The sequence below is a fragment of the Schistocerca gregaria genome, chromosome X (genome assembly GCF_023897955.1).
Source record: "Schistocerca gregaria isolate iqSchGreg1 chromosome X, iqSchGreg1.2, whole genome shotgun sequence".
NCBI classification, from domain to species: domain Eukaryota; kingdom Metazoa; phylum Arthropoda; class Insecta; order Orthoptera; family Acrididae; genus Schistocerca; species Schistocerca gregaria.
Genome location: NC_064931.1, coordinates 509364878 through 509436966, shown reverse-complemented (window position 1 = coordinate 509436966; position 72089 = coordinate 509364878). Strand labels below are relative to the sequence as shown.

At 47.0% G+C, this 72089-nt stretch overlaps 2 protein-coding genes across 2 annotated transcripts; both read right to left on the bottom strand.

Annotated features, from left to right (window-relative positions):
• Positions 1 to 23794: 23794 nt before the first annotated feature.
• Positions 23795 to 58614, bottom strand: LOC126298162 (uncharacterized). The gene is made up of 3 exons (XM_049989472.1): positions 58604 to 58614; positions 57845 to 58500; positions 23795 to 23832 (listed from the first exon to the last, which is right to left on the bottom strand). Exons 1-3 carry the CDS (start codon positions 58612 to 58614, stop codon positions 23795 to 23797), a joined length of 705 nt encoding a protein of 234 aa, XP_049845429.1.
• Positions 58615 to 59338: 724 nt separating this feature from the next.
• LOC126298161 (collagen alpha-2(I) chain-like) lies at positions 59339 to 66336 on the bottom strand. The gene is made up of 4 exons (XM_049989471.1): positions 66278 to 66336; positions 60485 to 63384; positions 59457 to 59824; positions 59339 to 59368 (listed from the first exon to the last, which is right to left on the bottom strand). The coding sequence occupies exons 1-4, from the start codon at positions 66334 to 66336 to the stop codon at positions 59339 to 59341; spliced, it is 3357 nt and encodes a 1118-aa protein (XP_049845428.1).
• Between the last annotated feature and the right edge of the window lie 5753 nt (positions 66337 to 72089).

The window sequence follows — 72089 nt, the reverse complement described above, 5'->3', positions numbered from 1 at the left end:
TGATGAAAAGAAAAGGCAAGATTACGAACACAGAGAAGAATACTGAACTAAGAAATTAAAAAAAGTTGTATGTAACAAAGAAAGGGACAGCTGTTACTCAGAAACCAACATCACCACGTGATGAAAGTTGAAAATACTTGAATTTAAGGACGTTTTGGGTAGCATAAAGAAATAAAACAAAATATTGTTTAATTTTTTAGTTCACAGAATAAATTATCTTCTCATGGTAGGAAACATTCCAACCAACAAATAAAGAACTGAAAAAAGGTATATCCTGTTAGCCATAGACAGTTTTCTTGAAGCGAAATTTTATTTTTCGTTGTGTCTGTGATGTCAATACGGTCTTCTTTGTTACTGCTCAGAAATAAGTGAGACGATGTTTTCCACCTCCAGTGAGTTCTTACAAACGAAGCATGGCACCTAGACATTTAAATGAATTATCATTTTTTTTAAAAAATTCCGACTTATTATAGTTTTACAACACATTTTCTGACAGACGTTACAAATGACGTGAAACTACTAAAATTGGTATTTCTTCAAATAAAATGATATGTAATGCGAAGCTGACATGGTTTTTCGTGTTTTCCTTCATTCTGGCATTTCGCGCTTTCACCGTGACCCATTTCTAGCCTACAATTAATCAGCATTATTCTTAATACTAAATAAATGTACATAAACAAGAGAAATACGTGTGATATTAAACATTCGGTATTTCTGAAAGATATAAACAACAGCGTAACACCAAAAGACACGTGACATTGACTATATGTTGGTGGTAATATGCGCAATGCGCTAAGCACACACCGTAAGGTATTCCTCCTCTCTGTGTGCAGCAGATATGTTGATATGAAAATTGCGGCCGCTTTTTATCCTAGGACTCACGCTTAATGTGTTACAACTTTTCTTAGACACCCTGTATAATTTGTATTAATGTGAGCAATCCAATCTCAGTGTTTGTGCATGTATTCCATACTAACCTCATACACGTAGTGTGACACTCAACTGCCTCTTCTCACTGTCACTATCTCCCTCTTCCTCATTGTTATTATCATATAATCTGTCTCTCATTATCACTGGCTCTCACCCACTTCCATTTTCTCTTTTTCTCTCCACTTCTCGCCCCCCCCCCCCTCTTCTACCCCTCATTAGCACTGACTCATCACTCTTTTCCTATTACCGTTCTGTCAATGTCAACTATGTTTCTCTGCAATTGCGATCCTTTCTTTGTCTTACACTGCCATTGTCTCCTTTGCTCATTCTATAACACAACCACTGTCTACTGTCTTCCAATATTTATTACTTTTCTGTTTCTTTGCCATTGCCACTGTTTTGTTCTCTCTCAGCATAAAAAGACGAGGATATGTTCGCATGCCAAAATTTTTGGGAATATTTTTGAAGGTGTTGAGGAAGGTAGAATGAAGCACCTGGTACGCCGCTTTTCAGCCAGTCTTTTAAATAAACATTAACAAATTCGCAGTTTTTGTGCTCTATGGGAGCATTTTTCCGCTGGTTCCCTTCTTTTCTCTGCTGCAATAGGGTGTGTAACCCATTTAAAAAGAAATGTATTGGTCAGTAAAATTTAGGTAGTTTACTTATGTGAGGCTAAAATAACGCAAAACTAGCTTTACACGTCTTACAGAATTTTACATGTAAAAAAGATTTGCGTGTGCTTCAGTACTGCAACATGGTGATCCCAAATGATAATAAAGATACTTTACAGTATATGTCTCCGCAGTATGTCACTTCATAAACTACGTTTCACGTCACACGTGATTTTACGTGCGTATATTTCGTCTACAGGTAGAGTAACTTCGAACCTCTGTATCTCCGAAATGGATAAAGATATGAAGAAAATTTTCAACGCTTTCCGAGATCAGGATCTTAGGAATACAGCGCAAAAATGACAGCCTTTTTCTGTGAGTAGCCCTCTTGGAATCGGCTTTTGGGTTGTGGTATACAAGAAACAAGTACTGTAATGTTTATTGTTAATGGGTAAAGGGTTTTGAATACGGGAAGATGGCTCTTCTACATAAATTCGTAGATAATATACCGTTAAATTTGAACAATTTCCTGCCTTTATTTATTATTTAGATTTCGCCACGAATCGGATTTTACGCGTGGCAGTAGGGTAATTTTGAACCTCTGTCTCTGGGAAACGGATAAAGATATCAAGAAAATGTTCAAAGTTGTTCGAGATCGGGATCTTAGAAATATATCGTAAGAATTTCAGACATTACATATACATAGCCGTCTTGGAATCATCAGCTGGTTTTTGGGTAGCTGGTGAGAGCGAAAATACAGTAAAAACCCTTTTTTGATTTTCAGAGGAACCGCTCTTAACCAATGGTGCCTCTAGAAATCCCACAAAGCCTATCGTAGTCCACATCAAATGCAAAAACAACCAACCGATTTTCTCCATTTGCCTAAGCAGGAGGAAGTGTGTGGTATTCATACTTCTATCCTGTAATGTGGGATATAAATCCTAAGGTGATGCTTCTGTTGGGTATACAAATGGTCCCTAGCCCAAGGAGTGGACGAGCGGTTCTAGGCGCTACAGTCTGGAGCCGCGCGACCGCTATGGTCGCAGGTTCGAATCCTTCCTCGGGCATGGATGTGTGTGCTATCCTTAGGTTAGCTAGGTTTAAGTAGTTCTAAGTTATAGGGGACTGATGATCTCAGAAGTTAAGTCCCATAGTGCTCAGAGCCATTTGAACCTAGCCCAAGGGATATCTCAAACACTAGAACCTACGTTTTGTCACAATTAGAACTCGAGGTATGAGCACCGGAAAATCCACGTTTTGGAACATATTACACTCCTGGAAATTGAAACAAGAACACCGTGAATTCATTGTTCCAGGAAGGGGAAACTTTATTGACACATTCCTGGGGTCAGATACATCACATGATCACACTGACAGAACCACAGGCACATAGACACAGGCAACAGAGCATGCAAAATGTCGGCACTCGTACAGTGTATATCCACCTTTCGCAGCAATGCAGGCTGCTATTCTCCCATGGAGACGATCGTAGAGATGCTGGATGTAGTCCTGTGGAACGGCTTGCCATGAAATTTCCACCTGGCGCCTCAGTTGGGCCAGCGTTCGTGCTGGACGTGCAGACCGAGTGAGACGACGCTTCATCCAGTCCCAAACATGCTCAATGGGGGACAGATCCGGAGATCTTGCTGGCCAGGGTAGTTGACTTACACCTTCTAGAGCACGTTGGGTGGCACGGGATACATGCGGACGTGCATTGTCCTGTTGGAACAGCAAGTTCCCTTGCCGGTCTAGGAATGGTAGAACGATGGGTTCGATGACGGTTTGGATGTACCGTGCGCTATTCAGTGTCCCCTCGACGATCACCAGAGGTGTACGGCCAGTGTAGGAGATCGCTCCCCACACCATGATGCCGGGTGTTGGCCCTGTGTGCCTCGGTCGTATGCAGTCCTGATTGTGGCGCTCACCTGCACGGCGCCAAACACGCATACGACCATCATTGGCACCAAGGCAGAAGCGACTCTCATCGCTGAAGACGACACGTCTCCATTCGTCCCTCCATTCACGCCTGTCGCGACACCACTGGAGGCGGGCTGCACGATGTTTGGGCGTGAGCGGAAGACGGCCTAACGGTGTGCGGGACCGTAGCCCAGCTTCATGGAGACGGTTGCGAATGGTCCTCGCCGATACCCCAGGAGCAACAGTGTCCCTAATTTGGTGGGAAGTGGCGGTGCGGTCCCCTACGGCACTGCGTAGGATCCTACGGTCTTGGCGTGCATCCGTGCGTCGCTGCGGTCCGGTCCCAGGTCGACGGGCACGTGCACCTTCCGCCGACCACTGGCGACAACATCGATGTATTGTGGAGACCTCACGCCCCACGTGTTGAGCAGTTCGGCGGTACGTCCACCCGGCCTCCCGCATGCCCACTATACGCCCTCGCTCAAAGTCCGTCAACTGCACATGCGGTTCACGTCCACGCTGTCGCGGCATGCTACCAGTGTTAAAGACTGCGATGGAGTTCCGTATGCCACGGAAAACTGGCTGACACTGACGGCGGCGGTGCGCAAATGCTGCGCAGCTAGCGTCATTCGACGGCCAACACCGCGGTTCCTGGTGTGTCCGCTGTGCCGTGCATGTGATCATTGCTTGTACAGCCCTCTCGCAGTGTCCGGAGCAAGTATGGTGGGTCTGACACACCGGTGTCAATGTGTTCTTTTTTCGATTTCCAGGAGTGTATTTTCACATTCGGAGGAGAAAGATGATGATTGGAATTTCGTGAGAATATTTTGTCGCAACGACTTAACATCTGTGGTCATCAGTCCCCTAGACTTAGAACTACTTAAATCTAAGTAACCTAAGGACATCACACAAATCCATGCCCGAGGAAGGATTTGAACCTACGACCGCAGCAGCAGTGCGTGAAGAGATCGCGTTGCAACGAGAAACGCCTTTCTTTTAATGATGTCCAGCCCAAATCCCGTATCATTTCAGTGACACTCTCTCTCATATTTCGCGATAATACAAAACGTGCTACCCCGCTTTGTATTTTTTCAATGTACCCCGTCAGTCCTATCTGGTAAGGACATGATTCGAAGTCCGATCTTCCCTTTCGCAGGATTTGATCCCTTAATGATGATACTGTTCCATCGGTTCTTTGTCTTCTCTAGATTCCAAACTTCTCAATGTCTCTATGTAAGGCTCGTGTCTGGATTCGAAGCCTGGTCACGCACAAAAATTTTCATAAAGCCTTTTCATGCTCTAGCGTGAGCACACCTAACTGCTGGTGGATAATAATTTTGATTTCTTACGCCTCTTCATTAGGTGTCAACAACGGTTTCGACTGTCAACAATACACAGGACGTTTCGTCACATATTTTGAAAGTCATACATACCACCCCCAGGTACCGTTGAAAAAGAATTCGATAGTTGAGGTCTCATCGTGTGCAGTAACAATAGTTCGGGGGTAGTCCAGTATAAAGATTTTAGTCATACAATTTGGAGTTCTCATTACTAACTGAACTAGGTAAAAATGAAATATATCATACCTCTTTATGCCCAGTCAGAAGTGAAGTCAGGCCTGTGTGCGAGTCTCGACAAGCACGAAAGCTTTACCTGGTTTGCATCGCCTATAGCCATATCCAGAACAAAAGAGTCCATCATGTCTCTTATAGCTCAAACATACGCACAACTATTTGCTCATGACTTTTCATGACACTTTGTGTTAGACAAAAAGGGCGATAGATCACTTTCGAACTGCACGTAGATCTACGTGCTATCACGAACACAGTGAAGCTACTACTGATTAGCTCACCGGACAAAAAATTAATCACCCCTCGAGAAATCATTGTAGGCGTAATTTCTCCCCGTCCGAACAAGCCTCGGAAGTTTCAGCGATATCGGCCGACGGCCGTATCATCCTCAGCCAACGGGCGTCACTGGATGCATACATGTAGGGACATTTGGTCTGCATACCGCTCTCCCGGTTGTTGTCAGTTTTCGTGACCGGATACGCTACTTCTCAATCAAATAGCTCCTCGCCTGGCCCTTGTGACCGGAGACGCTATTTCTCAATCAAATAGCTCCTCAATCGGCCTCACAAGACATAAGTACACTTTGCTTGCCAACAGCACTCATCAGACTCAGACGGTCACCCATCCAAGCCCGATAGTGCTTAACTTCGGTTATCTGGCGAGAACCGGTGTTACCACAGCGGCAAGTTCGTTAGCTACAGGCAAAATTTAATACCGCATAAGTATGCCCCCGGACTTGATAACCGCCTGGATCTGATTATGAAGTAGTTCCACAAGATTGTGCAGGTACGTCTCATCCAGGTTATGCCATTCGCTGAGGATCTGATAGCGCAGTTCCACTAAATTGGGGGGATCTTGATGCCGGCGTTTTATCCGCTGTTATGGGATGTCCCACAGAGTTTCTATTGCATTCTAGTCAGGTGATTAAACAGGCCACTGGATGTAATAGGGTCGAGAGGCGTCCAGGAAACGAGTCACATTCTTCCCGCCCGATGAATTTTGCTATTGCCGTCTTGAAATATGGTGGTTAGCAATGGTCTCTTGCACGGCGACCGGCTCCAAATGTTCACTGCAAGCAATTCCCATCGCAGTGATCTCTCGCCAACAGATTGCGATGGACTTTCATTCAGTATCTGCAGCAATTCATGTCGAGTTTGGAAGCGATTTTGATTCACAAGCCGTGAAACGCGTCTCCGGTCCCTCTCAGTCAGGATCTTTCTCCGATCACTATTCTCACATCGAGTTTCGTGGCCACCGCTTGTAGACAAGGTGAGAAGTCCGCCGCGAAACACCAAAAAATCCAGCAACTTTACACACCGTATGGCCATGTGCATGGCTAAACACTATAGCCCCTTTTCGGCACTCTGTCACGTCCTTACATTTATCCAGTTTACGTACGATGTCCCCTTGAAACACAAAGTCGCGCTGCTCGCCACGCCGAGTGAAACTGCATTGCAGCAGAGCGGCGAGGCACGACGCGATCAAATAGTATTTACAAGGAAAAGCAAACAAACTGGTACACCTGCTTAATATCGAATAGGGCCCCACAAGCACGCAGAAGTGCCGCGAAACGACGCGGCATGGACTCGACTAATGTCTGAAGTAATGCTGGAGGGAATTAACACCACGAATGCTGCAAGGCTGTCCATAAATCCATAATAATACGAGGGGTGGAGATCTCTTCTCAACATCACGCTTCGAGGCATCCCAGATATGCTTTATAACGTTCAGGTGCGGAGTTTGGTGGCCAGCGGAAGTGTTTAAACTCAGAAGAGATTTCCTGGAGCCACTCTGTAGCAATTCTTGGCGTATGAGGTGTCGCATTATCCTGCTGGAATTACCCAAGTCCGTCGGAATCCACAATGGCCATAAGTGAATACAGGTGCTCAGACAGGATGTTTACGTACGTGTCACCTGTCAGAATGGTGTCTAGACGTATCAGGGGTCCCATATCATTATAACTACACACGCCCTACACCATTACGGAGCCTCCACCAGCTTGAAAAATCCCCTGCTGACATGCACGGTCCATGGATTCATGAGGTCGTCTCCATACCCGTACACTTTTAAATAAATATAATGACTTAGTTGTCTGTCTAAGATGGAGGTATTGATTCACTTTGACATATGCACTGAAGAGCCAAAGAAAGTGGTACACCTGCCTAATGTGTAGGGCCACCGCGAGCACGCAGAAGTGCCGAAAAACGACGTGACAGGGGCTCGACTAATGTGTGAAGTAGTGCTGGAGGGAACTGACACCACGAATCCTGAAGGGCTGTTCAAAAATCCGTAAGAGTACGAGGGGGTGGAGATTCCTCCTGAACAGCGCGTTGTAGGCATCCCAGATATGCTTAATGACGTTCATGTAGGGAGTTTCGTGGCCAGCGGAACTGTTTAAACTCAGAAGAGATTTCCAGGAGCCACTCTGTAGCAATTCTGAACATGTGGGGTGTCGCATTGTGCTGCTGGAACTGCTCAAGTCCGTCAGAATGCACAATGGACATAAATGAATACAGGTGATCAGACAGGATGTTTACGTACGTGTCACCTGTCAGAATGGTATCTAGACGTATCAGGGGTCCCATTTCACTGCAACTGCACAAGCCCCACACCATTACAGAGCCTCCGACAGCCTGAAAACTCTCCTGCTGACATGCAGGTTCCATGGATTCATGAGGTCGTCTCCATACCCGTACACGTCCATCTGCTCGATACAATTTGAAACGAGAGACGTCCGACCAGGTAACATGTTTCCAGTCACCAAAAGTCCAATGTCGGTGTTGACGGGCCCAGGCCAGGCGTAAAGCTTTGTCTCGTGCAGTCTTCAAGAGTACACGACTGGGCCTTCGACTCCGAAAGCCCATATCGACGATGTTTCGTTGAATAGATTGTACGCTAACACTTGGTGATGGCCCAGCATTGAAAGCTGCAGCAATTGTGGAAGTGTTGCACTTCTGTCACGCTGATCGATTTTCTTCAGTCCACGTCGGTCCCGCTTTTGCCGGATTTTATTCCGGCCACAGCGATGTCGGAGATTCGATGTTTTACTGGATTCCTGATATTTGCGGTACTCTCGTGAAATGGTCGTACTGGGAAAATTCCCACTTCATCGCTACCTCGGAGATAATGTGTCCCACCGCTCGTGCGTCGACTATGACACCACGTTCAAACTCACTTAAATCTTGATAACCTACCATTGAACCAGCAGTAACCGATCTAACAATTGCGTCAGACACTTGTTGTCTTATATAGGCGTTGCCGACTGCAGCGCCATATTCTGCCTGTTTACATACCTCTGTATTTGAAGACGCATGCGTATACCAATTTTGTTTTGGCACTTCGCGGCGCAGCCCTGCCAGGAAATGTTGACCAATTGACCAACTATGACGCCCCGTGTCCCGTCGCAGACTTCCGTTGTCACTCGTGCGGTATAGCAAGTGTCCAAGTATCGCGACAATACGTGTCATTCAAATCGTACCTCTTTTGACGTGCGAAACGAAAGTTCGTTTCATTTTATCCATTTTGGTGAGAGAACACCGCAGCTGTTTTCGTTAATTGCACTGTATGAAATACTGCAACCAGCCACAAGTTTTTTGAAACAATTTTATTGCACCATTACTGGTTTCGGGCCTGAACCCATCGTCAGATGGTAGTGTTGATTTCTTTGCAAGTTTCACATTTGCATCTTTTTGAAAAGCCCTCCTTTACGTATTATAAGACAGAGGTTTGACTTTCTATTACAATCCATGCTAATCAATGAAGTTTTTGTTTACCAGAATGGCGTCAGATGGGGAATAGTTAATGGAAATGGTTCAAATGGCTCTGAGCACTATGGGACTTAACATCTGAGGTCATCAGTCCCCTAGAACTTAGAGCTGCTTATACCTAACTAACCGAAGGACATCACACACATCCATGCCCGAGGCAGGATTCGAACCTGCGACGTAGCGGTCGCGCGGTTCCAGACTGAAGCGCCTAGAACCGCTCGGCCACAGCGGCCGGCAATAGTTAATCGCCTGTACATGTGAGTATCCAGAGTTATATGACATTCAAAATGGACATTATATGTCTAGTGTCAGAAAAAGCAACATTTGGAAATAATCTTCCAAGGAACTGGGAAAAAACATAACATACGAATACCCAGAAATTACATTTTAATTTTAATTTGGGAAACTGTCTATTAGGTCTTAGTTTTATGACTGCGTGTTTATTATAACGTTTTTAACTAATTTTTTCGTCTTCGACGCCATCCCCGTTTACCATGCCGTGTTGCCAGACCAAAATTCCTCGCGGGGAATTGAAACAGTCTATGAATCAATTCCATATCTGGAGAGCATTATTTACGAAAGTGCCTCCTAGACGAGGAAAGTCTTTTAATTGTATCTCTTCAGTCTCTTCATTGTCAAACAACATTGTATCTTATCCCAGAAAATTATGCAAGACACAAGTGGCAAGAATCACGTTCTCTGTATGTTCTGGACTGACAGATAATGCGATAATAAATCCTTAATTTTTGGCACACTATTCCAGAAGCGTTTTCTGTAACTCTTCGGGGGCTGTTATGTCTGTAATCATATCTTTTTCCGATTGGTCACCTACCTGTGTACCGGGATAAAGTCTCATGGAACAGGTTTTCATTGGAAAAGCTTCGTTTCCCACAGTAACGTGAGGCGGTCGAACTCTCGTGCCTAGTAATTCTTTTGAGTCTGGTCTATTCAAGATACTTGTTTTCAGTTTTGTTGCTAAATCTAACCGTGGAAAGATCCCCGTATCGATATTCTTTCCAAGGTCACCTAGCTCGTTAACCAGTTAATACAAACAACTGTTAATCATTTATTTTAAAACCATGTAGAGAGCAAGCATACTTGTAATACACAGGGTGTTTCACAGTTCATATTACATAATTCTAGAGGTTGTAGAGGGGATTTACTGGATAAAGTTTTTCATAGGAACCCGTATCCGGTAACGTCATTCAGCGACGCTACAGGCCGCCAAAGTTATAGACGCCGGCGCCTGTAAATGTACGTAAATTCAGGATGGGTCTGTGATGATGTTACAAACTTTCAAGGATGATGGAAAAGGATAAATGTATCAGTTTGAGGGTCCCTGTACCGGAAACGAACGACTCAAAAGTTGTAAGCGGAAACCGTTCTGATACCTCTGACAGTCGAATACATGTACCGGTACAGTTGTTAAGCTTGTAGGGTAGGCAATCATCAGATGTAGTAGTATGGACCACAACAGGAAAAATGTACTGTAAACATGGGCTCTAAAACGCATGCCTTAAGAGCTATGGGCACTTATTCTATGGAGGATATGTGTTTCACACTAGCGAAGATGAACAAGTGCTCACAGCTCTTAAGTATGCATTTTAGAGCCAGCCTTTACTAGATAGTTTTTCTTGTCTTGGTCGATACTGCCACCTCTGAAAGTCGCATACCATATATTCTTAACAACAACAGTACCGGTAACGAGATGGGTAGTGCAGTGTTTAGCACCCTGGACTCGCATTCGAGAGGACGACGGTTCAAACCCTCGTCCACCCATCCTGATCTTTGTTTTCTGTGATTTTCCCGAAGTGCTTAGGGCAATAGCTGGGATGGTTCCGTTGACAAGGGCACGGCCGATTTCCTCCCCCATCCTTCCTCAACTCAAGTCTGTGCACCGTCTTTAATGAGCTCGTTGTCGAAGGGTCATTAAATACTAACCTTTTCCCTCTCCAACAGTCCCAGTAGATATATTCCACTGTGAGAGATATCAGAATGATTTTCGCGTGTAACTTTCGACTCATTCGTTTCCGAACCACGAATCCTTACCTCAAATTGATACATTTATCCGTCTCCAACATGCCTGAAAGTTTGTTACATCGTCACGGAATCAGTCTGTACATACATACATACATTTACAGGCACTGGCACCTATGCCTCTGGCGCTCTGTAGCGTCGCTGGATGACGTTTCCCGACATGGGTTCCTGTGTAAAACTTGATCTAGTAAGTCCCCTCTACAACCTCTAGACGTATGTAATATGAATTATGAAGTACCCTGTATACATTTTTGAAAAGTATTTTATTTACAATAAAATGTAGCTTGAGGAAGGATTACGGAATGATTTATGTGGTTGAGTTTTGGGCGTTAGTTGTCTTTCATTCTAATGAGATGGTAACATCTGAAAAATGTGACGTAGTGTAATAAATCTGGGGGTAAAGTCGTTAATGAGGGTCTCATCTCTAATTAGGTGTTCCTTGATATTTATAGTATCGTGGCATTAATTTACGTCTGGATTTATAGCGATACAGAGCGGTGTTCTCAAGTAGACAGTTGTGGTAACCACCTTGTAATAGTCAGACGACTGTACCGTATAGAGATTAGAGATCCTGAAAGAGAGTTAAGTTAAGCGGGCTGCACACAAATCCGGCGGAACGCAATTCAGGTCGTTCGGATACTTCTGAGCACGATAGTGCATCACATGGAACGTGCTCATCGTTATTTGCGACCGAAGCGCGCCCCAGCGTCATTCGCCGGCTATACCTTTCAACTTTAATAATATTTGAAAATTCGCTTTGGCGTGCCTTTGGAGTCATTAACTGTGGCCTAATGTATTTTACTTTTTCATATACACGGGAAGGTGTCTAAGCTTGCGAAGTTTGGTTTCGAAATTGTTACTTCTAACACTACACAAACTCTGCTCCTCTTTCACTGTGTCCATTAAGACGCACGTTTGTCCCATGCCCACATGCTATCCATTTTGATATGCCAGTAGTATTTTGATATAACTGTTCTGAACTGCGAGGGAATCAATCAGTGTCGTAGGTAGCAATCTTTCAATTGTTTGACCCACGTTCCCTGACACGTTCACAAAATGATACAAACTTACTCCTCAACGGATAGCACTCTTATTTGTTCGGAATACAGAAAATTCCGGAAGATTGTTCTGTGAAGTTAATAAGGTAGCCATAGAATCCTTACGAAATCGCTGTGGCAGTATAAAGGATAAACCACACCTATATAATTACTGGAGATTTCATTATAACGAACCGTAATAAAAATGAGGCCCTCTAATTGTGCCAGTTCTTTGAAACTGCATAGTGCTTAAAGTCGCAAATATCAAAATCATTTAAGCACTAACATGTTGTTTCCCATCATTGTATTATAACAAATCGTGCGAAAAACGAGGCGTTTTCGAGAAATCTTCAGTGTGCCAATGCTTCGAAACAGTATCTCACCATAGCACGTAAGATACTTTTTTGTCATCTATCCTCGGAATACCGAATCGTTTGATACTTTCCGACAATCTCTTCATCTCAGAGGAATGCTTGTCCCTTCGTCATTAATTAGATGTATATATAGTTAAGGCTCACCGGCCATTTGACCATCTTATTCTGTGCGGATGCACAAACTCTTACGAGAATCGGCAGTAAGGCTGCGAGTAATGAGTATAATGGACAGGGACACCATGAATATAGTGCGGGACAATAAGTTGCAAATGTGGGTCTCACGGCAGGCGTGCCAGAGATAAGTCCCTGCAGTCGCACTATTCCTCTGTGTGCTCGGTGGCTCACATGGAGCCGGCACGGTAGCTCAGCGTATTCGGTCAGAGGGCTGCGTACTCTCTGTAATAAAAAATAAAAATAAAAAAAAGAGTCAAGGAATCAACGATCAACTTGAACGGATGTCTTGTGACGTCCCCCCAGACCAAAACCAACGAACTATATAGAACAAAATGGAAGAAAAAAAATGGATAGAGCGTCTGCCATGTAAGCAGGAGATCCAGGGTTCGAGTCCCGGTCGGAGCACACATTTTTCAACTGTCCCCGTTGTTTTATACCAACGCCTGTATACAGCTATGGGTATTCATTTCATTGTAATTAGATGTATTCCAAGCTCTGTCTTTCCTTACAGTTTTATCTCTAGAGTTCCCTCGTGTACCATGCTAATTATTTTCTGAAGTCAATACATGTGTATCATTTTGTCCCTTCTTTTGTCAATGATTTCTACAAGTTCCTCTCCTCGCCAGTCCTGCAGAGAACGTGGACACTACTTCTATCACAGGTCCATCTAATGTTCAATATCCTTATATAGCAACTCATGTCAAACGCTTCGATTCTCTTCTTTTACGGTTTTCCACGTTGCAAGATCCACTTCAATACGAGGGTTGCCGAGAAAGTACTGCATCGAACTTTTTTCTGAGCCGAATACAATGCTACCAATGCGAAACGTTACTTATGTATTATTTGAAGTCTGCTGACTGAGCGCACCAAGTCTCCGTCACTTCCGACAGGTAGCGTAGGCGCAGGACAGTTAAAATGTCGTCGGTAGGTGATGTACGTTACAAGCAACGTGCCGTCATTTAGTTTCTCATTGCAGAGAAAGAAAATGTGGGGAATATTCACAAACATTTCTGCAAAGTCTATGGAACATCTGCTGTCGACAGAAGTAAAGTTAGTCGCTGCGCACGGAGGGTAAGGCCATCAGAAGGCGGTTCGGCGGAGCTCCACTATTTACGGCATTCCGGGAGACCATGCACGGCTATCACACCTTACACACCTGACCTAGCCCCCTCGGACTTCCATTTGTTTGGGCCATCAAGGGATGTCATTCGTGGAAGACTTTTGAGGACGATGAGGAGGTGATTCACACAGTGAAGCACTGGATCCTCCACCAGGACAACGGTTTGTACTGACAGGGCATAAACGCCCTTGTTTCGCGCTGAAGGAAGGCCATAGACTGGGGTGGAGATTACTTGGAAGAATGGGGTGTGTAGATAAAATACCATTTTTGTGTGTGTAATTCTCATTATGTTCAATAATGAATTGACAAAGAAAAAATGTGGTGCATTACGTTCTGGGCAACCTCCGTACAGTGCTGTGGTCCAAACATACATTCATAGAAGTATACTGATCATCAATTACGGGCTTCAACTCCGAACTAGGTAACCCAGTACACTAAATTATACACTCCTGGAAATTGAAATAAGAACACCGTGAATTCATTGGCCCAGGAAGGGGAAACTTTGTTGACACATTCCTGGGGTCACATACATCACATGATCACACTGACAGAACCACAGGCACAAAGACACAGGCAACAGAGCATGCACAATGTCGGCACTAGTACAGTGTATATCCACCTTTCGCAGCAATGCAGGCTACTATTCTCCCATGGAGACGATCGTAGAGATGCTGGATGTAGTCCTGTGGAACGGGTTGCCATGCCATCTCCACCTGGCGCCTCAGTTGGACCAGCGTTCGTGCTGGACGTGCAGACCGCGTGAGACGACGCTTCATCCAGTCCCAAACATGCTCAATGGGGGACAGATCCGGAGATCTTGCTGGCCAGGGTAGTTGACTTACACCTTCTAGAGCACGTTGGGTGGCACGGGATACATGCGGACGTGCATTGTCCTGTTGGAACAGCAAGTTCCCTTGCCGGTCTAGGAATGGTAGAACGATGGGTTCGATGACGGTTTGGATGTACCGTGCACTATTCAGTGTCCCCTCGACGATCACCAGAGGTGTACGGCCAGTGTAGGAGATAGCTCCCCACACCATGATGCCGGGTGTTGGCCCTGTGTGCCTCGGTCGTATGCAGTCCTGATTGTGGCGCTCACCTGCACGGCGCCAAACACGCATACGACCATCATTGGCACCAAGGCAGAAGCGACTCTCATCGCTGAAGACGACACGTCTCCATTCGTCCCTCCATTCACGCCTGTCGCGACACCACTGGAGGCGGGCTGCACGATGTTGGGGCGTGAGCGGAAGACGGCCTAACGGTGTGCGGGACCGTAGCCCAGCTTCATGGAGACGGTTGCGAATGGTCCTCGCCGATACCCCAGGAGCAACAGTGTCCCTAATTTGCTGGGAAGTGGCGGTGCGGTCCCCTACGGCACTGCGTGCATCCGTGCGTCGCTGCGGTCCGGTCCCAGGTCGACGGGCACGTGCACCTTCCGCCGACAACTGGCGACAACATCGATGTACTGTGGAGACCTCACGCCCCACGTGTTGAGCAATTCGGCGATACGTCCACCCGGCCTCCCGCATGCCCACTATACGCCCTCGCTCAAAGTCCGTCAACTGCACATACGGTTCACGTCCACGCTGTCGCGGCATGCTACCAGTGTTAAAGACTGCGATGGAGCTCCGTATGCCACGGCAAACTGGCTGACACTGACGGCGGCGGTGCACAAATGCTGCGCAGCTAGCGCCATTCGACGGCCAACACTGCGGTTCCTGGTGTGTCCGCTGTGCCGTGCGTGTGATCATTGCTTGTACAGCCCTCTCGCAGTGTCCGGAGCAAGTATGGTGGGTCTGACACACCGGTGTCAATGTGTTCTTTTTTCCATTTCCAGGAGTGTAATCTATCATACATCCCTCGAACAAAAATCCGTGCCCAGAAGTTGGAGGAGCACACAGGTTACATCCGTCTACAAGAAGGGTACAAGAAGTGATTCACAGCACTACGTCCAATATACATTGATTTGCAAATCTTACCGCCGAAAGTAACTTTCGCATGATGCGATACTGCCAAGTAACATAGCTCGATGACGTTTGGGTCATAGACAGAAAGATCTGCTATAGTATGCTGTAGAAGGTAGCTTAAAGAAGTATGAAACGAGACGAACAGAAATACGTGACAATAATTACATTGAAATCTCCGCGATTTACGATGGACCTCTGGACATTACAAAAGACGGGACATAGTTTTTAACTGGGGACGTGACCACCACAGACATTAAGGCATGCTCTGCGACGTGCTCCCGCGCTGTACCAAGTTAGTAATGAATTCTTGTCGTAAGGCATTGTATTCCTGCACCAGAGCAGTCGACAACTGCTGGACGGCCGTTCGGGTATGTGGACATGCTGCAGAACGTCTCCGCAACGCATCCCACACGTGCAAGGCAGTCCATTCGCCGAATATCCTCCCGCTTCGAGAGCTCCTCCACCTGTGCTGTTCGACGCGGTCACTTACTGTCATCCATAAAAATGGAATCATGGCCGAATGCACCTTGAGGAGACGCACATAGGGAAGGAGAACAATGACAAAGCAGCGTTTGACTGGTGAGCGTGCCATGTTCAAAACGATTTGGAGGTCTGTTGGGTTTTGCCTCCCCATAAGATATCTCCCGACCAGAAACAAAGAAGAAGGAAAAAAAACCTATAATGTTATACAATATTTCTGGGTGCACTACATGTGTAAGTAGACCGTTTAGGTTTTTATGTTGGTAACGCCACGTAGTGCTCCGTAGGAAAATCGCTGACTGTGCTGTGTGCAGTCTGTGGCTGGTTGGACTCATTGTTGAAATATTCGCTAGTGTAGAGTTGGGCAGTTGGATGTACACAGCCCGTAGCGTTGGAGAGTTCGAGATGAGCCGCCAGCAGTGATGGATGTGGGGAGAGAGATGGTGGAGTTTTGAGAGGTTACTATTAGCAGATGATCTGGACGTGTGTCCGTCAGAAAAAGGAAATTTGTAAAATTGGATGTCATGAACTGATATATATATATATATATATATATATATATATATATATATATATATATATATATATATATATATATATATATATTATGACTTTTGAACACTATTAAGGTAAATACATTGCTTGTTCTCTATCAAAATCTTTCATTTTCTAACTATATGCCTATCATTAGTTAGTGCCTTCACTAGTTAGATACTTTTATTTAGCTGGCAGTATTGGGGCTACAGTAGTTCAAGTAACGAAGATTTTTGTGAGGTAAGTGACTAATGAAAGGTATAGGTTATTGTTAGTCAGGGTTATTCTTTGGTAGGGATTATTGAAAGTCAGATTGCGTTGCACTAAAATATTGTGTGTCAGTTTAGTGATGATCAGAATAAGTAAAGAGAGAACTGTCTGAGTACGTTGAGTTTTGCTCTTTGAAAAACAAATAATGTAAGAATTTTTCCAGCACTGTCATTATATACGTACAAAGGGGAAGTTTCATACGGCGACGCTGCCAGGATACCTCACTGGAATCTTCTGATTTTTTCTTGTAGTTTGTGTAATTAGTGTAGTTGTTGTTAATTGCTAGCATGCCTAATTGTAGAGAGAATCTCCGTTGTAGTTGTAGTTTTTCATTGTTGTACAGTAAAACAGTTGTGACATGCATGTAGATTTCCACCAAGTATTTTGTAGATGCACTTGCAATTAATTGGATATTATTTTCAGTGCTATTTTAATGTGTTTTCTTATTCTGCTCTTCAAATTGTGCTTTTCTGTGTTATCATGTGAAACATTTTGACAATTATGGCATGTGGAAAATGTAATACTAGGCTCCAAAGTAAACTGAGGAATGACAGTGAAGACAAGAGTAGTGTGTTTGCGCCACCATGTAATGAATTAACTAATGTTCAGCATAGTAATTTGGTAATTGTGCATTTACGTACAAAGGGGAAGTTCCACATGTTTCCACCTCTCACCAAATGAGGATGCATCCTGAATCACTGCTCATACTGAATCTGCTCTCATCTGAAAAGAGCACGAGACGCCATTCCTCTTTGATCCAGTCCCTACACTTTTTGGCACCATCGCAAAAGGTGCTCCCAGTGTGGAAGTGTCAACGGAACACAATGTACTGGTGCACGGAGACCGCCCCCATGTAGTCGCTGTGCCACTGGTGAGTGTGAGACTGCGTGGCTTGCAGTCCCGTTATATGTGGTTGCAAATGCATGTGCTGTTTGATGAGGGTCCTTTTCGGTCATCTGCTGCCGTAGCTGAGCGTGATCGACCGCCTCCTCTCCTTTGGGCAGCAGTACTTGTTTGGAACACTGCTAATGCACGTGAAACAGCGGTGCGGGCAATACCTAATTCCTGGGCTACACTCGTTACATTTCATCCTTCTTCCAATTTCCCTATGATTCTTCCCAATTTGAAGTCATCCAGGTGTTGTCTCTGGGCCATCTTCTAATGAAGAACACCACCAAAAGGGTGTACCATAATTTCTCACTGATTCATACTTCGCACACACACAGACACACACACACACACACACACACACACACACACGCACAACGCCTTTTCCTGTTGCTCCAACTGCCTCTTCTTGCGGGGCCAGTCCCCTCTGGCGCTGTACTGACGCTGAACTTGTTACGCGACTGTTTTTTCCCAAACTGTCTTGTAACTGATTTAAAACCCGAAGTGAAAAGACAAATCAAATCGGAATAAATGAATCTCCGCCGATAAATGGAATAGGAATCGGTACCAGTGATTGGATTACAATTTCCTATATCGAGCTGCACATACACTTAGATAAGAATCCTCTATGGAAGCATCTTGCACTTCGCTGAAAGTGAGGGGACGCACTGTAGGGCAATAGTTGCTAGCAGGAAAACAGCCCCCAACAGAATTCACAGAATTTAGAATTATGTTAATACCTTCAGCTGCTGAAGGGCGTTGGTATATATCAACGGGGACAGGTGAAAATGTGCCCCGAGCGGGACTCGAACCAGGGACTTCCTGCTTACATGGCAGACGCTCTATCCATCTGAGCCACTGAGGGCCCAGAGGATAGTGCGACTGCAGGGACTATCTTGCGCACGCCTCCCGCGAGACCCACATTCTGACCTTGTATGTCCACACACTACATTCGTAGTGTCCCACCGCAACACACTCATTACTCGTGGAAGACATTCTTACCAAGTCCCGTAAGAGTTCGGGGAATATGTGTGCATCCGCACTGAAGGTCATGGCCGGTATTGCCAGAACTATATACATGTCCGAAAGAACAGACACCATATCCATATAAGTATATAGAATTCACAGACGGCCAGCAAGCACTTGTGAGAGGTGTACCCTGGGCAGTCAAATTGGAGAGTGCTTTGAGGGTAAGCGACTTGGCGCTGAATGCTCTAAAAGCTACAGTGCAGATTGTATCTCTAGACTGTGTACAGACAACAGGGACTGTTTTTAGGAAGCTACGTGGTCTGAGGATGGCTGCTGTATTGGCAGAGTCCCGGGAGAACTATAGGGCTGTTCAAAAAGAAGGTACAGGTTTCAAACATTTATTGACTCCAAGCCACAAAACATAGAAACACAATTCCAACTTTGTTGGAAAGAGAAAACTCAATTTTTTTCATACATTCGATGTGAGCACAATGTGTTGGACGACAAATATCAAAACGGTGGGTCATTTCCTGCCACGAAGCAGCTGGTCTTAAGTTATCAAATTCACACCTTCAACAATGCGATGTCTTAGACTTTCAAGAGTGTCAGGCATATGGAAGATAGAAAGGTTGTCTTTTAGGTAATCCCACACATAAAAGTTACAAGGTGCGAGGTCTGGAGACCTGGGAGGCCACAGGCAATGAAGCTCATCTTCTGCCCCTCCTCTTCTAACACAACGTCCTGAAATGGTGTCGTTCAGGTAACGTCAGACGTGCTTAGAGACATTTTCGGTTCGTGTGTGGCAGGAAACAAGCCGCCGTTTAAGTATCTTCCGTGTAACACATGGTGCTCACATTGAATGTATACAAATATTTGGACTTTTCTCTTTCCAGGAACGTTGGAATTGTGTTTCAATCTTTTGTAGTTTGGAAGCAACAAATGTTTGAAATCTGTTCCTTCTTTCTGAATAGCCCTGTACTATGGACAGAACTACAGGCAGTCAGAATTCGTCAGAATACATCTGTCTATAACTTAACATCGGTAGTGTAACAGGACGGGTTCTGTGCCATTTTCTGTGTGATTTACAACTTAATCCTGACCGCTGATGAGATAACAACTTAATTAATTGGCCCCTTACTTAATTGTGATCTGTCTCTCTCTGGACGCTCTCTGTCACCCCCTCCCTCTTCCCTGCCCCCTGGCCTAGTGTTTAGGGGTCCAATAGCGTTTGAGTATCGCGACCTAACGACAAGTGGGCTCCTGAGCAGGTGGTACTCCACCTGGTGTAGCATTTTATACTATCAGTTGCCTGAGGATTGGCAGCTCCCATTTCCCACCAGCATTAACATCTACATATACAGCTACATGTACATATATACTCCGCTAGCCAGCAAGCGGTGTGGGGCGGAGGGCAGAATTCGCGCCAAAGTCAAATTCCCCCCCCCCCCTCCCCCCATCTGTTCCACTCGCGGATCGCGCTAGGGAGTAGCCTCATACGGAAAAGTTGCAAAAAGTAGGAATAACAGCAAGCAGCCAGTAAATTCAATACATTTTGATATTGTTGCTACCGTAATTGTTTCTCGTTGCTATTAAAATTATTTATGTCAGCAGTGTTACTCCAGCAGCAGGAGCCACATAAATTAGCGACATTAAAAAAAAGTCGTTTTGTGGAACAGCAAGGAACTAGTGAGTATTAGTCAAATATATTAGTGATATTGTTGCCGTTATAACTGTTTCTCATTGATAATACAACTTTATTTTAGCACTACTGCTTCCAGCAGCGCAGCCATGATCATTATAACAGAGACAGTAAAGAGTTGCATTGCCTGCAGTTTACTATCTCGCCTGCATGCAGTGGCGTGAAAATACGAATTCCGTATCTGTCGTAATGCTGCAGTGATGTGGGCAGCTAGTTGAAAGAAATTAACGTTTTTTCGTGTCAAAGGCTATCTTCGTCAGCACTAATACCAGTACACAGTGGTGAAGGTCGAAAAAAAAAACTTTAAGTGTGTGTCTGATAAGTGCAAGTATTGCATTATTAGGCGTTCGCTACCGCAATTGTCTGTCTGTGGCGGCAGCAGCAGCCACGAATTGCTGGCAGTTATAACTGTTTTGAAAAAAGGGGTGGTCTGGAGCTAGGTAGCATAGCTAGAGGACGAGACTGTGCTTATAACAAATTATGTCGCTTGAGAGCCACACTGAAGCGCCAAAGAAACTGGTATAGGCATGCATATTCAAATACAGAGATACGTAATCTGGTAGAGTAAGGCGCTGCGGTCGGCAACGCCTATACAGGAATGGGAACTGGTAGTATGGACCAAAACAAGAAAAAAAAGCCGGTAAACATGTGCATTCCTTATGAGCTATGAGCACTTGTTCATCTTTGCTACTTTGAAACACAACTCTTCTAATATTCAAGTGCTCGTAATTTTTAAGGTGTGTGTTTTAGAGCACATGTGTGCTGGAATTTTTTTCTTATTTTGGTCCATACTACCACTTCCAAAAAAATGGAAAGGAAAGAACTTGCAGTAGAAGAGATTTGTTTCACAGTATCGAAGGTGTACTTTCAACTGTATGCGTTTACGCCATTTATTATGATACACCCTGTATAAGTAACAAGTGTCTGGAGCAGTTGTTAGGTCGGTTACTGCTGCTACAATGGCAGGTTATCAAGATGTAAGTGAGTTTGAAAGTGGTGTTATAATCGAGCGATGGGACACAGCGTCTCCGAGGTAGCGATGAAGTAAGGATATTCCCGTACGACCATTTCACGAGTGTATCGTGAATATCAGGAATCCCGTAAAACATCAAATCCCCAACATCGCTGCAATAACGGGACCAACGACGACTGAAGAGAATCGTTCAACGTGACAGAAGTGCAACCTTTCCGCAAATTGCTGCAGATTTCAGTGCTGGTCCATCAACAAGTGTTAGCGTGCAATCCATTCAACGAAACATCGTCGATATGGGCTTTCGGAGCCGAGGGCCCACTCGTGTAACCTTGGTGACTGCACGACACAAAGCTTTACACCTCGCCTCGGCCCGTTTACACCGATATTGGACTGTTGATGACTGGAAAAATGTTACCTGGTCGGACGAGTCTCGTTTCAAATTGTATCGAGCGGATGGACGTGTACAGGTATGGAGACAATCTCATGAATCCATGGGCCCTGCATGTCAGCAAGGGACTGTTCAAGCAGGTGAAGGCTCTGTAATGGTGTGGGACGTGTGCAGTTGGAGTCATATGGGACCGGTGATACGTCTAGATAGACTCTGACAGGTGACACGTACGTAAGCATCCTGTCTGGTCACCTGCATCCATTCATATCCGTTGTACATTCCGACGCATTTGGGCAATTCCAGCAGGACAATGCGACACCCCCCATGTCCAGAGTTGCTACACAGTGAGTCCAGAAACACTCTTCTGAGTTTAAACTCTTCCGCTGGCCACCAGACTCCCCAGACATGAACATTGTTGAGCGTATCTGGGATGCCTTTCAACGTGCTGCTGAGAAGAGATCTCCACCCCCTCATACTCTTATGGATTTATGGACAGCCCTGCAAGATTGATGGTGTCAGTTCCCTCCAGCACTACTTAAGACATTAGTCGAGTCGATGCCACGTCGTGCTGCGGCACTTCTGCGTGCTGACGGGGGCCCTTCGTGACATTAGACAGGTGTAATAGTTTCTTTGCGTTTTCGGTGTATTACACCATTCGAGGCACCAGGTGGATATGTAAATACCACCACCAGAATTATTACATATTTATTCATAGCAAAATTCTATAATAATTGTTTTTTGCAACCAATCGCAACATAGCTTAGGCAATAACGACAGTTCATGACTACTGCCACAGTATTGTGTGCCTCGAATGATGTAACAGAACACACAAGAGATGTGTGGTAGTCATTGTTCATCTAGCTTGTCGATGGATAACATACGTAAAAATTTTTGCGAGTACTTACATATTTGCCCGTGCCTCGAATGATGTAATTTGTTATTAGGAAATCGATTCTAACTTATCCTCTCCTATCCCCTGGGCTGGACACACAGTGGGCTTTTCTTTTTAGATTGAGTGTGGCTACTGCCGCCACAGTATTCTCGAACTGACTGTCGGCATTGGAGAGCATTAGCATTACCGTATTAATCCCCCACAGTTGCAATAATTTTTTTCGACCTTTTGGTTTTGCTGCTGACGGCAGGTACGAAAATATTTTTTTTTTTCAACATCAGTGTACGCTGGCGGAGCTCTGCTGGACATAAACTGAGTAGGCTATATCGACGCTGTCGACGTGTTTACAACGTTGTGCTGCTGGAAGAAACAGTGTCCTTTTTAGCTAGAGTGTGTGTAGCAGTTATTCTCTTTAGTAATCCACTGCTACAGCCGCCACAGTATTGTCGGACAGACGGCCTGTGGTGGACAGCACTTGCATTGCTTATTAATGCAGCAACTTAAATAATTTTTTTGATCCACGTGCAGCTGAGTATTGGAGTTATTGCTAACGACTCAACTGCTTGGCTACACCACTTTTTCCACATCACGATCGACACATCGTACTATTTTCAACTACCTGCTCACACGCTTGAGTGAAGGCTCGAAAGTTTTTAACTTTCCGGAGAACACATCGTTAATGGCTTAGTGATATTGCGATTGGGTGCTAAGAACAATTATTATAGAATTTTTCTGTGGATAAACACGTAAGGATTCTAGTGGGAGCATTTACATGTCCGCCAGGTGACTCTAATGGCGTAATAGATCTCAAGTGGCGTAATTTGTTACAGGCGCAGTCCGATCGCCTCCCCATGCTGCCCTTCTCAGAGTACTACTTTTTAGAGCAGTTATAGCTGCTAGTAATTCAAGGCGGGCTGCTGCCACCACAGACAGACAACCGCGGTGGAGAACGCCTAATAATGCCACACTCGCACTGCGCTAACACGCACTTATAATTTTTTTTCGCTTTCATCACTGTGTGTTAGCATTCTTCCTCATGACAGGTAGACTGTCACTAGAAAAAATATTAATTTCTTCAACTAACTTCCCACATCACTGTAGCATTACGACAGGGAGGGAAATATTAATTATTATTATCACGCCATTGTGTGATGGCGTGAAAGTAAACTGCAGGCAATGCGTTACTGGATCGGCTATATTGTTGATGGTTGCACTGCTGGAAGCAGAACTGCTGAAATAAACAATTATAACAAAAATTATAATGGCAACAATTTCACAAATATATTTGACGTAACTTGCTGGCTGCTTGCTGCTGTTTTAACGCATTTTTTTGCAACACCGAGGCTACTGCTGCTGCCAATGCTAGTAGGAACTGGAGCTGCCCGTGCTCCGGCAACTGATAGCGTCAAATGCTACTCCACGTGGAGTCCCACAAGCTCAGGAGCCCACTGACGGGAAGGCTGCGATGCTCGAACACTATTGGACCCTTGAAGCACTAGGGCAGGGGGAAGAAGGAGGAGTGGTGTGACAGAATGCGTCTACAGAGAGACAGAGCACAATTACGTAAGAGACCAATTAATTGTTATCTTATGAGGGGTCAGAGGTCAAACCGCAAATCAGATAAAAAAGTGACCCTGGACCCGTGCTGTCATAATACTAACATCTTGGAGAGTGTAATGGGCAGAGAAATGTTTAGGGCGCCTTTGAAGATTGTGGAACACCGCCACTGCTCTAACGCCCAGGAAATCATGACTGTTTAACGAAAAGTAAAACTAGCTGCCATTAATTAAGGTAAATAACTTAGAAGTGGGAGTAAGAAATATGACTGTACCTACAGAGGCCGAGTCCGACCTTACTAGCCAGCCCGTGAACGTAGAGAGAGGGAGAGAACATGAAAGTTCTGTACCACCAAAAATAACGAATTTTGTAACTGGTTAACTGCCTGAAATGAGATTAAAGGAGGGAAAGCAACGTCGTTTAAGAGAACTTCTCAGTGTCCGCTCTGGTAGCTGAGTATAGACTTATATGGATATAGTGTCCGTTCTTTCGGACATGTCCGAAAGAACAGACACCACTGATGATCTGCAGCCGTCTAGAACGAAATTAGAATTATATATTATTACCTTCAGCTGCTGACGGGCGTTGATATACATCAACCAAGACAGGTGAAAATGTGTGCCCCGATCGGAAATCGAACCCGAGATCTACTGCTTTCATGGGATAATCTCTGTCCATTTTTTTTATCGTTGGGTTTGGTCGTTGCGGACGTCACATGACATCCGTTAAAGTTCATTTGTCGATCCTTCCGCTCAGTTTTTTTTTTTTTTTTATTACAGAGGCCAACCAGATCTTCGACCGAACACGCTGAGCTACCATGCTGGCAATCCATCTGAGCCACCGAGGGCACAGAGCATAGTGCGGCTACAGGGACTATCTCGGGCACTCCCCCAGCGAGACTCACATTCTCACCTTATATGTCCACACACTACATTCGTGGTGTCCCTATGTCCGAAAGAACAGACACCATATCCATATAAGTGTATACTTCTGTCAATGCCAGCCATGACCTTCCTGTTCCGTGCGGATGCACATATATTACCCGAACTCTTACGGGACTTGGTAAGAATGTCTTCCACGAGTAATGAGCGTGTTGTGTGTTGTGTGAACATATAAGGTGAGAATGTGGGTCTCGCGGGAGGCGTGCGCGAGATAGTTCCTGCAGCCTCACTGTTCTCTGCGCCCTCGGTGGCTCAGATGGATAGAGCGTCTGCCATGTAAGCAGGAGATCACGGGTTCGAGTCCCGGTCGGGCACACATTTTCACCTGTCCCCGTTGATATATATGAACGCCGGTCAGCAGCTGAAGGAACTAATATATAATTCTTATTTCGTCCTGGTAGCTGAATGGTCAGCGCGACGGAGTGTCATGCCAAGCGGCCCGGGTTCGATTCCCGGCTGGGTCGCAGATTTTCTCTGCTCAGGGACTGGGTGTTGTGTTATCCTAATCATCATCATCATCAAGTCGCCGAAGTGGCGTCAACTCAAAAGGCTTGCACCAGGCGAACGGTCTAGCCGACGGGAGGCCCTAGCCACACGACATTTCATTTCACTGGTTGGCGCTCACAGTATTTATCATTCAGTCAATCAAAATTGCATGCTCCAGGAAAACACAGAGAATCGAGTCTTTCTTGTCGGAAGCGGGCTGTTACTTGTTAGATAGGCGCCTTCCTGGGCAGTCTCCTTCGTATTTCAGCTTCGCGACAGCCAGCCACCACCCTGGACAGACTTCACCTCAGCAGCGAAAGACGCATCTTGCGGAGCTGAACTTGAAGCAAGTTGAAACTTCCTGGCAGATTAAAACTGTGTGCCTGACTGAGACTCAAAGTCGGGACCTTTGCCTTTTTTTGTTTAAAAAAAAATCTCATTTTGTTCGCTTGTGTTCGTTGTATCTGCTCGGGGCGGACGTCGTTAGACATCTGTTTAAGTTCGTTGTTGATCGATTAACTCAGTTTTTTTGTTACAGAGGGCATCTAATCCACTGACCGAACACGCTGAGCTACCGTGCCGGCTAATAAAGAATGTAAACTTTTCACTCGAGGAAAGACTTGAACCAAGGATCTCTCTTTCCGCAGCTGCTCACGCCAACCACGGGACGACGGCGCTCCTGTCTTTCGCGGGCTCTACCAACTTAGCTACCGAAGCACGACGCATGCCCGGTCCTCACAGCTTTACTTCTGCCAGTATCTCGTCTCCTACCTTCCATACTTTACAGAGGCTTTCCTGCGAACCTTGCAGAACTTGCACTCCTGAAAGAAAGGACACTGCGGAGACATGGCTTAGCCACAGCCTGGGGAATACTGGCAGAAGTAAAGCTGTGAGGACCGAGACCGAGTCGTGCTTCGGTCGCTCAGTTGGTCAGTCTGCCACCGGCAGTGCTGCGAGGCGGTCACGCGCCAGAGCGCTGTGGGCGAGGCGCGCACAGTGTGTTTGTGTTTACTTCGGCCGCTGTAAGTGTCATTTTCCCTCCTAGACCACCATGGCGCACAACTATCGGAAGAAGACATTACGTTTCAACTTTTGTTCCGACTTCGCCCGACCCAAGGCCCTGGAGGTAGAACGATTTATTCGCGATGAAGTTAAAATACCACCAACGGATCTAATTGGTATCCACTTGTCGATAGTTAGCTGTACCGTCAACGTCAAAATGATCAACGATGCGGCGTGCGACAAGGTGCTTCAAGAGGCAAAACGTGGACTGCGCTTCTGCCATTCCGACGGCAACGTCGGACCCGTTACCGTCGATCACGCAGGTCTCGGCACACGGACGATAAGGATATTCGAACTGCCGTTCGAACTACCTGCAGACGTCGTCATCGAGGCGCTCCGTCCCCATGGCAACGTTCTGGAACATGCTGCCGAACGATGGGTACAATTTCAAACCTATCCAGTTTTAAACGGTGTTAGACAGGTCCACATCGAGTTGCAGAAACACGTGCCTTCCTATCTACGTATCGGAGGCTGCCGTGCCATTATAATGTACGACGGCCAACCTCGGACCTGTTCCGGTTGCGGGAAAGAAGGTCACCTACGGTCTGAATGCATTCAACGACGTGTCGCGCAGCTCCCGTTGTCGGAAGCGTCCGTCACACCTAATATGACCGCCCTACCGGTCACTTACGGAGCGGCTCTTGCCACGTCTACAGTTTCGTCCAGTCCGTCGCCCGGTCCTTCCGATCGGCACGTCCCACCGTCCCATTCACCTACGGACGGTGCGGACGTCCCACCTGACAACCTTACCGCCGAACAGGCTCCCGCACCGGACGCTGAGGAGAACAGGACTTCTTCACAACACCTGTTTGACAATTTCATTCTACCCACCGACGCCTTCGAACCAGGTCGACGCTCTTCCTTGCCGTCGTCCGACACTGAAGAACACGTGCGCAAACAACGCCCGCCACGTAGGCGCAAACGCCGTCGCCGTTCACCCACGGGCTCTCAAAGCGTCGCCACCCGCGACGACGAAGACGACACCCAACCAGCTGAAATTTCCACGCAGAGGTCGGCGGACAACTTTCACGATGAACAAGACGTTTCTCAGGACGGGACCACTATGGAGATCGCCACGCACAATTTAACGATCGGTGCGCCGGTTGAGACGCCTGTCTCCCCGCCGACAACTCCAGATGTCTCTCACCACGACGCAATTCCCATGGACATTGGACAGAACCACGGCACAGGAGCATGGGCCGACGACATTGAGGAAGATACGCCCCCTCCTCCGGATGAGTTGCCTCCGCCGGACAAGGCTGCCTGTTATCATCGCAAGCGAGGCACTGCAGCTGATGGGACGGGACTTCCTGTCGGTGCCCTCCTCTTACTTCCCTTGGTGATGGTAGATGCGCGTCCACCACCACTGAAACAAACGTACCGGTTTGCCACACTGAACATCAACATGATCGGCACTGCACCCAAGCTGCAACTCCTATGTGACATGCTTCGGGCCTCTGACGTCGACGTCGCGCTTCTTCAGGAAGTACGCGTTGCCACACTACCACCAGTCTACGGCCACGACTCCTACACGTCCGCATGTGATCATTAGGGCGTGGAGTGGCTTTCTACATACGCGAAGGGATCCCACTCAAGGACACGACAATCCTTCCCTGTGGAACAGGCATGGCTGTTACCATCTTCGAAACGCTCGTCATCAATATCTACGCTCCGTCTGGCTCCATGAACCGTCGGCAGCGGTCCACTTTCATCGGACATGACGTGGCGCCCCTGTTTTCTGGACGCTATGATCGCCTTATTATGGGAGGCGATTTCAACTGTGCCCTCCATCCGCAGGACCAAATGCCTGGTTATTCGCCATGCCCGGCGCTGCTCGCCTTAATCGAAGATTTTCACCTAGTGGACGTTTGGGAGAAAATTCATGGCAATACCCCCGGTTCTACCCATTATACAGCACATTCTGCGAGCAGACTGGACCTTGGCAATGAAGTCGCCCAAGCTGAACGATGGTCACTTGCATTTTCGGACCACTGCGCCGTCGTTTGCTCCCTGGCTCTGCCACCTCAGTCAGTGTGGTTACTGGAAGCTTAATACCTCCCTACTTAATGATCCACACTGCCGACGATGTATTGCCACTACATGGGCGTCTTGCGAAAGACGCCTTCCGCAGTACACATCCACGTTCCATTGGTGGCTCAAATGTGCCAAACCTGCGATCAGAAAGGCCTTCATACAATGTGGCAAGGAAGCAGCAGCATGGCATCGAGACACCACAAATTTTCACTACGCCGTCCTCCGTGAGCTCGATGCGCTCCCTCCATCACCTGACAAAAAAATGGTTCAAATGGCTCTGAGCACTATGGGACTCAACTGCTGTGGTCATTAGTCCCCTAGAACTTAGAACTACTTAAACCTAACTAACCTAAGGACATCACACATATCCATGCCCGAGGCAGGATTCAAACCTGCGACCGTAGCAGTCGCACGGTTCCGGACTGCGCGCCTAGAACCGCGAGACCACCACGGCCGGCTCATCACCTGACACCCATAGGGAACGACAGCGTACTAAAGCTCGTCTCCTCTCTCTTCAACGTGCACGACTGCATGGTGCCGTGGTGCGTTCCCGACGACAAGACCTCCTCCACGACGAAACCCCATCCACAATCCATGCCGCATCCGACCATAGTCGTCGACGTCGACTTTTCGTCCCCAACATCACGACCTCCGATGGTGTTCACCACACAACACAGGCGGCAGTGGTGTCTGCCTTTGCTGAACATTATCGCCAATTTTATGATGATGAACCGATGGCGACGCCCATTCCTGATGATCTCCGTCCGTCCCGTGATCGGACCCTCACCGTAGCGGAGTCAACGTCCATGATGTCTGCAATCACCGCAGAAGAGGTGGTAGATGCGATCAACAGAGAGGCCAAGAACAAATCACCCGGATCAGATGGTCTCCCAGTGGAGTTTTACTGGGCGTTCACCACGTTAATGCTTCCTCGCTGGACGGAAATGATTCAGGAACTCTTTACTCCGTCTTTCCCAATTCCACCTGAATTCGTCACTTTCATTCTTCTACCTGTGCCTAAACCGAAGGGAGGGTCTCATGTCTCTGCATATCGCCCTCTTACAATACTGAACGCAGACTATAAAGTCTATGCACGCCTCTTAGCAGCGCGCATACGCACCGTCTTACCCACGGTCCTTTCACCTGAGCAGACTGCACGTGGTTGTGGGGCCACCTTACAAACAGCCCCAGGAGAATGCCGTGACCTCATTGCACTGGCGTCGCTTTGTCGCCTTCCTGCAGCACTGGTATCCGTCGATTTCACGAGTGCCTTTGATCGCGTTCGACACCCATTCCTCCTCATGGTGGCGACACGTATGGGGTTCCCATTACTTTTTGTCGATGCCATTCGCCGGTTACTACTTCCCGCGGTCTCGTTGGTACAAGTCAATGGGAGGCTTGTAGGACCGATTCCTATACGCCGCTCTGTGCGTCAAGAATGCCCTATGTTTACTTTACTATATGCCATTGCACTTGAGCCCCTCATCACTTGACTTACCTCTAGACTGCAGGGCCTCACTTTGCGTGACTACACCTTTCACTGTAGGGCTTATGCGGACGATCTTCTCTTCCTCACCTGCTCCTCCACGGAGCTCAATGACGCCATCCAATGGATCCACCACTATGGACGTCTTTCTGGTAGCATTCTTAATGTCCGTAAATCGACTATGATGCACATTGGGCGCGGCCTCCCGGCTATGGTGCCGACCCCACTCCCAGTCAGTCCCACACTTCGTTACTTGGGTATCGAATTTACGAGCTCCACACACCGCACAGTGACCCTGGCTTACCGGCGGCTTTTGCAGTCGATTCGGCACCATGTCCGCGGTCAAGTGCACCGTAACTTAAACCAACTCCAACGTGTGTCCTATGTCAACATGTATGTCGCCCCTAAACTGGTACACGTCGCCCAGATCCTCCCAATGCCGTTACTCCTTGGCCGCCGCATCCAATCAGCCTTTGGATATTTCGTGTCAGCAGGGGCACTTTTCAAAGTCCGCTACAACACTCTAACACTGACTCCTGCAAAAGGTGGCCTCGGACTCATCAACGTGCGGGCACGATCTTCTGCACTCTTTGTCCACACTCTGTTGCGGCACTGGCAGGGGCCGGTCCCGTCCTTAACACGCAGTTTCTTAGATATCCTCCGACCAGCTTCTCTCGATCCACCGATCAATGTGGCACCTATTTCTCCATTATTGTACCACGTCGCCAATTGTTTCATAGAACTCAGCTACGTTCGGGCTGATCTTCCAGTCACCCGTCCTCCCCGCACAAAAGATTATTATCGTTTGTTTATGCTGTCCAACCCTTGCGACCCCATGGTGCTACAACATCCTGACATTAACTGGCGCACGGTTTGGGGGTGTGTGCATGCACCCTTTTTACCGTCGTCTGTGACTGCACTCTGGTATGTATTAGTCTATGGAAAATTCCCGACTAATAGGACTGCCACCCCCCCCCCCCTCCCACCTCTGCTCTGACTGTCAGCTCGAAGACACCGACGAGCACCTTCTTACGTGCCCCCTGAAACAAAACGTATGGCTCCTCATCCAACGAATCGTGGGCTTTTACCTCCATGCCCCGCCAACGACCGTAAGCCCGGATTTCCTGTTGTTGCCCCAGACATTTCACTACCCTCTTGCTAAGCACCATACCCTAATCTGGTTTCGAGGACAGGCTTTAGAATACCTCTTTCAGAGTGGTCCGCATACAGTCCTTGACTTCTGGTACAAAGTTGAGACCGCGCATAGCACCCTCACCCGAAAACCATCTTACCGACAAACTTTTGCCGGTTACCTCGGCAGCGTCTTCCTTGACCCCCCGCCCCCCCCCCCCCCCCCCAAAGTTGGGGTTTACCATGACTACCTGTCACATGATGCGACACCCTTATCCACGTTCTCAAAAAAGACAGAATATGTTATATTTTGTTGTATTTAATGTTTTTCTTTTAATTTTTTTTGTTTAGCAGTCATTTGTATATATTTAAATGGCACCTTGAAGAACTCTTGCATAGTGAATATATATGTACTTTTCGTTTGTTCAACACAAATTATTAAAAAAGAGAACAAAAAACAAAAAGAAAACAGGATATGTTATATTTTGTTGTAATTAATGTTATTCCAATAATTTGTTTACCTAACACTCAATTGTAAAAAAAAAAAAAAAAAAAAATTTGGTAGAGCACTAGCTCGCGACGGGCAAAGGTCCCGAGTTGGAGTCTCGGTCGGGCACACAGTTTTAATCTGCCAGGAAGTTTCATATCAGCGCACAATCCGCTGCAGAGTGAAAATCTCATTCTGGAAACATCCCCCAGGCTGTGGCTAAGCCATGTCTCCGTAGTATCCTTTCTTTCAGGAGTGCTAGTTCTGCAACGTTCGCAGGAGAGCTTCTGTAAAGTTTGGAAGGTAGGAGACGAGATACTGGCAGAAGTAAAGCTGTGAGGACCAGGCGTGAGTCGTTCTTCGGTAGCTCAGTTGGTCGCGGGCACGGTAGCTCAGCGTGTTCGGTCAGAGGGTTAGCTGACCTCCGTAATAAAAAAACTGAGTGAATGGATCAATAACGAACTTCAATCGGTGTCAGGGGACAATTGCAACGAACTATAACGAAAAAAATGAGATTAATAAAACAAGGTTGGTAGAGCACTTGCCCGCAAAAGGCAAAGGTCCCGAGTTCGAGCCTCGGTCGGGCACACAGTTTTAATCTGCTAGGAAGTTTCATATCAGCGCACACTCCGCTGCAGAGTGAAAATCTCATTGTTGAAGCAAGTTGTTGGTACAGACACAATGACTCATTTTGCAGCCACTTCAACCGCCACTTGCAGATTATGACTATGGGCGAACTGTAAGTATTCGAGTCATTTTTGCTAAGGTTTATTAATTAAGATCTTCACTCTGAAAACTTGCTTGCTGTTAGAAGTTCAACATGCTAACAACTCTGGCCACAGGTGGAAATGCGTACCCTTCTCTAGTACGCACGAACCTTCGACAGTCACGGTACTACTTCTGTAAATGTAAATATTTTATCCAGATAAGTTTTTATTTGAATCATAACCCAGACCCCATGTCCAGGTTTGCCAAGACATTAGCTTGTTATTGTCAATTATTGCCAAACTATTTTTTCTGCATTTTCGTGGAATAAACTGAGTTAATTGAGGTCGTTGTTTAATTTCGGAGATACAGATTTCCTTGCTCATTGGTTTGGAGGGCAGCAATTTGATTGTGCCAGATATACAGGACTCTTTTAATATATCCAATTAAAGATTCACGTTTTTAAACCACCAACCCCACAGCTTACAACCTCACGTCGTGTGACATCCAGCTTTCTGTGCATGGCTGGCAGACCTCTGGCGAAATGCTCCCAAATTTTCATTCATTTTCACAGAGTAGTTAATGTATTATACTACTTTATGTTCGTTGTACTTAAGTTGTGCAGAGCCGTGAACTCGATATCTTTTTGTTGTAAATCTTAGAACGAAGTCTAAGCTCAAAAGTAAAGAGGTATCTCGAACAGAATGACCTCTTCCACGCCAACCAGAATGGATTCCGATGGAATCGTGTGAAATCCATCTCACGCTTTTCTCACATGACATACTATAAAACCCATAGATCAAGGCAGTCAGGTAGATGCAGTTTCTCTATTTCCGAAAAGCATTTGACACAGCACCATATTTACGCTTATTACCAATGGTATGATCGTACTTATTAAGCGAAATTTGTGGCTGGACTAAGAATTGTTTGGTTTGGAGGATGCAGTAAGTGATCTTGGATGGAGAGCCATCGGGTGTTCCCAGAAAAGTGTGTTGGGACCCTTGTTGTTAATGTTGTATGTTAATGACCTTGTGCAAAATACCCATATTAATCCCCTACTTCTCGCAGACGATGCAGTTATCGATAATAAAGTACTAGTTCAAAGAAGCTGCAGAAATATTCAGTCAGATCTTGATCAAACACATAGTTTGGCAACTTACTCTAAATAATCAGAAGTGTGGATGGCTCAAATGGCCCTGAGGACTATGGGACTTTACATCTGAGGTCATCAGTCCCCTAGAACTTAGAAGTACTTAGATCCAACTAACAAAAGAGCATCACACACATCCATGCCCGGCCGGCGCTAACAAATCTCTCCTCTGTCTTACAGATTTTTCACGTTCCTCTTAAAACAACAAAATTTCATTCATATTTCGGCCTAAAATTATTGTTATTTTGAAAATGTGTTATTCTTTGTCATATGTAGCAGATAAAAACAAAACACAAAGTACAAAAAAAAAGATGACAAACGAAAACTGTAACATGTACAACCAGCTATAAAGTATCAGGTAATAGGTCGTTAAATCTGCAATAAATAAATAAAAAACTAAAACTGCGCCGTACCAGGGCTTGAAGGCCCAACGCTACCGACCGAACGCCGTGTCATCCTCAGCACACAGGCATCACTGGATGCAGATATGGAGGGACCTGTGGTCAACACACAGCTCTCGTGACCGTATGTCAGTTTACGAGACAGGAGCCGCTACTTCTCAGTCAAGTAGCTCCTCAGTTTGTCTCAAAAGGGCTGAGTGTACCCCGCTTGCCAACAGCGCCCGGCACCCATCCAAGTTCTAGCGCAGCCCGACAGCGCTTGACTTCGGTGATCTGATGGGAATCGTGTTACCACTGTGGCAAGGCCATTGGCCATAAATAAATAAATAAAAATAAACAAAATATCCCGCTTCATTGGTCGGAGACGAGCAATAGCCGGACTAGGAAATTGCCGTTCCTTGCGTTTTGCGTAGGCCGCCGTTAACACCACAAGGCAAACGGCTGCATTTGGAGAGTTGCCGTAACCAGGAAGCACGGATTGCTTATCAGTGGCGTCGCATGGTGTTCAGTGGTGAATCACCGTTCTGTAATACCTTGGATGAGCATCGTCGGTGAGTATGGTAGCGACCCTGGGAGACGTCCCATTCCTCCAATATTTTGGAGAGGACCGGCGGTATTATTCCTAGCGTGATGGTGTGGGAAGTCATCGTGTATGACTTCAGGTCACGGTTGGTAGTGATTGAGTGAACTTTCATGAAACAAAGCACATCACAAACTTCCTGTGCCCTAATGTATTACCCCTCTCATCCGAAATTATAGCGGTACCATTTTCTAACAGAACAATGGTCGGTCACATTTGGTACGTGTCTCTGTGAACCATCTGCGTGACATTATGGGACTTCCACGGCTAGTAACATCCCTAGATCTGTCCCTGATAGAACCTGTGTGGGATCATCGAGGACGTCAAGACAGTCCCATTGCCTCAGGAGAGGATATAACGTCTTTACGACACCATTCCGAACCGAATCAGTGCATGCATCAGACCAGGGGGGCAGTAACGTCTTACTGGTAAGTTCGCTCACACTCCAAAGTCCGTGGTGCACTGAAGAGACAAAGGAACTGGTACACCTGTCTATTACCGTGTAGGGCCCCCACGAGCACTAAGACGTGCAGCAACACGACGTGGCATGGACTCCACTAATGTCTGAAGTAGTGCTGGAGGAAACTGACATCATGAATCCTGCAGGGCAGTCCACAAGTTCGTAAGAGTACGAGGGGGTGGAGATCTCTTCTGAACTGCACGTTGCAAGGCATCGCAGATGTGCTGAATAACGCTCATGTCTGGGGATTTTGGTGGCCAGCGAAAGTGCTAAAATTCGGAAGAGTGTTCCTGAAACCACTCTGAAGCAATTCTTGGCGTATGAGGTGTCGCATTGTCATGCTGGAATTACCTAAGTTCGGCGGAATGCACAATGGGCATGCATGGCTGCAGGTGATTAGACAGGATGCTTACGTGCGTGGAACCTGTCAGAGTCGTATCTAGAAATATCAGGGGTCCCATGTAACTCCAACTGCACACGCCCCACACCATTACAGAACCTCCACCAGCGTGAACAGTTCCCTGCTCACATGCAGGGCCCATCGATACATGAGGTTGTGTCCATACCCGTGCACGTCCATCGGCTCAATACAATTTGAAACGAGACTCGTCCCACCAGGCAACATGTTTCGAGTCATCAACAGCCGAATTTCGGTGTTGACGGGCCCTGGCGAGGCGTAAAGCTTTGTGTCGAGCAGTCCTCAAGGGTACACGAGTGGGCCTTGGGCGCCGAAATCCCATATCGATGTTTTTTCGTTGAATGGTTCTTACGCTGACAATTGTTGACGGCCCAGCATTGAAATCTGCAATTCGCGGAAGGGTTTCCCTTTCGTCACGTTGAGCGATTGTATTCAGTAGTTGTTTGTCCCTCTCTTGCAGGGTCTTTTTCCTGCCGCAGCGATGTCGGAGATTTCATGTTTTACCGAATCCCTGATATTTACGGCACACTCGTGAAGTGGTCGTACGATAAAATCCCCACTTCATCGCTACCTCGCAGATGCTGTGTCCCATCGCTCGTGCGCCGACTACAACACAACGTTCAAACTCACTTAAATCTTGATAACCTGCCACTGTAGCAGCAGTTACCGATCTAACAACTGCGCCAGACACTTGTTGTGTTATACAGGCGCTGCATATCGTAGCGCCGTATCCTGCCTGTTTACGTATCTCTGTATTTGAACACGCAAGCGCATACTAGTTTCTCTGGTGCTTTCGTGTAAATCACTGAAATAACCCGAATTGTTTCAATTCGTTTCGTCCTCCCCTTCCAGGTGTTTCTTTTTTTGTGAGGCATTTTAAATACAGCCTAATATCAAATCCTATCTTCATTTTGAATTTTCAAAGACTGTTTTCTTAGTAAATCTGAAATAAGAAGCTGTAATTGTGTTGGGAAGAACCTAATTCACTCCTGTTGCTTTTATTTCTCCGGTAAGAATGATTACGAGGTCCGTGTGTATAAAACTCTCACAGATGAAGCAAAACCGTGACTTCACTACACGCAGCACGGAAGAAAGGAAGAGTAAGAACATTTGCGGGAATTGATGTATTTCTCTTGGGAGTGCTAGACAAACCCTGTTAAAAGTACGGTAGTCCACATAATCAAAATTTGCCGCAAAGTCAGCACGCAGATGCTCAGTTTGTGTTTAATGTTAGCTGTTGCCCATAAACCGAGTGATATAAAAGCCGAATCCGACGTGAAACAGCGGCAGGACGCGGTGAGGCCGGATTCCGCCAATTTCAGAAGAATCGTAAAACAAGGCGGAACACGCGCTGTTTATTTTTGTTGCCGAGACAGCCTCGAGTTTTCGCAACGGTTTATGGCTCCGTACATGTTGATGTTTACCTGAGAAACCCTGCTGCGGAACTCGTCTTTGTCCTTCGATTATATCTGGAGGAAAACCTGTGTGTCTCTACAGCTGTGTAGTGTACCTCTCCAGTTCGTTCGCACTTATTGCCGCCTCGAAAGTAAAACATTTTCTTTTCTTATCCTCCCTTCTTCCTGTCTGAACCAAGCGACACCTGTAATTTGCAGCTACGTATTCTGATAAGATATTATGCAAGAGTCGTGACAGGCGTGAAACGGTAGTTCCACTGAATGTCACGTATTGGTGATGTAGAAGTTGAGTACCGTGGAGAGCTATCACGCAGGAACATTAACGGTTTTTTTACTATTTCATTTTGCACTATTCAAATTCAGTTATAGAGAATAGCATGATTTCATTGCTTCATGTAAAGAGTTGCTTGATCTTTTGTAGTGGACAGAATAATTCCAAGATGACGGCGATAGATCAAGAATGTTTTCTGGCATATTTAAGAAACACTAACAATAGACTACTTCACTATCATCCTTGCTGTCCTTTCAAAACTCCATTCATTCGGTTGATCCCTCTAACTCCATCTCACCAAGTTCATTTTCGGGTGTAATCCGAGACACCTCTCCACAAATTATCCTAAACCCCAGGCAATATCTCTAGAAAAAGGCTACCTGTACATTCAGTTCCATTACGTAAAAATTCACAGTCATGCAGTCCACCTACCTCAAACATTAAACCACCTCGGACTACCAGTTGCCCAAAAACTGTAATCCATACGACAAAGGAAGAGATCTCACCGTTCTTTCCCTAGTTATTCTATCACTTTTATGTTATTTTGTTAGCACCAACGCTTGTGCTTGTGTATGCTATTATTTTTATCCAAAATGAACACAAGAGGGTCCCGGAATAGTATACTATCATTTAACCGTTTTCTTTCAACAATTTTAATTTTAAATTTATTTGTGTCTTTAATTATTACATTTTATCACTGTAATAACATATATTTGCCAAGCCCCCTACAGACTTTACCTATAGTACTCTTCATTTATTGCATACTGCACCATTATATAACTGACGAATGTGTGTAGATTTACAGTAGCGACATCTAACGAGCTTACGTCACAAACATTTGTGGCTCCTGCACTGCAGTTTGTTATGAACAGTAGCGATAGAGATAGTATGACTCTGCCAGAACTGTAGCCTAGATACACCGTGTTTTAAATATGTGCGAAGATGCTAAACCGATTTTGCGTACATTTCGTGACGATGCCACTATGGCTTTATTATACTCTGAAGCGTCAAAGAAACTGATATAGGCATGCGTATTCAAACACAGAGATATGTAACCAGGCAGAATATGGCGCTGTGACCGACAACGCGTATATAACACAACAAATGTCTGGCGCAGTTATTAGATCAAGTACTGCTGCTACAATGGTAGGTTATCAAGATTGAAGTGAGTTTTAATGTGGTGTTATAGTCGGCGCACGAGCGATAGGACACATCATATCCGAGGTACCGATGAAGAGCGGATTTTCTCGTACGGCCATTTCACGAGTCTACCGTGACTATCAGGAATCCGGTAAAACATCAAATTTCCCACATCGTTACGGCCGAAAAAAGATCCTGCCAGACCGGGACCAACAACGATTGAAGGGAATCGTTCACCGTGACAGAGGTGCAACGCTTCCGCAACTTGTTGCAGATTTCAATGCTAAGCCATCAACAAGTGTCAGCGCGCAAACCATTCAACGAAACATCATCGATATGGGCTTTCCGAACCGAAGACCCACTCGTGTACCCCTGATGGCTGCACGACACAAAGCTTTACGCCTCGCCTGGGCCCGTGAACACCGACGCTGGACTTTTGATGACTGAAAACATATTGCCTGGTTGGACGAGTCTCATTTCAAACTGTGTGGAAGTGTACGGGTATGGGTATGGAACAACCTCATGAATACACAGTCCCTGCATGTCAGCACGGGAGTGTTCAAGGTGGTGAAGGCTCTGTGATGGTGTGGGGTGTGTGCATTTGGAGTGAAATGTGACCCTTGATACGTCTAGATACGTAAAAATCCTGTCTGATCACCTGCATCCATTCATGTCCATTGTGCATTCCGACGGACTTGGGCAATTCCAGCGGTACAATGCGACAGCCCACACGTCCAGAATTGCTACAAAGTGTGCCCCAGCAACACTCTACTCAGTTTTAACTCTCCCGATGGCCACCAAACTCCCCAGACATGAACATTATTGAGCATATCTGAAATGCCTTGCAACGTGTTGCTCAGAAGATATCTCCACCCCCTCGTACTCTTACCGATTTTTGGACACCTCTGCGGGATTCATGGTGTCAGTTCCCTCCAGCATTACTTCAGACATTAGTCGAGCCCATACCGCGCCGTGTTTCGGCACTTCTGCGTGCTCGCGAGGGCCCTACACGATATCAGTCAGATTTACCAGTTTCTTTGGCTCTTCAATGTACACTCCTGGAAATTGAAATAAGAACACCGTGAATTCATTGTCCCAGGAAGAGGAAACTTTATTGACACATTCCTGGGGTCAGATACATCACATGATCACACTGACAGAACCACAGGCACATAGACACAGGCAACAGAGCATGCACAATGTCGGCAATAGTACAGTGTATATCCACCTTTCGCAGCAATGCAGGCTGCTATTCTCCCATGGAGACGATCGTAGAGATGCTGGATGTAGTCCTGTGGAACGGCTTGCCATGCCATTTCCACCTGGCGCCTCAGTTGGACCAGCGTTCGTGCTGGACGTGCAGACCGCATGAGACGACGCTTCATCCAGTCCAAAACGTGCTCAATGGGGGACAGATCCGGAGATCTTGCTGGCCAGGGTAGTTGACTTACACGTTCTAGAGCACATTGGGTGGCACGGGATACATGCGGACGTGCATTGTCCTGTTGGAACAGCAAGTTCCCTTGCCGGTCTAAGAATGGTAGAACGATGGGTTCGATGACGGTTTGGATGTACCGTGCACTATTCAATGTCCCCTCGACGATCACCAGAGGTGTACGGCCAGTGTAGGAGATCGCTCCCCACACCATGATGCCGGGTGTTGGCCCTGTGTGCCTCGGTCGTATGCAGTCCTGATTGTGGCGCTCACCTGCACGGCGCCAAAAACGCATACGACCATCATTGGCACCAAGGCAGAAGCGACTCTCATCGCTGAAGACGACACGTCTCCATTCGTCCCTCCATTCACGCCTGTCGCGACACCACTGGAGGCGGGCTGCACGATGTTGGGGCGTGAGCGGAAGACGGCCTAACGGTGTGCGGGACCGTAGCCCAGCTTCATGGAGACGGTTGCGAATGGTCCTCGCCGATACCCCAGGAGCAACAGTGTCCCTAATTTGGTGGGAAGTGGCGGTGCGGTCCCCTACGGCACTGCGTAGGATCCTACGGTCTTGGCGTGCATCCGTGCGTCGCTGCGGTCCGGTCCCAGGTCGACGGGCACGTGCACCTTCCGCCGACCACTGGCGACAACATCGATGTACTGTGGAGACCTCACGCCCCACGTGTTGAGCAATTCGGCGGTACGTCCACCCGGCCTCCCGCATGCCCACTATACGCCCTCGCTCAAAGTCCGTCAGCTGCACATGCGGTTCACGTCCACGCTGTCGCGGCATGCTACCAGTGTTAAAGACTGCGATGGAGCTCCGTATGCCACGGCAAACTGGCTGTCACTGACGGCGGCGGTGCACAAATGCTGCGCAGCTAGCGCCATTCGACGGCGAACACCGCGGTTCCTGGTGTGTCCGCTGTGTCGTGCGTGTGATCATTGCTTGTACAGCCCTCTCGCAGTGTCCGGAGCAAGTATGGTGGGTCTGACACACCGGTGTCAATGTGTTCTTTTTTCCATTTCCAGACTGTATTACGACATGTTATAAAACGAGTATGTCTCGTCACATTTTAAACGCATGTTTTCACATCCATGAAAGTAATTATTTTTCGGTATCGCATATTTTCTTGTTCTGTGAAGTAATCTGTTCACTAGTTGTATTTCAGTTTTCATGTTGTGCTGCAGATTTGAAGATGATAAATGCTGACCGAAACCGGTAGTATAAGGACCAAATGTTTTGTGATCATTCGCGGAAATAAAAGAAATTCATTCTACACTTCCTGCATCACTGTTTTAATCAGCGACAATGTCGCAACTTCTGAAGTGGGTCTGTAACGGCTGCTTCGCCCATATTGCACTACTAATCGCGCAACGCGATTTTGTATACTTCTCTTCGACAACGCCCCGATGCTGCGTCATCTCGAATGGTTAAATGGCTCTAAGGACTATGGGACTTAACATCTAAGGTTATCAGTCCCCTGGACTTAGAACTACGTAAACCTAACTAACCTAAGGACATCACACACATCCAGGCCCGAGGCATGGATGTGATACTACCGTAGCACCAGCGCGATTCCGGACTGAAGCGCCTAGAATCTGTCGGTCACAGAAGCCGGCCGCCTCATCTCGAAAGACGACTATTGTTTTCAGTCACGTAGCTACTGTACCATAGTTCCCCTTTCACTTCTCTCCCACCCCTCGCAAAAATAGAATAAAAAACTTCCCGATCAGGCCTTGAAGACTGCGTGAAGCCGACCGGCCGCCGTGCCATTCTCTGCCATACGGAGTCATTCGGATGCGGGATGGAAGGACAGGAGGTCTGCACACAGCTCTCCCGGCTTTCCAGGCCTTGAAGCCTTGCTAGAAATCAGAATACCCGCTTCAAAATCGCCAGTGATTCCTTTGGCATCTGAGAACTCGCCGTCTCCGTGTGCCCGTAGACGCGACTTGTGAATGTCCGCCGCCGCCCACCTGCCACTGACTCTGTCGTCGGGTACATGTGAACTCAATTCGCTCGGAAAGGAGAGATCACACGATTTCGCAAATATATCTGCAGACTCGCGGCATTCCCGCTACATAAGCAACAGTTCTGTAAGAAATTTTCACCATTGAACTGTAATTTACTGTTCATTTATTTCACGCAATCATTTACTTCGGTTTTATAGCCATTCTCAAGTACAAATTGAAATGTTAAAAAGTGTCCGGCCTGCCTAAATGACAGGAGTTCTCAATTTTTTCTGGAGGAAGTAGTGCTCTTAGGTAACTTTTTAATGAATTTAGATTCAAGATTTATCAATAAATATGTGCCCGTTTTCAAAGCATACTTTATACAATACGCTTCATTTTATAGAGTAAAAAAACTGATTACGAAGTATTCTCTGTTGTAATAAATAGTAAAATGATCCGTCAATAAAAAGTATGAAAAATTACAATAACAATATTCAGTATCGTAACAGTCAAATATAGTGAACCAATCACGAGCTCCTGCGCACCGCTATATTGACTTGCTGAGACTTTCATAATGAAGCCCAACAATTGGCTGCACTTGCGCATGATGAAAAGTTTGAACATCCAGAAATGTGTACCTCAGGGAAAAAATACTTCCCTGAATCTATGACACAGTAGAAGTTAATGGAGGCAATTGTAGCCAGAAGGTCTGAAACCATTAATAATACGGCAGGCTCTGGGCTCTGTGAATGCCGGATTATCAGTTTTGCTGGATTATCGAGGCTATTTCTAAAAATCTGGTTAAGGAAAAAAGGATACAAGTAAAACCTGTAGTTTTAACGTACACAAAGAATTATCGGTAACTGCTATTTATAAAACGCAGAATGGGAGATTACAAGATAAAAAATTATAAATGTGTCTTACTTTTCTGTAAAAGCGAAACTGAAGTCGAATACTGTACTGCTCCATTATATCAGTGTAAGGCTCAAAGCTGCAGAAAATGTCAATATACACGAATAATTTTGGTGGCCCAATTATGAAATAAAAAAAGTACCATCGATTTGAAAACATCAAGAACAAGGTAATTAATTAAAAAAACCATTACCAAGAATATGGTGCAGTTTAGTTGAAATCACTGTCTGTAGTAACAGCAGAAATATCTAACGTTGTCAAGGATGTGGAATATGTATAACTGGTATTTGCCACTGATGGTTTAGTGAAGTTTTTATCTCAGCCATCGGGAACATTGCAGAAATTCTAACTTCTTTTCTTGGATTGAGCGCTTTTATGACAAAAATTGTTTTGTGTGATGTCCAGATTCGAAACTACAGAAGCGTTCTATTGGTGGATACTCTCGGCGAATTTCAAAAAAGTGATTAAGGCTTCTGAAGTTTCAGCCTAAGATATCATCTCTTCTTAGTTACTCTCAGTTTCTGGTGCATCCTGTGGGTTGAAACCACTTTGTAATATCACATCATCAATAGCTCTTCTTCAACAGCTAAATGTCTTTCAAATTAAATCCATTCGTCAACTTCTTCCGCTGAAAACGCACTCAATTCATTTAGTGGACGCAGAATCTAGCCATCGTACAATTTTAGAAAATTGGAAATTTGTGGTAAGTACTGTGGGACCAAACTGCTGAGGTCACACTACTTAATCTAACTTAAACTAACTTACACTAAGGACAACACGAACACCCATATCCAAGGGAGGACTCGAACCTCCGACGCGGGGAGCCGCGCGAACCGTGGCAAGGCGCCATAGACCGCACGGCTAACCCACAATTTCCGAGCGATCAGTTGTCGTCTCATCATTTACATAGCTTTCCCTCTCAGCTTCAATCGAGCCATAATTTTCTCCTGAATGAATCTGGCTTATCTTGGCGAGAATATAATCACTCCGTGAGACAGAAAATGGTTACAGACTAGGCGCCGCTCCGGACGGTTGGGATGTTTCTCGAAGGCGTCTGACAGTACTATTAAACGCGAAGTACGGGAAAATTTGTGATGAGTGCCGGACTATCGGGTCTGCTGGATTATCGAATGCCACATTATCGCGACCTTACTGCATCAATATAACCACTTATCGGTTAACAGTAAATGCTCTGTTTATACATACATCTACATAGATAAAACTTTCTCGAAGACTGCTGTAAATTTATTTTAATATTAATATCTATTCATAGAACGTTAACAATTATGTTGATATGTACACACTTACGAAGTGTTACCGAGTCTGTAACGACAGTACAACAAATCATGACACGAGGATGAAGTGAAATCTGTAAATGGTGATCAATTATTAAAATGAATTACGGAAGTGAATGATGAGCTACACAACCCGCTGTTAGCCCACAAACGCAAGTTGTCATGACCAAAATGACTACAGAAATAGCGCGCTATTTAGTCGCAGTGATATGACACTGACGTTATTTGTATCTAGTTTTCGTTTGATGCAGCACATACGTTTTCTCATGGTGGAGGTGGAACAAACAAGAATACAGGGCGTATCAAAAAGAATCATCCGATTAAAAAAAATAATAACTATTATGTTATTTGAGATATGTGAGTGAGGGGGGGGGGGGCTCTGAACACTATGGGACTTAACTTCTGAGGTCATCAGTGCCCTAGAACTTAGAACTAATTAAACATAACTAACCTAAGGACATCACACACATCCATGCCCGAGGCAGGATTCGAACCTGGGACCATAGCAGTCGCGCGGTTCCACACTGTAGCGCCTAGAACCGCTCGGCCACCTCGGCCGGCTACGGAAGATCAGAATGCGATCTTGCTGCTGTAATGAAGCACTGACAAGGCGAAATGACCAATTGTTGGGATCATAGCGTCTCCAACGAAGTAGTGTCTTGTAAGACTATGGAGCATGTAAGGAGGAAATTAAATGATTGAAAGTGCACAATTGCAAATGTGTTCCATTTCAGGAGGAATGATGGCTGGACTATATTTCATGTTATAGACCACTCTTCAGACGAAAAACATACAAATTTCGTTCAATGTAAACAAAATGGTTATAGAGGATGTAGGGAAAAAAATCATCCGATTTGACATGTCTAAATTTCTGAAACTAATAAACATATACAACGAATTTTGTTTTTTGATGAACGAGAAACTCAACAAGTTTTTTTTTCATACCTTTTCATAGGTATTCGATATGCCCTCCTTGAGATGCACGGAATATGTCAGTGCGGTATTCAAATTGTTTCCACACTGCGGCGAGCATGTCCTGAGTTACAGCTTCTACAGCTGCTGTTATGCGATGTTCCAGTTCATTTATTGTTGTTGGTAACGGCACACAAACAGAGTCTTCTCGGTGACCTTGGAGGCCAGTAATGTAAGGCTGAATCATTCGGTCCAGTGCGACCGATCCATCATTCAGTAATCCTTTCATTTAAAAATTCCGGCACTTACAGATGCCAGTGTGGTGGTGCCGCATCCTTTTGGAAAATGAAGTCGTTCGAATCAGTCTCCAACTGTGTGAAAAGAAAGTTCTCAAGCATATCGAGATATGTGCTTCCTGTAATAGTCTTCTCGGTAAAGTAAAATGGCCTTTTCCTGTGAAACTGCATAAAACACATTAAATTTTAAAGTCCCTCTCATGTTATACAACTTCATGTGGTTGTTCCGTACCCCATACTCTCATATCATGCGGTTCACCTTTCCATTTAAATGAAATGTTGCCTCGTCACTAAACACTAACCGTGGAAGACAACTGCATCCTCCATCTTACCACGAACGAAATTACAGAACCCACATGTTGTTTGTCACCTTCACGGAGAGCTTGCGGTAGATGAATTTTGCGTGGTTTCATGTGTAAATGTCGACGCAACACACACCAGACGGACATCGGGGGCATGTTGAGCTGTCGAGTTGCACGGCGAGCGGATTTCTACGCACTCCTTGTGAAACTAAGGCGTAAGCCTTTACATAAACAACCTATTTCTTGGAATTGTTCGTGCCATCGTCTAATGATTTATGCTCTAGGAGAATACAAACCATACCTAATACGATAGTCACGCTGAACAGTTATTACTAACACGCACTGCGCAAAACGTAGAATACAAAACGCTTTCTGTTGTCTCGACATCATTTTTACTAGAACTGAAGTGGGCACACACTGATGCTACCTAGCGGGAACCATGTAAAACTCGACAGTTTGCTCTTTCCAACAGTACGTTGTTCACTCACATAGCCGGCCGAAGTGGCCGTGCGGTTCTAGGCGCTACAGTCTGGAACCGAGCGACCGCTACGGTAGCAGGTTCGAATCCTGCCTCGGGCATGGATGTGTGTGCTGTCCTTAGGTGAGTTCTAAGTTCTAGGCGACTGATGACCTCAGAAGTTAAGTCGCATAGTGCTCAGAGCCATTTGAACCATTTGATCTTCCGTATTGACGGTAAGTCACGACTAGCCTGTCAAATGTTCAAACGTGTGTGAAATCTTATGGGACTTAACTGCTAAGGTCATCAGTCCCTAAGCTTACACACTACGTAACCTACATTATCCTAAGGACAAACACACACACTCGTGCCCGAGGGAGGACTCGAACCTCCGCCGGAATCAGCCGCACAGTCCATGACTGCAGCGCCTCAGACTGCTCGGCTTACGCTAGCCTTTCACTCCAGCATACTTCACACTGGACTCGCATTCGGGAGGACGACGGTTCAATCCCGTCTCCAGCCATCCTGATTTAGGTTTTCCGTGATTTCCCTAAATCGTTTCAGGCAAATGCCGGGATGGTTCCTTTGAAAGGGCACGGCCGATTTCCTTCCCAATCCTTCCCTAACCCGAGCTTGCGCTCCATCTCTAATGACCTCGTTGTCGACGGGACGTTAAACACTAACCACCACCGGGACCTATGACCTCGTAGTTTGGTCACTTCTCTCGCCTTTAAACCAACCAACCAATCAACTAACCATCACCAGCTCCAGCATGCTTCAGAGAGAACGAGTCGGCGAGTACGAAGCGACCGCAGCGCCACAGTTCTCAGTGTCGTCTTACTCGCGGAGCTACAGCAGGAAAGGAGGCCGGTTAGCACCGATCCAGCAGCGGCTCCTTGTTTTGTGAAGTATGCAACTCATACTCTCTCCGTTTCTGGCCTCTAGCCGCCACCTGTAATTCAAGTAGCTTCCCAGTTGGCATCGTAACGCTGAATGGACCTTTTTCCAATCCTCAGACCAAAAAAAAAGATCCATAACAGTATCGGGAACTGCATTCAGGTCCTCCGCACAGCAATCAGATGCGCTCACCACTGAGTTACGGAATCGGACTGTTTTTCGCCCTGAAGTGCTCATCTATTCGCCATCCACAAGAAGGCCCACAACAAACTAAAACTACAAAAATTACAAACAAGCCGAATACCCCACGACCACCGTCCATACATACAAGATCTCCATACGCCCTGACCCCAGATACGCAAACATTGCTTCGTTGGGCCTATGGCCCTCGCAAATCTTCTCCCTCCAAATTGTTAAACTACATGCACTCGTGACAGAGTGAGGTGGCGGAGTGCTAAGGCACTGGGCTCTTATACGGGAGGACAGTGGTTAAAATACCGACCTGACGTCCGGAGATATGTTTTCAGTGATTTCTCTAAATCGTTTAGGCCAGTGCCGCGATGGTTCCTGTGAAAGGCACATGACCGACATCCTTTAAAATCTTTCACCAACCGAATATGTCCATCTCAAATTGTCTTGTCGACGATGGGACGTCAAATCCTAATACTCCATTTTCCTTTTTCGCCTAAACTCACCTTGCATTCCACATCCGGCTACCTCCGCCCTTACGTGTCCGTTAAGGCTTCCAACAGCTGCTGAAACGACTGCAGACTGGTTTTGCCTGTTCTACGTCTCCCTTATACTTGAGCCTACAACACGCAGTTTCACTCTTCACCTGTGAAACATTGGACCTGCAGTTGTGTCCATATTGACATAACTCACTTCCCTTTATTATCCAAGCCGCGCAGGATTAGCCGAGCGGTCTCAGGCGCTACAGTCGTGGACTGTGCGGCTGGTCGCGGCGGAGGTTCGAGTCCTCCCTCGGGCATGGGTGTGTGTGTTTGTCCTTAGGATAGTTTAGGTTAAGTAATGTGTAAGCTTAGGGACTGATGACCTTAGCAGTTATGTCCCATAAGATTTCACACACATTTGAACATTTTTTTTCTTGTCCAAACATTCAATGTCCCTTCCCAGAGGTATTATAACCACCTCCCTCTGTCTCTCAAACACAAAGCTTCAGATCTACCCAGTTGTTAGAAACCCCACCTGTCCTATTCCAAAACAAGGCTCAAATGTACCCTATTCTTGTCTAACTGAAAACCCTACCGTCTCCTAATTGCTAAATCTACGTTTACATCTATATGAGTACTCTGCAATTCACAAATATATGCCTGGCACAGGGTTCATCGAACCACCTTTAAGCTATTTCTCTACCGTTCGACTCTCGAGCAGCCAGCGGAAAAGTGAACACTTAACTCTTTCAGTGCGAGTTCTGATTTCTCTTATTTTATTATGATGATCACTTCTCCCTATGTAGGTAGTCACTAAAAAAATATTTTCACACGCTGAGGAGAAAGTTAGAGACTGAAATTTCATGAGAAGGTCCTGCTGCAGCGAAAAACGCCTCTGTCTTAATGATTGCACCTATTTTTTGTACCATATCTGTGACACTCTCTCCCCTATGCCGCGATGAACAAAACGAGCTGTCCTTTTTCGAACTCTTTCGATGGCCTCCGTCAATACTGTCAGAACCAGATCCACACCGCACAGCAGTACTCCAGAAGAGATCGGTGACAGGTAGTGTAAGTAGTCTCTTTAAGAGACCTGCCGCATTTTCTAAGTGTTCTGCTAATAAATAGCAGTCTTTGGTTAGCTTTCCTCATAACATTATCCAAATGACTTTTCCAGTTTAAATTATTCGTAATTGTAATCCTTAAGTATTTAGCTGACTTTACAGCACTTAGATTTGTGTAGTTTATCGTGTAACCGAAATTTAGCGGATTCTTTTTAGTGCTCATGTGGAAGACTTCACACTTTTCATGATTTAGAGTCAGTTGCCACTTTTTGCACCATACAGATATCTTGTCTAAATCATTTTGCAATTCGTTTTGATCATCTGATGACACTACATGACGGTAAATGACAGCATAATCTCAAAATAATCAAAGAGTACAGCTCCCCAGCAGAGGACTTGTAACAATTCCTTGCGGAACGCCATATACTACTTCTATTTTACTCGACGGCTTTCCGTCAGTTATTACGAACTGTGACCTTTATGACTGGAAATCACGAACCCAGAAACACAACTGAGACGATACTCCATAGGCACGCAATTTAATTAGAAGTCGCTTGTGAGGAGCGGTGTCAAAAGCCTTCTGGAAATCTAAAAATATGGAATAGATTTGACGTCTCGTGCCCATAGCACTCATTACTTCGTGAGAATAAAGAGATACTTGTGTTTCACAAGAACGATTTTTTCTGCATTCATGTTCGCCGTTTGTCAGTTAATCTTTTTCTTCGACGTTGATACAGAATGTTTGAGAACAGTATATGTTCCAAAATTCCACTGCAAATCGACGTTAGTGATATGGGTCTACAATTCCGCGGATTACTGCTATTTCGTTTCTTGGCTATTGGTGTGACTAGTGAAACTTTCTAGTCTGTGGGTACGGATCTTTCTACGATGAGCGGTTGTATATGAAGTATGGCTCTATTATATCAGCATACTCTGAAATTGACCTGACCGATACACAGTCTGGACCGGAAGCCTTACCTTTCTTAAGTGTTTTAAGCTGTTTCACTACGCCGAGGATATCTGCTTTTAAGTTATTCATGCTGGCAGTTGTTCTTGATTGGAAATTTGGACTATTTTCTTCGTCTTCTTTCGTGAAGAACTTTCGGAAAACTGTGTTCACTAACTCTACTTTAGCGGCACTGCCATCAATAACATCACCATTGTTATCACGCAGGGAAGGTATTGATTGCGTCTTTCCACTGGAGTACTGTACATGTGATCAGAATATCTTTGGGTTTTCTGTCAGATTCCGAGACAAAGTTTCGTTGTAAACTATTAAGAACATCTCGCACAGAATTTCACGCTAAATTTCGAGCTTCTATAAAACTACGCCAATCCTGTGGATTTTGCGTTCTTTTAAGTTTCGCATGCTTTTAGTGTTCTGACCTGCTTTGTGTACTAAGGGGTATCAGTACCAACTGTTATTTCACCGTCGATACTATTTATCTGAATATAAACCACATCTGGTCTACGCTTACATAGTCAGATTGGAAGAAGTGGAGACTCTTACGAAGGTGTCAAGCTTTTTTTTAAATAGGTGTATTTGCGTTTATTTTTGGTGTTTTTGGATTATCTTACGGTATTCAGTCTAGATACAACAACCTTGTAGTCACCAATCCCTGTTTCTCTCATGATTTTCCTTATTTGGTCAGAATTATTTGTTGCTAAGAGGTCATGTATGTTTTCGCAACCGTTTACACTCCGAGTGGGTTCCTGAACTAAGTGTTCAAAATAATTTTCTGAAACAGCATTCCGTGCGATTTTGGACGAATGCAACAATCGGTTCCTTATCCATACAGCAACTTCGTGAACTCGTATACTGGAATATGAAATCATCAGGATCTCCTCGCAACGGTTTTATGGGACAGAAAACGTATTTATCTATATATCTATGTGAAAAGGTTTAAAATGATCTGTGCAGCTGTATAATTGTAATTATCATCCTGTAGTTATATCTATGACGGCTTAAGTCCTCATGATATTCTCTACAACTCTTAGAAATTTGATGGTACATTTTTGTTACAAGAAAAGTCGTCTACTGTCTGGCGAGTGTCAAAGTTAGAGAGGAAAGCGTCTGCAGCAAGATCACGACGCATTCGACAACATCTGACTTAACGAATGCTTTCAGGCCCATCGTCAGGAGTTCCACGTAACATCCGCCATCGTACTAACTCATGTTTACTGAAAAATGGCATGAAACTGGAAGGTGTAGGAAAAATGAGGTAGAAATGAATCCGAATGGCAATCTATTTTAACAGAAAAACACCAGCTGTGATCGAAACTCTTCAGCTACGCCGCAGAAACGATCACATAGGTTTCTTCCATTCTTTATTAGCAGCGAACTAAGTATTGCCGTGGAACTAAGACTGCGTGACACGGCAGTGCGTTCAAAAATGCTTTATGGAAGCTCTGTCTTTAGCTTCACCAGTGATATGTGTCTACACAACGTGCAGGCGACACAAAATAAAAGTCTACTGTGAATTTTACGAGGGAACTGATACTCCCAAATAACTTGCCTACACCACAACGCAAACATAAAGATGATGGAAGAGGCCATTCGTCACAATACCGAACAGGGCCTCAGGGACAGCTAGACAACCACAAAAAATCAGCATCACGGAATTTCGGCCTGGCAGAGATATATGGTTCCTACTTCTTCTTTTTCTTGTTCCTTTGTCCCACATCGGCACGGGGTCGGTATGGTTATTTACGGCTTTGGTATATTTTAAGAGCTGGCCGAATAATCTTCGTATCGCCACCTAGTTATCACCGGGACAGAACATGTATACCCCAACTGTGCTAGTGTTATTCATTTGAAAGAAAGCGAAAGTTCTCTAAATGGTTGCGAATTGCGTAACTGAGGCGGAGTTTGGGTATCGGTACCAGTCCGGTATTCACCGAATACGACAGGGATAAACGCCTAAAAACTACATCCAGGCTGGCCGACACATCGACCCTCGCTACTAATCCTCCGGGCGGGTTTGATCTGCGGCTGGTGCACCTCTCCGTCCCGGAGGCTGCGCTCTAACACGCACAACAGTCTGGACGGGTCACAGATATGGGGGTCCTATGACACTGGTAAATAAGAATTGCGCTTTAGCACACCAAGGCAGATGATAGGGTTACGTGCCCTAGGCTGGTTCTCATTACGCCTCACCACAGTGAAGTAAGGAGACAACGTAAATGTTCCTTACTTGCCTCAATAAAGTGTAGGTCACATCACTAGAAGGTGAAGGCAGTCGTTAGGCATTTGTACAGGTTAGTTGATACATTCTTTGCGTGTTCCGCTTGCGTTATCTAGGCACGGATTCGTGTTTCGGTAACTGTTGTTAAACATCGATTAGAATGGACAGGGACTGCGATTGCTGTGTTCGGATGAGGGCTGACTTGGCATCCCTTCGCTCACAGCTGCAATCGGCGCTGACTTCGGTCGCGCAGCTTGAGGCTGTTGCCAATGGGCACCACTGTGGGGAGCCGGACTCGGGTATCACGGGGATGTCAACCTCGTCCCGTCTGTCCCCAGATCGGTCCGCCGCTGTGGTTGCCCCGGTTGCTGCCCGCAGTGGGGCTGAGCCCTCGCCTGTGGTTGATTGGGAGGTCGTTTCAAGGCGTGGCAGGCAGCGAAAGGCGTCCCCGGAGGCTGATCAGAAAGCCTCCCCGGTGCGTCTGACAAACCGGTTTCAGGCACTGTCTCTGGCCGAGCCAGATGCAGCCGCCTGCCCTGTTTCAGAGGATCATTCTCAGCCTTCAAGGTCCAGGCAATCGCAGAGGGTGGGCTTACTGGTAGTTGGGAGCTCCAATGTTAGGCGCATAATGGGGCCCCTTAGGGATACGGCGGCTAAGGAGGGGAAGAAATCCAGTGTGCACTCCGTGTGCATTCCGGGAGGAGTCATTCCTGATGTGGAAAGGGTCCTTCCGGATGCCATGAAGAGCACAGGGTGCAGCCAGCTGCAGGTGGTGCCACATGTCGGCACTAATGACGTGTGTCGCTTTGGATCTGAGGAAATTCTCTCTGGATTCCAGCGGCTATCTGATTTGGTGAAGGCTGCCGGTCTTGCTTACGAGATGAAGGCAGAGCTCACCATCTGCAGCATCGTTGACAGAACCGACTGCGGACCTTTGGTGCAGAGCCGGGTGGAGGGTCTGAATCAGAGGCTCAGACGGTTTTGCGACCGTATTGGCTGCAGATTCCTAGACTTGCGCCATAGGGTGGTGGGGTTTCGGGTTCCGCTGAATAGGTCAGGAGTTCACTACACTCAGCTGGCGGGTACACGGGTAGCGGAGGCTGTGTGGCGTGGACTGGGCGGTTTTTTAGGTTAGAAGGCCTCGGGAAAGTGCGGGATGGGCTGAAATGTCAAAGGGTGCTTGGCAATTACAGGACGTGCTTGGATCAAGGAACAGTCGGAATTTTAGTTGTAAATTGTTGTAGTTGCGCTGGAAAAGTCCCTGAGCTTCAAGCGCTAATAGAAAGCACAGAAGCTGATATCGTTATAGGTACAGAAAGCTGGCTATAGCCTGAAATAAGTTCTGCAGAAATTTTTACGAAGTCTCAGACGGTGTTCAGGAAAGATAGATTAGGCAGAATTGGTGGTGGAGTGTTTGTGTCTGTCAGTAGTGGTTTATCTTGTAGTGAAGTCGAAGTAGATACTCCGTGCGAATTGGTGTGGGTGGAGGTTATACTTAACAGCCGAATTAAGTTAATAATTGGCTCCTTCTACCGACCCCCAGACTCCGATGATACAGTTGCGGAACAGTTCAGAGAAAGTTTGAGTCTCGTAACAAATAAATACCCCACTCATACGGTTATAGTTGGTGGGGACTTCAACCTACCCTCGGTATGTTGGCAAAAATACTTGTTCAGAACCGGTGGTAGGCAGAAAACGTCTTCCGAGATTGTCCTAAATGCATTCTGCGAAAATTATTTCGAGCAGTTAGTCCACGAACCCACGCGAATTGTAAATGGTTGCGAAAACACACTTGACCTCTTGGCCACAAACAATCCAGAGCTGATAGAGAGCATCATGACTGATACAGGGATTAGTGATCACAAGGTCATTGTAGCTAGGCTCAATACCATTTCTTCCAAATCCATCAGAAACAAACGCAAAATAATTTTATTTAAAAAAGCGGATAAAGTGCCACTAGAAGCCTTCCTAAAAGACAATTTCCATTCCTTCCGAACTGACTATGCGAATGTAGACGAGATGTGGCTCAAATTCAAAGATATAGTAGCAACAGCAATTGAGATATTCATACCTCATAAATTGATAAGAGATGGAACGGATCCGCCGTGTTACACAAAAAAGGTCCGAACGCTGTTGCAGAGGCAACGGAAAAAGCATGCGAAGTTCAGAAGAACGCGAAATCCTGAAGATGGGCTAAAATTTACAGACGCGCGAAATTTGGCACGTACTTCGATGCGAGATGCCTTTAATAGGTTCCACAACGAAACATTGTCTCGAAATTTGGTAGAAAATCCGAAGAAATTCTGGTCGTATGTAAAGTACACAAGCGGCAAGACGCAGTCAATACCTTCGCTGCGGAGTGCCGATGGTACTGTTATCGACGACTGTGCCGCTAAAGCGGAGTTATTGAACGCAGTTTTCCGAAATTCCTTCACCAGGGAAGACGAATGGAATATTCCAGAATTTGAAACACGAACATCTGCTAGCATGAGTTTCTTAGAAATAGATACCTTAGGGGTTGCGAAGCAACTCAAATCGCTTGATACGGGCAAGTCTTCAGGTCCAGATTGTATACCGATTAGGTTCCTTTCAGATTACGCTGATACTATAGCTCCCTACTTAGCACTCATATACAACCGCTCGCTCACCGATAGATCTGTACCTACAGATTGGAAAATTGCGCAGGTCGCACCAGTGTTCAAGAAGGGTAGTAGGAGTAATCCATTTAACTACAGACCTATATCATTGACGTCGGTTTGCAGTAGGGTTTTGGAGCATATACTGTATTCAAACATTATGAATCACCTCGAAGGGAACGATCTATTGACACGTAATCAGCATGGCTTCAGAAAACATTGCTCTTGTGCAACGCAGCTAGCTCTATATTCGCACGAAGTAATGGCCGCTATCGACAGGGGATCTCAAGTTGATTCCGTATTTCTAGATTTCCGGAAATCTTTTGATACCGTTCCTCATAAGCGACTTCTAATCAAGCTGCGGAGCTATGGGGTATCGTCTCAGTTGTGCGACTGGATTCGTGATTTCCTGTCAGGAAGGTCGCAGTTCGTAGTAATAGACGGCAAATCATCGAGTAAAACTGAAGTGATATCAGGTGTTCCCCAGGGAAGCGTCCTGGGACCTCTACTGTTCCTGATCTATATAAATGACCTGGGTGACAATCTGAGCAGTTCTCTTAGACTGTTCGCAGATGATGCTGTAATTTACCGTCTAGTAAGGTCATCCGAAGACCAGTATCAGTTGCAAAGCGATTTAGAAAAGATTGCTGTATGGTGTGTCAGGTGGCAGTTGACGCTAAATGATCCACATGAGTTCCAAAAGAAATCCGTTGGAATTCGATTACTCGATAAATAGTACAATTCTCAAGGCTGTCAATTCAACTAAGTACCTGGGTGTTAAAATTACGAACAACTTCAGTTGGAAGGACCACATAGATAATATTGTCGGGAAGGCGAGCCAAAGGTTGCGTTTCATTGGCAGGACACTTAGAAGATGCAACAAGTCCACTAAAGAGACAGCTTACACTACACTCGTTCGTCCTCTGTTAGAATATTGCTGTGCGGTGCGGGATCCTTACCAGGTGGGATTGACGGAGGACATCGAGAGGGTGCAAAGAAGGGCAGCTCGTTTTGTATTATCGCGTTATAGAGGGGAGAGTGTGGCAGATATGATACACGAGTTGGGATGGAAGTCATTACAGCATAGACGTTTTTCGTCGCGGCGAGACCTTTTTACGAAATTTCAGTCACCAACTTTCTCTTCCGAATGCGAAAATATTTTGTTGAGCCCAACCTACATAGGTAGGAATGATCATCAAAATAAAATAAGAGAAATCAGAGCTCGAACAGAAAGGTTTAGGTGTTCGTTTTTCCCGCTCGCTGTTCGGGAGTGGAATAGTAGAGAGATAGTATGATTGTGGTTCGATGAACCCTCTGCCAAGCACTTAAATGTGAATTGCAGAGTAGTCATGTAGATGTAGATGTAGATGTAGATGATGGGGCTTCTTACACACACACACACACACACACACACACACACACACACACACGCAACACACATACATACACACGAAGACTGGGAAATCGCTATAGCCACCATATGCACCACAAACGGGGAAATCCACTGACATAAGCGACTTTGACGAAGAGCAGATTTTTATGGCACAGCATCTGGGGGCGAGCAACTCGGAAAGGGTGAAGCCGGTCGGGTGTCTGAGTGTTTCTGTCATGATCATCTATGGAAAGTGGATGAAGGACAATGAAGCCAAAAAGCTGGCGATAAGTTTTGGACGTCCACGGCACATCACAGAACGTGGAGTTCACTCTATAAAGCAGGATAGATGACCATCTGTGGCGTATCTGAGGGCCGAGTTCAATGCTGCTGCAGGCACAAGTGTTTAGAAGCACACCGTTAACCGCACACTATTGAACATGGCGTTGCGTAGGTGATGACCCCTGTGTGTTCCCTTGCAGACCCAACAACGTCACCAATCACGATTGGAGTGGATCCAGAATCACTGAGATTGGACCACGTATCAACGGAGAAGGGTCGGCTGAATGACAGTTCTTGTTTCACCAGATCGATGCCATCTAATAGAGGTTTAAGTGTCTAGGTCACAAGGCCAGAATCGTGATAATGTGGTTGAGGAGATGATAATGAACTAGTGACCTCTCGGCCACCAAATACGCCTGATCTGAACACGATGGTATATACAGGGAATTCCTTTATGATCGGGTGCATTGCCATGCTGATACGATCCTCATCCCCGAACTATTCCTCTAGTGTACACAGTACACAAGCTGCAAAATTTGTTCATATCTTTCCTCATATAGCACTTTCTTAAGCGTAAAAAGGTTACTACATCCTAACCACGGAAAACAGCCACATACCGTAACACTATTTTCTCCGTACTTAACTGCTGGCACTATACATGATGGCATGTAGCGTTCTCCAGGCATCCGCCAAATCTAAACCCTTCCAACGGAATACCACAGGGCACAGCACGATTCACCATTTCCAATAACTCGTTTCTAGTCATCCTCTAGCCAGTGGCGTCGCTCTTTACACACCAAATGCGACGCTTAGTACTGACTATAGAAATATGTGGCAGATGAGGAGCTGCTCTGCTATTGTATACCATTCTTTTTAACTCCGTATTCACAGTTATTGTGCTAACTGGGCTGTTGGTGGCACTTTGGAACTCACCACTTATTTGATACGATGCTTTACAAACACCATTCACAATGCTCGACGGTTTCTGTCCAACTGTAGTGAGCTCTGTGTGGTCTAGGTTGTGCTAGGGTTGTTCCTTCGAATTTCCATTTCACAGTCACATGACCAACAGTCCTCTAGGCAGCTTTAGATCGGTTCAAATATCCCTGATGGATTTGTTACTCAGGTGACTTCCCATGACTAGTCCACACTCGATGTCACTGAGCTGTCTTGACTGACTCATTCTACTGTTATTGCTTCTCTACTGGAAACACAGTACCTCTAGCGTCTTTTTTCTGGTAGCTCCGCCTCTAGTGACATCTAGAGGTCAATTCCGCATTACATAGGTATGTCCGTATAATTTTGATCAGTGTACATGCAGCATACTTTTATTTCCTAAAAGCGTTTCCAAAGAAATAAGTGTTTCTGCAATCCCCTTGCAGCCGCAAGGAAATGTTGTCCAGATCAGAAAAGGACAGGTCTGAATTCTGTTGATCATCGTCCAATATTGCAAATGCCGCCTGCTTAATTCCTTTGCACTCAGACCGCATATAGGCTACCTTACATGCTGAAAAGACCAACTGTCTCTGATGTCCATCTCGAGGGGTGGATACCCTCCTTCGAAGACGACAGATTGCAGAGCCTGGGCTACCCTCTGGCTAAAATCTGCGTTTCGAAGCGCCTGTTGCTGTTGCTGTCCGTTCATCTGCCTGCCAGCCGCTGTCGTTCGCCCACCATCGCTGCTGTCTGCCTGCCTGCCTGTTTGCCGCCGTCAGCGGCTCGCCGTCACCGCCGACGCCGCCTGGTGCTCGCCGCAGCCTGCCGTCCGTCCATCGCCGTCCGTCTACCGCCGTCCATCGTCGCCGCCGCCTGCTGTCCGTCCGTCTGTCCGTCATGCGCCTTCCCACCTCCACTGTCATCTACACCTCCCCCTCTTCCACTGTCACGTCCTGGAGTGCCGCCCCTGGCCTCCCTCCTTATACCTCGCCACCATCTATGTCCATTCCACTGCGCCTTCCCACCTCCACTGTCATCTACACCTCCCCCTCTTCCACTGTCACGTCCTGGAGTGCCGTCCCTGGCCTCCCTCCTTATACCTCGCCACCATCTATGTCCATTCCGCTGCGCCTTCCGACCTCCACTGTCATCTACACCTCCCCCTCTTCCACTGTCACGTCCTGGAGTGCCGCCCCTGGCCTCCCTCCTTATACCTCGCCACCATCTATGTCCATTCCACTGCGCCTTCCCACCTCCACTGTCATCTACACCTCCCCCTCTTCCACTGTCACGTCCTGGAGTGCCGTCCCTGGCCTCCCTCCTTATACCTCGCCACCATCTATGTCCATTCCACTGCGCCTTCCGACCTCCACTGTCATCTACACCTCCCCCTCTTCCACTGTCACGTCCTGGAGTGCCGCCCCTGGCCTCCCTCCTTATACCTCGCCACCATCTATGTCCATTCCACTGCGCCTTCCCACCTCCACTGTCATCTACACCTCCCCCTCTTCCACTGTCACGTCCTGGAGTGCCGCCCCTGGCCTCCCTCCTTATACCTCGCCACCATCTATGTCCATTCCACTGCGCCTTCCGACCTCCACTGTCATCTACACCTCCCCCTCTTCCACTGTCACGTCCTGGAGTGCCGCCCCTGGCCTCCCTCCTTATACCTCGCCACCATCTATGTCCATTCCACTGCGCCTTCCGACCTCCACTGTCATCTACACCTCCCCCTCTTCCACTGTCACGTCCTGGAGTGCCGCCCCTGGCCTCCCTCCTTATACCTCGCCACCATCTATGTCCATTCCACTGCGCCTTCCCACCTCCACTGTCCCCTACACCTCCCCCTCTTCCACTGTCACGTCCTGGAGTGCCGCCCCTGGCCTCCCTCCTTATACCTCGCCACCATCTATGTCCATTCCACTACGCCTTCCCACCTCCACTGCCATCTACACCTCCCCCTCTTCCACTGTCAGGTCCTGGAGTGCCGCCCCTGGCCTCCCTCCTTATACCTCGCCACCATCTATGTCCATTCCACTGCGCCTTCCCACCTCCACTGTCATCTACACCTCCCCCTCTTCCACTGTCACGTCCTGGATTGCCGCGCCTGGCCTCCCTCCTTATACCTCGCCACCATCTATGTCCATTCCACTGCGCCTTCCGACCTCCACTGTCATCTACACCTCCCCCTCTTCCACTGTCACGTCCTGGAGTGCCGCCCCTGGCCTCCCTTCTTATACCTCGCCACCATCTATGTCTATTCCACTGCGCCTTCCCACCTCCACTGTCACCTACACCTCCCCCTCTTCCACTGTCACGTCCTGGAGTGCCGCTCCTGGCCTCCCTCCTTATACCTCGCCACCATCTATGTCCATTCCACTGCGCCTTCCGACCTCCACTGTCATCTACACCTCCCCCTCTTCCACTGTCAGGTCCTGGAGTGCCGCCCCTGGCCTCCCTCCTTATACCTCGCCACCATCTATGTCCATTCCACTGCGCCTTCCCACCTCCACTGTCACCTACACCTCCCCCTCTTCCACTGTCAGGTCCTGGAGTGCCGCCCCTGGCCTCCCTCCTTATACCTCGCCACAATCTATGTCCATTCCACTGCGCCTTTCCATCTCCACTGTCATCTACACCTCCCCCTCTTCCACTGTCACGTCCTGGATTGCCGCGCCTGGCCTCCCTCCTTATACCTCGCCACCATCTATGTCCATTCCACTGCGCCTTCCCACCTCCACTGTCATCTACACCTCCCCCTCTTCCACTGTCATGTCCTGGAGTGCCGTCCCTGGCCTCCCTCCTTATACCTCGCCACCATCTATGTCCATTCCACTGCGCCTTCCCACCTCCACTGTCACCTACACCTCCCCCTCTTCCACTGTCACGTCCTGGAGTGCCGCCCCTGGCCTCCCTCCTTATACCTCGCCACCATCTATGTCCATTCCACTGCGCCTTCCCACCTCCACTGCCATCTACACCTCCCCCTCTTCCACTGTCAGGTCCTGGAGTGCCACCCCTGGCCTCCCTCCTTATACCTCGCCACCATCTATGTCCATTCCACTGCGCCTTCCCACCTCCACTGTCATCTACACCTCCCCCTCTTCCACTGTCACGTCCTGGAGTGCCGCCCCTGGCCTCCCTTCTTATACCTCGCCACCATCTATGTCCATTCCACTGCGCCTTCCCACCTCCACTGCCATCTACACCTCCCCCTCTTCCACTGTCAGGTCCTGGATTGCCGCGCCTGGCCTCCCTCCTTATACCTCGCCACCATCTATGTCCATTCCACTGCACCTTCCCACCTCCACTGTCATCTACACCTCCCCCTCTTCCACTGTCACGTCCTGGATTGCCGCGCCTGGCCTCCCTCCTTATACCTCGCCACCATCTATGTCCATTCCACTGCGCCTTCCGACCTCCACTGTCATCTACACCTCCCCCTCTTCCACTGTCACGTCCTGGAGTGCCGCCCCTGGCCTCCCTTCTTATACCTCGCCACCATCTATGTCCATTCCACTGCGCCTTCCCACCTCCACTGCCATCTACACCTCCCACTCTTCCACTGTCAGGTCCTGGAGTGCCGCGCCTGGCCTCCCTCCTTATACCTCGCCACCATCTATGTCCATTCCACTGCGCCTTCCCACCTCCACTGTCATCTACACCTCCCCCTCTTCCACTGTCACGTCCTGGAGTGCCGCGCCTGGCCTCCCTCCTTATACCTCGCCACCATCTATGTCCATTCCACTGCGCCTTCCCACCTCCACTGTCATCTACACCTCCCCCTCTTCCACTGTCACGTCCTGGAGTGCCGCCCCTGGCCTCCCTCCTTATACCTCGCCACCATCTATGTCCATTCCACTGCGCCTTCCGACCTCCACTGTCATCTACACCTCCCCCTCTTCCACTGTCACGTCCTGGAGTGCCGCCCCTGGCCTCCCTCCTTATACCTCGCCACCATCTATGTCCATTCCACTGCGCCTTCCCACCTCCACTGTCATCTATACCTCCCCCTCTTCCACTGTCACGTCCTGGAGTGCCGCCCCTGGCCTCCCTCCTTATACCTCGCCACCATCTATGTCTATTCCACTGCGCCTTCCGATCTCCACTGTCATCTACACCTCCCCCTCTTCCACTGTCACGTCCTGGAGTGCCGCCCCTGGCCTCCCTCCTTATACCTCGCCACCATCTATGTCCATTCCACTGCGCCTTCCGACCTCCACTGTCATCTACACCTCCCCCTCTTCCACTGTCACGTCCTGGAGTGCCGCCCCTGGCCTCCCTCCTTATACCTCGCCACCATCTATGTCCATTCCACTGCGCCTTCCCACCTCCACTGTCATCTACACTTCCCCCTCTTCCACTGTCACGTCCTGGATTGCCGCGCCTGGCCTCCCTCCTTATACCTCGCCACCATCTATGTCTATTCCACTGCGCCTTCCGACCTCCACTGTCATCTACACCTCCCCCTCTTCCACTGTCACGTCCTGGATTGCCGCGCCTGGCCTCCCTCCTTATACCTCGCCACCATCTATGTCCATTCCACTGCGCCTTCCCACCTCCACTGTCATCTACACCTCCCCCTCTTCCACTGTCATGTCCTGGAGTGCCGCCCCTGGCCTCCCTCCTTATACCTCGCCACCATCTATGTCCATTCCACTGCGCCTTCCGACCTCCACTGTCATCTACACCTCCCCCTCTTCCACTGTCACGTCCTGGAGTGCCGCCCCTGGCCTCCCTCCTTATACCTCGCCACCATCTATGTCCATTCCACTGCGCCTTCCCACATCCACTGTCATCTACACCTCCCCCTCTTCCACTGTCACGTCCTGGAGTGCCGCGCCTGGCCTCCCTCCTTATACCTCGCCACCATCTATGTCTATTCCACTGCGCCTTCCGACCTCCACTGTCATCTACACCTCCCCCTCTTCCACTGTCACGTCTTGGATTGCCGCGCCTGGCCTCCCTCCTTATACCTCGCCACCATCTATGTCCATTCCACTGCGCCTTCCGACCTCCACTGTCATCTACACCTCCCCCTCTTCCACTGTCACGTCCTGGAGTGCCGCCCCTGGCCTCCCTCCTTATACCTCGCCACCATCTATGTCCATTCCACTGCGCCTTCCCACCTCCACTGTCATCTACACCTCCCCCTCTTCCACTGTCACATCCTGGAGTGCCGCGCCTGGCCTCCCTCCTTATACCTCGCCACCATCTATGTCTATTCCACTGCGCCTTCCGACCTCCACTGTCATCTACACCTCCCCCTCTTCCACTGTCACGTCCTGGATTGCCGCGCCTGGCCTCCCTCCTTATACCTCGCCACCATCTATGTCCATTCCACTGCGCCTTCCCACCTCCACTGTCATCTACACCTCCCCCTCTTCCACTGTCACGTCCTGGATTGCCGCGCCTGGCCTCCCTCCTTATACCTCGCCACCATCTATGTCTATTCCACTGCGCCTTCCGACCTCCACTGTCATCTACACCTCCCCCTCTTCCACTGTCACGTCCTGGATTGCCGCGCCTGGCCTCCCTCCTTATACCTCGCCACCATCTATGTCCATTCCACTGCGCCTTCCCACCTCCACTGTCATCTACACCTCCCCCTCTTCCACTGTCAGGCCCTGGAGTGCCGCCCCTGGCCTCCCTCCTTATACCTCGCCACCATCTATGTCCATTCCACTGCGCCTTCCGACCTCCACTGTCATCTACACCTCCCCCTCTTCCACTGTCACGTCCTGGAGTGCCGCCCCTGGCCTCCCTCCTTATACCTCGCCACCATCTATGTCCATTCCACTGCGCCTTCCCACCTCCACTGTCATCTACACCTCCCCCTCTTCCACTGTCACGTCCTGGAGTGCCGCGCCTGGCCTCCCTCCTTATACCTCGCCACCATCTATGTCTATTCCACTGCGCCTTCCGACCTCCACTATCATCTACACCTCCCCCTCTTCCACTGTCACGTCCTGGATTGTCGCGCCTGGCCTCCCTCCTTATACCTCGCCACCATCTATGTCCATTCCACTGCGCCTTCCGACCTCCACTGTCATCTACACCTCCCCCTCTTCCACTGTCACGTCCTGGAGTGCCGCCCCTGGCCTCCCTCCTTATACCTCGCCACCATCTATGTCCATTCCACTGCGCCTTCCCACCTCCACTGTCATCTACACCTCCCCCTCTTCCACTGTCACGTCCTGGAGTGCCGCGCCTGGCCTCCCTCCTTATACCTCGCCACCATCTATGTCTATTCCACTGCGCCTTCCGACCTCCACTGTCATCTACACCTCCCCCTCTTCCACTGTCACGTCCTGGATTGCCGCGCCTGGCCTCCCTCCTTATACCTCGCCACCATCTATGTCCATTCCACTGCGCCTTCCCACCTCCACTGTCATCTACACCTCCCCCTCTTCCACTGTCATGTCCTGGAGTGCCGCCCCTGGCCTCCCTCCTTATACCTCGCCACCATCTATGCCCATTCCACTGCTCCTCTTCCCTGTGACTTCATCACCCACATTGACCACACCTTCTCCACCTACGTGATTGCCGCCGATATCAACACCCATAGCCGATCCCCTGCTGCCCTTTGGCGGTGACATCAGTTTCTCTCCACAATCCAAGGTGACCTTGTTCCCCTTCCCCAGCATACCCATCCTGAAAGCGACACCACTCTAGATGTTGTAATTGCCTCCAACAAGCTTCTTGGGCGTATCACCGTCGACACCCTTGACCCCACAGGTAGCGACCAACTCCTTGTCCTTCTCACTATAACGTCTGCTCAGCACCCCTCACCAGGTCCCCAGCCTGCACCCCCTCCCAAGGTCGTCCATAACTACTGTCGTGCCAACTGGGATGCCTACCAGGACTCCATCGCCACCCAGGTCGAAAGCCACCCTCTTACGTGTCACCATCCTGACGACATCATCCACACCTAGTCCTTCCTTTATAAGGCAATTACTGACTCTGTGGAAGCCCATGTTCATATTAAAACCATCCACCCCCACCGTCCCACTCTCCCTCCATGGGCTGCCCTCCTCCTCCACAAATTTCGCCACCTTTCTCGCATACACTCCTACGCCACCGCCAAACACAGTGACACTTACAGATCTTTATTACAGCAAAGAAACGCCAGGACTGGCACCAGACCTGTACATGACTCAACGCGACCCTCACTATCAACTCCTTCAAGTACTGGTCTGCCTTCCATTGCCTTACTGGTTCCCAGTCTCTATGCCATTACCCCCTTCTCCATAAAGACCGACAACCTCAGTAAGGCCGACCACTTTCCTTCCCACCTTTCGAGGTCTTCTCTGTCCCTGATGATCCCCACTTTGATTATTCTCTTTTCCGCACCGTCATGGAATGTGCCGATACCTCGGTCGCTCCACTCGCTCCTAGTCTCCACTCTGACATCAACACTCCAATCACAGCACACGACATTAAACTTATCCTCCGGTCCAAATGCAACACGGCCCATGGTCATGACTGTGTCACTCACCACCACCTTAGAGAAAGCCCCTTATCCTTCCTGACAGTCCTTGTCACTCTCTATAACGTCATCCTCTCTACCGGCTTCTACCCCGACCTGTGGAAGACTTCCCACGTCCTCTTATTCCTCAAACACAATAAACCCCCTTCTGTCGCCTCTTCCTATCGTCCCATGTGCCTCACCTCCGTCTTCAGTAAGGTCTTCGAATCCATCCTCTCCTGTCGTATCTATCAACACTTTAATCAACACCACCTCCTCCCCCTTACCCGGTGTGGCTTCCAAACTTCCTTCTCCACCGACCTCGTCCACCTTCTATCCCTCCAGCTTACAGCTTAACTCCCATTGCTCTGCCATTTTTGTTCCTTCGACCCCCAAAATGTCTATGACCATGTATGGCTTCCAGGTCTCCTCTTTAAACTCCAAACCTAGGCCCTGCCTATCAATTTTGTCTGTCTGCTCGCTTCTTTCCTCTCTTACTGTCCTTCCTATGTCACCCTCCAAACACCAACTCCCATATCTTTTATCTCACTGCTGGTATCCCCCAGGGCTCCATCCTCTCCTCTCTCCTCTATCTCCTGTACACCAATGATATGCTCAAGCCACCCCCACCTGTCCCTCTTCTTCACTATGCTGATGACACTACCTTCCTGTCTCTCTATCCTACCCTTCAACAGTCTCCAACACACCCTCCAAACCCACCTTGACCAGTTCACCACTTGGTGTAACCAGTGGTTCCTTCGTCTCAACCCCTCCTAAACCCAGGAAATCATCATAGACAGCATCACCCACTCCTTCCATCTTCATGATTTCTACTTCCCCATTTGTGGTCGTCCCATCCGGCTCACCACCACCCTGAGATACCTTGGCCTCACCCTCGACCATCACCTCACCTGGACATCTCACCACCTTCCTTCCTCTGCCTCTTGAAAATCATGTCTGGCCGGGCATGGGGATTGCATCCTTCCACTATCCTCCACACGTACAAATCCCTCATCCGTCCTATCCTCTGTTATGCCAGTGTTGCTTGGATCCCTGTGGCCACCCGCTTTTACAAGGCTCTCCAAATCCTTGATGCCATGCACTCTGCCTTGCCTTCCATATCCACCTTCCTCCCCCCCCCCCCCCCCCCGCACACGACTCCTGAATGACCTCATCCTCTTCCTCCACCTCCTACTTTTCCTCCTACATCTCCACATCCTTTACACTGTTCACAGGCTGGATCTCCCCACCCCATAGTCACCTCCTTCCTCTCTACCCCCTGCCTGTTGCCTCGCTTCTATCGTTGTATCCCTCCCTCTCTTCATCTCTACACCCTCCATCTCCTTCATCTGGGCAATTTCCAGCACCTTCCCCTCCTGGATGTTGAACTTGGCCATGACATCTACCCTTCCTTCCATCTGTAACCTGGTCTTGTTCCCTCCCCTCCCTAGTGCCCTCTTTTCCTCTTCCCTCTTTCTCCCAGAGCGGATTTTCCTCCTTTTCCCACCTGAGTTCCGGCACCCCTTCCTCAACTATGTTCCTACCACGTCCTTCCCTCCCCAGCCCTCTTGGACGCGCTCCGTCCGTCTCCCCCCCTCTCCACCTATCCCTCCCTTCTTCCTTTCTCCCTCATCTCCATGCCCCTGGCAGATCCTGTGTTTGCTCATCGTCATCAGTGTGCTACATCAGTGTTGTGTTTGGTGCTGTTTTCCTGTGCCACCGGAGCTGTGATTTTAATTGTGTGCTGGACTTGTACATAGTGTTACTGACAGTGATCGTTAGGTGCTATGCCGTCCATCGCTACCTTTATGCTCCAGCCATACTTCGCCCTGTGTTCTTTTAATTGTCGCAGTGTGAGGTTTTTTGTTTGCAATACCTTTTTAGGGTTTTTATCTCAATTTTACAGTCGCCCCCTTTTTGTTTCTTATCTTCCATTGTTCTCCCTTTTTATACTTATGTACGACATATTTTCTCCTTTGTATTTTAAATGTCTTCTATTGTATAATTAATATCTTTCGGCTGAAGAGGAGCGCATACGCTGCTGCCAGCCCGCCCCGGATGAGGAATTGAAGTACACTTTAAAAAAAAATGGTGTCAATACCAGGTCTGACGACAGACCGACTACACGGCTCGGTGAATTACGCCATGTTCTGCGGCAGTAGAGTAGGAAAATCTATGAAAAGAGCGTTTTGTTGCACACAACAGATTTCTGTGGTCGACGTACATTGCCTCCAAAAGTCACGTCTCTATGGTTCGACTCAAGGTTTACCCGTAAGCGCCCCGCAGATTGTGAATATCATCACATGTTTAGTGCAGACAGATCCCGTTCATAAGTACTGTCGCTTTTGTATACGCGTTTCAAGGACACACTAATAATTTATCTGAATGAACTTATGGTGAGGCCTTGAAGAGATAAATGGAAGGGAATTTTGCTTGTTGGTGTCAAATGTTACAATTCACAAGTCGCTAAATTTTTCGCTATAAGAAAAAATAGATAGCCACAGCTATTTTTCTTAGGTTTTCTACTGCATTTGATCGTATTACCAGGTCTGTGTTGTAATAAAGTATGCTTTAGCCTAACTGTAGAATGGTTTCCTAGTACGCCAAAACGAAAATGTAGTAAATTAGCAAGCAGGCAGGAAGGAATATCAGAGTCATACTTGTCGTTGATAATAAGGTCATTAGAGATGGCATTTGTGCAAATTAGCGGTTTATCAAACTTTGAAATACTTTAAGAGGCGAATTTCTTCCCTTTTTATTTTTTCGCCATATGTTTATCTACGTTCATCTTTAAGAAATTTGTAACATTAAACGTATGTACTCATTACCCAGGTCACAGATACTAGTATCACAATTTCTTAGTATGCACACTTTTAAACAAATATAATGACTTGGGTGTCTGTCTAAGACAGAGGTATTGATTCACTTTGTCATATACACTGAAGAGAAAGTGATACACCTGCCTAATATGGTGTAGGGCCACCGCGAGCACTCAGAAGTTCCGAAACACGACGTGACATTGACTCTACTAATGTCTGAAAAAGTGCTGGAGGGAACTGACACCATGGATTCTGCAGGGCTGTTCATAAATCCGTAAGAGTACGAGGGGTTGGAGATTTCTCCTGAACAGCACGTTTAAAGGCATCCCAGATATGCTCAATAATGCTCATGTCTGGGGAGTTTGGTGGCCAGCGGAAGTGTTTAAACTTAGAAGAGTGTTGATGGAGCCACTCTGTAGCACCTTTGGACCTGTGAGATGTCGCGTTCTTCTTTTAGAGTTGCCCAAGTCCGTCGGAATACAAAATGGACTTGGATGGATGCCGATGATCAGATACGATTCTTACGTACGTGTCACCTGTCAGAGTCGTTACTAGACGTATCAAGGATCTCCAACTGGACACGCCCCACACCATTACAGAGCCTCCACCAGCTTGAACAGTCCCCTACTGACATGCAGGGTCCATGGATTCATGAGGTTTTCCCCATACCCGTAGACGTGCGTCCACTCGATACAATTTGAAACGAGACTCGTCCGACCAGACAACATGTTTCCAATCATCAGTAGTCGAATGTCGGTACTGGAAGGCCCAGGTGTGGCGTATTGCTTTGTGTCGTGCAGTCATCAAGGGTACACTAGTGGGCCTTCGGCTCCGAAGGCCCATACAGATGACACTTATTGATGTCCCGGCACTGAAAGCTGCAGTAATTTGCGGAAGAGTTGCACTTCAGTCACGTTGAACGATTCGCTTCAGTCGTCGTTGGTCCCATTCTTGCAGGATCTTTTTCCGGCCGCAGAGATGTCGGAGACTTGATGTTTTACCGGATTCCTGATATTCACGATACACTCGTGAAATGGTCGTACGGGAAAATCCCCACTTCATCGCTACCTCGGAGATGGTGCGTCCCATCGCTCGTGCGCCGACTATAACGCCACGTCAGACATACTTAAATCTTGAAACCTGCCATTGTAGCCACAGTAACCTATCTAACAACAGCGCCTGACACTTGTTTTCTTATATGACACTTGTTGTCTTAGCCGTATTCTGCCTGTTTACATATCTCTGTATTTGAATACTCATGCCTGTCACCAGTTCCTTTTGCGCTTCAGTGTATAAACCTTATTTGCAAGTGACAATTGCTCCAAATATAGCATAAACTGAATGGAGTGAGTGGCACCACTCTACCTAACTGAAGAACTATACATAAAAAGAACTGTTACAGTATAGTACAGTACAGTACACTACACAAAGTAAGCGAAAAAATACGCTATGAGTCCAACAGGAATGACAGTTTTATTCAAAGTTAATAACTACCCTGAAGTCATACGGGTCTTACCAGGGCGCGTGATCCCCACGGATGGTAGCGCATCCTCTGCAACGTGCTCTCATACCGGCAGTAAGTCTGGTAGTCTGGTATATAATTCTTATGGTAGGCTATTCCATTTCTTCACCAGCGTGATTGACTGATGCAGGGCTGTTGTCGGTGCTTGCGGACGTGTTTCAATGCGACACTCAACGCATCATACACGTGCTCGATGAAATTTACGTTGGGAAGCGAGCGGGATAATCCATTCGACGAATATCCTCTCTTTCCAAAAACTCATCCACCTGCGCAGTTCGATGCGGTCGCGATTTGTGATCCATAAAAGTGGAGCCAGAGCCGAATGGATCACTGAAAAGACGCAAATGAGGAAGAGGCACAGTGACACAGTAGCTTCGGGTGCATTACGTACTCTCATATAGTGAGAGGTGGGAACATGTAATTCACTCAGAAACGTTGTCGACCAAGATCATTTTCGTGCGTCGAGCTATTATGGTGTGGGTAGGTATAGCGCTGCATGCGCATACTGATCTCCAGATCTTTGAACACGGCACATTTTTAACATATTCACCTCGTAGGGGTACATTTTCGATTCTGTACTGCAAGGATCGAATCTACCATGACGCTCCTTTGCAGTGGCGGCTCGTGACTAACGATTCTGGGTGTTCGTAGAGTTTTAGAATCACATAAATGTGAGAGTGTGAAATGATGGTTGTCATTTAACCAGCAGTGAAATTCAAGTCGTGTGGCATTGACGCCAATGTGAAAATTGTGGACGCGCTGTATGTGAAACGAGTACAAGTTTTCAGCATATAATGTTCGCCACATGTTCGTAGGACACTGATACGTGCAGAAAGTCGCCGAGTGCTGATAGTAGAACTACGCTGCACAATTTCAACAGTGTGTGGCTGTTTCTGCGTAGGTTGTTGAACGACAGATTCAGAAGAAAATATAAACTTGAAAGAATACCTGTTTCACACAAAGTGTTGAGAACTCTGGTAAACACTCCACGATAAGGAATTCGAAATGTCGGAAAGCGCCGACGGTATTCTTCGACAGCAGCAAGAGCACTACTATCTCATAAGCCGTAAACACACAACATATCTGCGTGTTCTACATTAGTGTAGATGTGTGGTATTTTACCCATCGCGTGTACAAATATATTTCACCAATGCTTCTCTCTGATACGTTCAGTTCCTCTCACAACTCCACTCACGACACACCATGGACAACTGTGCGGCAGTAGGCTAGTTTAATTGTAGTAAGACATCGTGAGGAAAGAAGTTCAAAGTACGAGGTGGGTTAGGCTAGAATAAAACGTCAAAGAGATTGTGTGGGCAGGACACATATGTGCACGCCGATAGCCCAAAAAGTGTACATTAGATGTGTTGTATCTCGAAAACCATTCGGAATAGGGTGTATATCCGCATAAGGTCTTTTGCTTCAAATGAGCATTTCTGTCATATCCTTGAATATTGCTCGCTCCTCTTAGGACATCCTGTATAGATGAAATCAAACACTGATTTTTGACAGTTGAATGGCTTGTACTGGGATTATTTATAGCAGTATAGTTAACCTAATTTCTCTGAAATTCTCCATATTAGTGCGCTGGTTAACAGTATACATTGTACCACTTGAAAGATTAAAAACAGTTTGAAACACTTTATAGACTTTTTTTCTTCGTACAGGTGACAGAATTAAAGTTCTTCGGTGAATTCTTGTATTTGTTGCACCACTTACACGGAAGTATAAGAGAAAACATCAGTCTGACATATAGAATTTAGTTTTCTAGCAATTCCTCATTAACGTGTGAGAAATGTTCATTACGCTTTTACAGTAAATGTTATCTGTTCCTACCAATAATGTCCGGTGTTTACACAGAATAACTGTTTATGTTTCATGACTTTTGCTTACTCTAGTACAAGTACCAAAATAATATTAAGATACGAAGCATAATAAATACTTAAATCAAAAACATCGATTATAGAGAAATTTTTTGTAGTGAGTTAGATATGAACACAGTGTCGTCTCAAAATCTTCATAATTCATTGAGGGTTGAATCTGAGGACCAACATAGTTTTATGAGACAAATTATACAGTATCATTAAATTCGCATTATTTAGACTCAAATAAATACTTTCAAATAGAAGACTATTCGCATCTGATTGCTAACGATATCATTCCTTAGTTTCAGGTAGTCAGTTCACTGACGTAACCTCGAAAAAAGTCTGTTTGGAATTTTTTTGTGTTGTACCTATGGAACGAAATATGAATGCCTTTCACATATCTTTCTGTGCACCCAAACGTTACTCACGATTTCACTATTGTAGTAAAAAAATTTACTGAAAATACTATAGTTAAGAAAAATTGAACAATATTCCAGAAGTCGCCTGCTAATACATACTGCCACTAGCCAAGTGGTCGAGATGTTGGTTTCAATAGAATGACGTCAAGAACGGTCTATATCATTTTTGGTCATACAGGGTGTTTCAAAAATGACCCGTATATTTGAAACGGCAATAAAAACTAAACGAGCAGCGATAGAAATACACCGTTTGTTGCAATATGCTTGGGACAACAGTACATTTTCAGGAGGACAAACTTTCGAAATTACAGTAGTTACAATTTTCAACAACAGATGGCGCTGCAAGTGATGTGAAAGATATAGAAGACAACGCAGTCTGTGGGTGAGCCATTCTGTACGTCGTCTTTCTGCTGTAAGCGTGTGCTCTTCACAACGTGCAAGTGTGCTGTGGACAACATGGTTTATTCCTTAGAACAGAGGATTTTTCTGGTGTTGGAATTCCACCGCCTAGAACACAGTGTTGTTGCAACAAGACGAAGTTTTCAAGGGAGGTTCAATGTAACCAAAGGACCCAAAAGCGATATAATAAAGGATCTGTTTGAAAAATTTCAACGGACTGCGAACGTGACAGATGAACGTGCTGGAAAGGTAGGGCGACCGCGTACGGCAACCACAGAGGGCAACGCGCAGCTAGTGCAGCAGGTGATCCAACAGCAGCCTCGGGTTTCCGTTCGCCGTGTTGCAGCTGCGGTCCAAATGACGCTACCATTGCTGCACGAGAGACATTCGCTAACGATATAGTGCACAGGATTGATGACGGCGATATGCATGTGGCCAGCATTTCGTTTACTGACGAAGCTTATTTTTACCTGGACGTCTTCGTCAATAAACAGAACTGGCGCATATGGGGAACCGAAAAGCCCCATGTTGCAGTCCCATCGTCCCTGCATCCTCAAAAAGTACTGGTCTGGGCCGCCATTTCTTCCAAAGGAATCATTGGCCCATTTTTCAGATCCGAAACGATTACTGCATCACGCTATCTGGACATTCTTCGTGAATTTGT

Coding starts and splice junctions, on each gene's coding strand:
- LOC126298162 (XM_049989472.1), bottom strand. Junction 23,833..57,844: donor AGGTGTAGATGACAGTGGAG/GTGGGAAGGCGC, acceptor TGTTTATTTCAG/CAGTTCTGCTTCCAGCAGTG.
- LOC126298161 (XM_049989471.1), bottom strand. CDS start 66,336: ATGGAAGATAAGAAACAAAAAGGGGGCGACTGTAAAATTGAGATAAAA. Junction 59,825..60,484: donor TGACAGTGGAAGAGTGGGAG/GTGTAGATGGCA, acceptor GCGGCACTCCAG/GACGTGACAGTGGAAGAGGG. Junction 59,369..59,456: donor ACAGTGGAAGAGGGGGAGGT/GTAGGTGACAGT, acceptor GCGGCACTCCAG/GACCTGACAGTGGAAGAGGG.